The 50,754-nt window shown below is 35.3% G+C and overlaps 2 protein-coding genes across 2 annotated transcripts; both read left to right on the top strand.

The window, feature by feature from the left end:
- The first annotated feature begins 17,038 nt into the window (after nt 1-17,038).
- Nucleotides 17,039-29,883, top strand: LUM (lumican). Its single transcript, XM_042890494.1, has 3 exons — nt 17,039-17,400; nt 20,391-21,287; nt 28,999-29,883. The coding sequence occupies exons 2-3, from the start codon at nt 20,408-20,410 to the stop codon at nt 29,151-29,153; spliced, it is 1,035 nt and encodes a 344-aa protein (XP_042746428.1). The 5' UTR covers nt 17,039-17,400; nt 20,391-20,407; the 3' UTR covers nt 29,154-29,883.
- Nucleotides 29,884-39,226: 9,343 nt separating this feature from the next.
- On the top strand, nt 39,227-46,441 carry KERA (keratocan). The gene is made up of 3 exons (XM_042890402.1): nt 39,227-39,292; nt 40,784-41,676; nt 46,268-46,441. The coding sequence occupies exons 2-3, from the start codon at nt 40,788-40,790 to the stop codon at nt 46,438-46,440; spliced, it is 1,062 nt and encodes a 353-aa protein (XP_042746336.1). The 5' UTR covers nt 39,227-39,292; nt 40,784-40,787; the 3' UTR covers nt 46,441.
- The last annotated feature ends 4,313 nt before the right edge of the window (nt 46,442-50,754 follow it).

Genomic DNA, 50,754 nt, shown 5'->3' with positions numbered 1-50,754 from the left:
AGGAGAGGAGAGGAGAGGAGAGGAGAGGAGAGGAGAGGAGAGGAGAGGAGAGGAGAGGAGAGGAGAGGAGAGGAGAGGAGAGGAGAGGAGAGGAGAGGAGAGGAGAGGAGAGGAGAGGAGAGGAGGGGGGGGGAGGGGGAAAGGGAAAGGACTCAAATAATCCTTCCAGAAAGAATGAAGATGGTAAACAACCACATAATAACTTGTGGGATTAGACTCATTTTATTCCCATAAAGAAATAAAATCCGTATTTCCTGGAGCATCCTAAGGCATCTCAGCTCTTCCTGCAGCACAAGGCCACAGAGGGGTCACTACAGGCAATGGGTATGACCATTTCTCACGTTTTAGAATAGATTCTTCTAGGGAGCCTAACCAAAACATTTCTTAATAACCTAAAAATCTAAACTGGCGGAAATGAGAATAAGAAGTTGTAGTGACAGATCTTCAGTTGCAAGAATGGTATAAAAATGTAACTGTCATACAGAAGCCTCTTACTTCTTCCACTGAATACAAAATTATAAAAAATCCACACTAAAAAAAAATAGCACTTTCTTGCCTTTGCTTTTAAAGGTGTATTTTATCATAACTGTCTTGGTAAAGAAGGCAAAATAATAAAATCAGACAGCAATGTGTTTTCTGTCATCTACAATTAATAATGCCTATGACTTGTCATGGTACTTAGAAACAAGCCCAAGTAAAAGTTTGGATTTCACTTTCTCTCATTCACAGGACTTTTCTGTATTATAGCCAATATTTTTTTGCTGTTCTGTGATGTCTAAACAAATAATTTTTCCACCATTCATTAATTTCACTTGAATGTTCTTTAAAATCCATGTAGTAATCTAAAGAAAATTTCACCTATCTTCTCACAGAAATGAGTAAATAAGTTGGAAACAAAATCTTGAAGAAGTGATGCTTATTTTCCACAGTTTTAATGCGTTATTTTAACTCAATGATACTGTTGTACATTGTGCTTTTCCATTTGTAATAACTTCACCTTTTTCCCGCTTTTATAAAATTAAGCATATCCCTTTTCAAAAGTACATCTATATTTCCTGTTAGCAAAACCAAACCTTGTTAAAGAATTTTATTTTTCAAAACGATTACAAGAAAACTCCAAATCAGACCCTTCTTTTAAAGCCACAAGGCAGCTAGCTGTTTTTGGCTTTGTCCTTCCAGTTATGGACAATGATCTACTTGATTTCCTGATATATAAATAACATCAAATTGAATTTCCTTTTCAGAAAAGAGTCAAATCTTAAATCATTTCTTGTCAAATCAAGTATTGCACAGATTGCCTTGCTCTGATTTCTGGGTCTATAGATTTGATTCAGTATCCTCCTCCCTGGGCTGTTTCTCACATCTTCTAAATGCAATGTCTGCATTTATGAGCTCTTTGGCTCATAAGCTGGCTTTTTCAACCTACTAGTGTACAAATCTGGGTACAATCCCTTTCTGCTTCTATTTGGTACTAGTTAAAAAAAGAAAGAAAGAAAGAAAGAAAAACACACAAATAATGTTAGCTACTTTATAACCATTTACAAAAAAAAAAAAAAAAAAAACAGCAGAAAGTTGCGAAATTAAATTTCTGTTCAAGGCTAGCATTACTTTAATGCGTTTGTATTATCATACACAAAATACCTAAAAAAGATTACAGGAGACTCTGATCTCAGCACTACTCTGAAGTGCCACCTAGTGTCACTGAGGCACAGTAACAAAGATGACCATGAATTGTGAAAACCAGCAGGAAAGTGATTCTTGAGGGTTTATGAAAAGAAGCTATGTTGATACATTAATTAATATGCTTTGTCTGCTATGTTTTGTTGTTTTTGCTTTGTTTTGTTTTATTTTTGTTGCTATTAATTAAGTGTGCACAGCTGTGGAATCAATAGCCTGTTTGCATGTCTCCAGTCAAATATTCTTACTTTGCCCATGGATGTATAAGATCACATCCTCTCTGCACGTGTGCCTGTTAAGTCAGCTTTGCTGCAGGGCTTGGTTTACATCTCCATTAAAAAAAAAAAAAAAAAAAAAGTGACCTTATTTTCCACAGTCATCACCAAGCTGTTGCTAAGTGGTTGTGGGTTTTTCTTTTCATCCCAAATTTTAAAGTGTTGTAGTTGGTGCAATTTTAATTTAAAATATTCAACAGTGAGAAAAGGAATTAAGGAATGTGCTTGTGACAAGCTCACAAAACACTCTAAAGGAAAAAACATGGGCTGCCAAATAGCCAATATTAAGTGGATTGTCTTCAAAATTAAATAGTAAATCTAAAAATAGGTGAGGCATTTTAGAATAAAATATTGTCATCATTGTGCAGGAGCAACAGAACCCAATGCTCTAGCAGTTCCAGCTGTAATATAATAAAGGTTTTGTGCATCCCCTGAAAAGGCACAGAAACTGCTTGTGTTTGAATTAAACTCAACACAAACACTCAAACAGCCAGACTCATCAATGGATACATTTAAAGTGACATAAAACAGCCTTTGGTCTCCTGCCCTACTTCCTGCTCTGGTTGTTAAGCGCTGTTAATGTACCCCTAAGTGCCTGAGGATCAGTCTGGCTGCAGGCTCTACAGAGAGCTGCTGACCCTGCCTGTTAAACTCTGTGCTTTCCTCTCTGAGACACAAGGAAGATGAGGTATGATTTTCTTCAGAACTATTTTGTGAGGCAGCTCCCTTACTCACTGTATACATTATTCCACTTGAAAGCTTGGGAGATTACGTCTGTGTGGGTGTCTTAAATCAACAGACCAGAAGAATGTTAATGCTCTGTCACTGCCTGCTTACACTGGGGGTAATTTACATTGGGAATGGAGTTGGACAAAACTATGAAAACCGGTATTGTTTTAATTATACAGCATATATATGCACACATCCTATTTGATTATAACATAAAATTGGGAATAAAATTAAGAAATAAAAGGGAGCTAATCACAAAATCAGAGCATCTGCAGTGTAACGAAAAGCAGTGATTCTGAATTCCTGAATCCACATGCAGGACAGCAGCGAAAAACACAGTGAAGAAGTTTCTGGAAAATAAGAAACGCCTTGGGCCCTGAGTCTGCAAACATTTACCCACATGAATAGTTCCAGTGTTCCCAGTTGGAGGAACTGAAAGCTACAGATGGGAACTCAGTTTTGGAAGGAAAATAAACAAAAAATGCCATCCACTGCCTGAATACAAAAAGCCATTTTTTAAACGAGCAAACAACAAAATCCACTGGCCTACCTCCATTCTGAACAGTCTGATCCAAAGGGTTGTCCCAGGTAGTGTATCTGGTTCAAGCCCAAAGTAAGGGAGTATAACTACTAGCAAATTATGATTTCTAACAATGCATATGATATTGTTCTTATTTTCACAAATGTATTTTGGAATTGGTATGTTTTGTCTCTTCTGGCATCTGGCAAAACATACAGTAGAAGACTTACTGCTTTCTCTGCCTAAATTCGGAAGATTTTCATATGCAACCTTAAAACAAGCAAAATTCCAATTTTTTACCCAGCTCTTTTTTTTTTTTTTTTTAATGACTCAACAGTATTAAAGTGTATCCTTTAAGGTATATCATAATTGCACCTTTTGATTGTTTTTGTCTAACACATTGAACTATATATTGTACTTGTATGAAAAAGCCTTGAGGGTTTGAATGCTATTTTTGCCAACTTCAGGTTTGGACAACTTGCATTATTACTTCCATATGAAGACTTTAATTGAGATGAATTAGACTAGTGCCTCTCCACATACCAACTTTTTGAAAGTGTTCAAACCCAATGTAAAGGCATGGAAAATAGGAACCATGTGTGTGCTCTTAAATACATGTTAGGAAGAGATCTTTCAACTGGAAAACTCAGAACCAATTAAACTAATCAAGTAGTATTCTGCTGATGAGTCCTTTCATCCTTTAATTTCAAGGTATTCAATCTTTGCAGGAATCAAAAGATTACAAAGAATAAACCAAATTCCCAAGTACAGGAAAAAAAGAAGTGTAACTTAAAAATGCATAAAATAAGACTATCTTAGCATGAAAGACAGAATCGTTCTGAATATTTGTTGACTGTGTTAGGAACATTAGACAACAGAATTGCTTATAAAGGCTTATTTACTTCTGAGAACAATCCTTCAGAGGTTTGTCCATACACACCATTCTAATGTGGATCTGTTGCAATGAACTCTTGAAACCATGCAGCATAACTGAAGTATTGGCTAATGAAGAATGATTGAGAGATCCTAAATCTGAGATGATTTAGAATTTCACTATGTCATCACCAAAATTATGTAAAAAGATTGACATGTTGGGTTATTTATATTTTTCTTGTATCTCCTTCTGCTTATTCCAGCATCAGGCTCACCTGAAGTTGTGCCAACCTCTTGGATTAGCTGCAGGGAGTTACAAAAAAAAAAAAGAAAAAAAAAAAAAGAAAAAAAGAAAGAAAAAGAAAGTCAGAATTTCTGTAGAATGGGTAAAGATAATTGCATTATGTTATGGAAAATGTTAAGTAGATGAGCTCCTCACTGCAGTCAAAAGACTAAATGTCTGTGAAGTAATATTATTACGTTTGTTTCCTTTGAATTTTTGAATTTCACTGGCAGAATTCTAACTCAAAGGATTTTTTTTGTCCCCTACATCTTGGGAAGTGGGACTGTATGTACACTGTAGAAAAATGGAACAGCTCAATGACTTTTGATTACTATGCAGAGCTGAGAAATAAAGAGAGAAAGAATAGAAAAAGAGATCTGGATTGTCATGGTCAGGGCTATCAGAACCTTCTGGTGTGCTCAGGGCCAGGTGCTCAGGTTAAGACACGTGGCATGCTGGTGCTTACAATCCCTGGAAAAGTCCTTAATCATTCCAGCAGCCTGCTTTGTAGGCTTAAAGTATGGAAGATCAATGAGTCCTTCTCTATGGCCATTCTTAGCTCCATGGTTAAGTAATACAGGCATAGACAAGATGACCTTTCCATGGATTAGAGGCACACAGACATTGATTAAATTTTTTAACCTGAAAGAATAAGAAAGTGGGGCAATACATTAGTGGGACTTCATGTGGGCTCCCTAGAAAAGTCACTAACCTGAGACAAAACAAGTCTTCCCTGATGGGTTTGGACATACGGGACACAATAATGCAGGCTCACGCTTATGCACTTATGTTCTAATCTTGCTTATTCTTCATTGCTTGCCTGCCTCAAAAAACCTTTTTACTAAGACTCAGAAAGAGGGAAGAGTAAACCTCAGCAGGTTTACTCGAGGCAGAAGGGTCTCACCAAAAATCCTTTCATAGAAAGTTTAGGGCTTTCTGTTGTTTTACCCTGTTTATACTGCTACGAACTAACAGGGTTATTCCATTGCTATTATGATAAAAGTTTCATAGCTAGTGCAAAGGTTTAAACACTTAGATACAGAGTAAAATGCTTCTGTTTACCAGCAGAGCTACTATGAATGCCTAATGCCTAAGAGCCAGCTCTGGAAAAAAAAAAAAAAAAAAAAAAAAAGTTTTCTTTCTACATTCAGGATATTGAAAAAATAAGGATTTTGTTATACAGCAACTAGTTAGACATTATTGAAGTTATCTATGGAATATGAAAATGACTTAAATTACAGTGTTGTTCATTGGTACTGCTGTCACTAAGCCTGCATCAGCAATTCTATGTGAAACCAGCTTTTCCATTTAAAAATTGTTACTCTGTTAAAATTTGGAAAAGGATCTTATTTCTGGAGTAATTTTTTTTCTCTTTTGCAATTTAAAAGTAATCTGTGTATCTTCTTCAAAACTTCAGTGTAAGGCAAGAGTGACACATATCATCATGCACACATGCAAACTAAGAAAATTTGAGAAAATGATGAAAATTATTATTTGATACATGTCAAATTGTGGATCAGCTAATGTTAGCAGACCTTAGGACCTGAACGTTGATTTTCTTATTCATGGTCTTGGTTATATTTCAGAGTCTAAAGCTGCGTCTGTTCTATTAAACTAAATCATTACTTTTGCCAATTGTGGACTCTAGCAAATCTATTGTAAGGATTTCTCACTCCACAAAAAATGATGGTTTCATGATGGTTTCATTTAAACACTCCGTTGAGAGTGGCAAGTCACAGATCATGACTAGGACTTGTTCTATTCAGTCTAGAGTTATAGAAAGGCTCATTATAATAAATTGATATTATAACAAATGTCTTGTAAATGCCAGAGATTCTGTCTGATTTACTGGTGTAGGTACAGCCTAAATGGGAAATTTGATGTTCACCTGCTTATAATCAATACTGTTAGATGGGATGTCATTCACATTTTGTATGGACCTATCCAGATGTTGACAACCCTATTATCTACTCACTACATGAATGGTTTCCTACTTTTTTTCTTCTCTGTCAGTTCTTCAGCAAAAGTTTACATCTATATCTTTTCATCTTTGACCAACAGGTAATATCATGAAGTTCCAATCTGATCAAGAGTTCAGTGCAGCTAAAATATTTGACTGTAGTGTTTTAGTTTCCATAACTATGATCCAAAACAAATTACAACTCAGTTTTTGAAGAGAGAAGGAAAGAAATTACCTCTAGGTTAAATGCATACTGTTGTTTCAAAAAAAAAGGTGAGGTGCCTTTGAAAATGCTATTTCATTTTGTTGCGCAACGCATATCTATATATGCAAAACTAACTTCAAATATTAAGAAAATACGAAAAGATAAAAGAATGTTTGTTGATTCCAATTCTGAGGCCAAATTGGCTTACCAATTAGCAAATAGACATGCATGTATAGAAATACACAAATACATAATTACCTCAAAAACCTTTTAAGTGTTTCCTGAAGTCTGAAAAATATGAAAATGTAAAGAAAAAAAAATCAGTCTGAATAGAGAGAGCTCTAAAATTTATAGGAGGTAAAGAAGAAGAATACTTAGAAAGTGGTATATTATTCTCCATCAAAGTAGGATGAAGAAAATTTTGGCGTCACTTATCCCTTCCAAGGTTAGATGAAGAACAAGTTAGACCTCAAGTAGTTTAATTTCAAAATAAACCTATGAAATGATATGATATATCATATGATATGAATCTCAGAGGCTTCTAAAGTTGTTTTTTTTTGTTGGTTGTTTCTGGCCTTTATAATGTCTACAACTTACACTGACATCTGTTTGAATGCTTTGATTGACTAAAGCAAAAGAAAGCAAATCACTGACTCAAGAGATGACTTAATGGAAGCAGAGGACTGTTTTCTAAATTTTGATTTCACTTTTGAAAAAAGAAGTCCTCATTATGCCTTTTTTATTATAATATTTTTAAAACATGGTAAGAAAATGGAAAATACCTTTGGGTGATTATATTCTGTTTTCAGACTTGCACATCTCGCTTTGCCTGGCACTATTTCTTTGACGTTTGTTTGCAGACATTGTGCTGAATACACAGCTAACAGAAGGTGGCAATGAAAACTGTTGGAAAGCACACGATTCAGACAGTTTACACAATGTGAGAATATTGCCTCACTTTAAGAGATTGTCTGTCTCCTGGTCTGGAGCTCCAAGTGCATGATCAGGTCTCAAAACATGTGTCTAATGTCATTTTGGATTACTTAGACATACTTGGCTTTCGCCACTATTTCAGAACAGTGAAAGTTCTTGTGATCCTAAGTCATAACAGCCAGTGATGTGGATGTACTGGACAGTCCAGAGCATATCAGAGAGCAGTAGATGTCTTTGTATCATCAACTGACTGAGGCCACCTGATGTTATTAGTAATGTCAAACAGCTCATAATAAAGCATAAGTAGAATTTCTGAACACTGCATAATTCCTAAGACTAAAGGTATTGCATAAAACATGAGGTAAAACCGCTCTCAACCTCCTCTTGGTTAATAGAGACAGGTTAATCACTGGATTGGAATCTGGTGGTTGCCAAAGCTGACTATTTAATATAATCAAAAACATATTTTGAGCCAATATTTCAGAAGAGTTAACATCCCCAAACAGGAAAAGGATGAGTAAATTTGTCTGGGAGGAAAAAATTAGAAGAAAAATAAGAACTATACTTAGAAAGAATTTAAGAGATTGTCCTGAAATACCTTTTTGTCCTGTGATTTTACAACTGAAAAAAAAGGAAAACTGTAACCATGTTTTTTTTCAGAAGTGAAATGCAATTAGAAGTGAAGGAAAATAAAAGCATGAGATATGAAGAACGAGGAAATATGAAGTATGTATAGAACCACAGAACTATAGTCATACAGTGGTTTGGATTTGAAGGGACCTTAAAGATCATTCAGTTCTAACCCATCTGCCATGGGCAAGGCTACCTCCCTCTAGACCATGTTGCCCCATTCAGTATGTCTTCGAACACTTCCAGGGATCAGCATCCACAGATTCTCAGGGCAATCTATTCCAGTATCTCACCATTTTCATAGCAAAGAATTTCTTCCTCATATCTAACATAAATCTGCCTTCTTTTTGTTTAAAACTGTTATGTCTTGTCCTAGCATTACTCTACGTGATGTCCATCTCCATCTTTCCTATAGGCTCCATTTAGGTACTGAAAGGCCACTGAATAACACCAACTCTATCATTGAGTGAAGAGGCCTTAGGCCACATATAAAATATATAATACAGTTAATACATGAAAGTAACAAAACCAGTTTCATCTTTTAATATCTTTTTTTAAAAACCATAAGAAAAAGAGAACAACATATACGTAAAATGAGTGGGATTTTCAGCTTATTTTTGTGAAACTAATACATCCATCTAGTTCAATAGGATTACTTGCAATTCTTAGTAAGTTCTCAAGATCAGAGATTTTTAATGAAATTTTACTCTTCCTATACTTCATCTTTCAAAATACTTGTTCACAAATGTACACACAATGAAAAAGTGATGACATGAGTAAAGTGTGATTGTGAAGAGAGGGCTGTTTCTCTCTGGTAAGACAGGTCTTAAAAAGCCTAGTAAAGAGACATGATTGAATTTTTGAATTAATTATCTAATTGTAATTCTATATATTCAATTGGAAAAATCACAGCTAACGTATTTATGTTGACTTGAAAATGGAATCACAAATATACCAAAAAACTGATGATTTTTTTTTTTTTTTTGCAGTTTTGAAACAAATTCTCAAATTCATGTATCAAAATGGGAAGCTAGGCTGTGTATTTTTTGCTGTTCACAGAAGTGTGTGTTTAGCCGATGCATAAAAATGCATAAAATTATTTGCCATAATTTGAGTTTGTCATAATTTAAGTTTCATTTTGAATGCTGATATGGTTTGAAACATAGCACAGATAAGTTGGTTTTCATCTTGAAGATGCATATTGAACTCATTTAAAGAAGAGGTCAAATCTGCCAAAAATCCTAAGTCTTCTTAGACTTCTGAGACTTCTTAGATCTTCGAGTTCTAGCACAAATTTTCCTTTTGAGTTACAAATGAATCCACTTCATTTTGCAAATCATAAAATAGTTTTAGCATTTTAACACCTTTCTTCAGAAGAGTAAATGATGTCCCCATGATCAGCATCCATATTTTTAAGGAATTCCTGAAACTGGTGATGATTTAATCCTTTGGAGTTTATGAAATTCACAGCTTTGATGGCAGTCTGCATGACATTACCAATTTTTAAAACTTTTGAGCATAAATCTTCTTGATGTATGATGCAGTGATATTTCCTCAAGTGTGACTTACTGATGGCAGTAATCTTAGATTTATTTTATAAGTTCTTTTTTGGCAACTGTTGCCAGAGTGCCAGTGTTAGCTATAGCAGATACATTGAGAAAGTTAAAGAAAATAGCTTTAATGTATTTTTTTAATGTTTCATTTGAATCAAGAGATAGAGTTATGTCTTTTAATGGCATCAAGTAAGCCATTTCTTCAGTGATGTATTCAATACCTCTAGTGGAAATGGCATTTTAAGCCACATCAGTACTTTCATCTATAATCAAAGCATAACATTAGAAATAAGAAGCATTACTCTCTAAATTTCTTTTGATATATTTTCCTATTTCTTCAGTTCACCTGGTGATAGTCTGGAGAGACAATCAGATTTAAAAAAAAAAAACAAAAACACTTTTTATCAGGATAAATTATATCTGCCATGATTTCCATACATTGCTTAATAAACTCACTGTCAGTAAATGGTTTTGATTGATGTTTTTTGGCAATCAAAGTTGCTACCACATAACTAGTTTTTATAGTAGTCTGTATGAGTTATAACTAAAAAAAAAAATATATGTTCAGAAGTCTGACCTTTCTTCGGTTCTGTTATTTTGTCTTTGCAAAGGTTTCCTTGATATGCATTGAACTTGGCAGCATGATTCTGCTTATAATGTCTTTTCAAATTGTAATCTTTGAAAACCGATATGATTTCCTTACAAAATAAGCACAGTGATATATTATTTTTATCCTCTAAAATGTACTTATCTATCAATTTTTCATTGAATGCTCCTCCTTTCACAAGTTTTCCTTTTTTTTTTTTTTTCTGTTTTGTTTTGAAATGATATTAAGTATGCTGAAATACTATAATCGGGTTTTTGACTGCATTTAGTCACCAGGCAGCACAAATGCATGTATTATGTAGTATATATGAGTTTTGATTTGACTGAGTATGTGTGGTGGGTATGAGAGTGGAAATAGGGTTAGTTTGGAAGTACATGTCTTTCATAAGCCCATGCTGAGTGGGTCTGATCATTTGGTTCTCCTGTACATGTCATGTGATAGCACTACATATTATCTGCTTCATAACTTTCCTTGCTACTGAGGTGAGACCAACAGATCTGTATTTCCCTATTTCCTCCTTTCTGCCCTTCTACAAGATATTTAAGATATAAGATCTAAGATATATATATTTAAGATATATATAAGATATCATATTTGTCAACTTCCAGCCCACTGAGATCTCCTTATTTGGCCAGGACATTGAAAGTGGCTTGATAAGCACTACTGCAAGATCCTTCAACACCCTTGGTTCATCCCACCTGACTCTATAAATTCATGGATGTTAAGCAGTGCAGTAGGTTGCTAACAGCTTTTCCTTGGATTGTAAGGCTTCATTCTGCTCCCTTAGACTGATGTACCCTATCTAACCCCAGTACACCATATTACTCAAAGGTAATCCCATGATCTGTGTAACTAAATTCCTGGCTGCAGCACCAGCCCTGTAAACATTTGTTGATTCTCCAGATTTGACTGGCTCTTTCAAATCCCTTTCCTTTGACAGGAAGAATCGATGAAAATACTACCTGCACTCCAGAGTCTCTTGCTACTGCTCCCAGGACTAATAAAATAGAAGCTACTGTTCCAGAGCAATGCAGCAAATCTGCAAAGTTCATAAACCTAAATTTGCATATTGTTTATACTTAAAAGAGAAATAGAATAACACTCATGAAGTGGAGGTGCCTTAGGTATGCATAGGTCGAGCAGGTCCTCCTTTCTATCAGTCTGGGAATGAGCCCTTCACGTCTGGGTGTTACCTGCTAGAACACAAGGAAAACTACAAAAGCACTGATAAATAATCCTTACTTTGCTGACAGTCTTATTGTCTGACATTGCCTCAGGGTACAAACCTCTGCCCACAGAAGGACAGCACTGAGTATCCCACTATAACTTGCCAGTTCATTAAACCAGTTCCACTGAGGAACTCATAATTTTCAGCAAGGAAATTCTCAGTTTTGATGGGGAAAACTTGATGGGAAAAAGAAAAGAAAAGAATATACTCCTAAGACTATAATGTCACCAAAACAAACAAAACAACAACAAAACAAACAAACAACAACAACAAAAAAAACACAAAAAAAAACAGCAACAACAACAAAAAAAGTGAATTTTGAGTTTGTAACAAAGAATTATAAGGAATGGGAGGTGTTTTCATCTATGTGCAAAATAGTGATGCATATAGTTGCATCAAAACAAAAAAATCTTTATGAAGAAAAGCTAAGGAAGAAGTCTGATTTTCCTCTACTGATTTGTCTTTTGGTGACCTAATAAGACATTAAGAAATGACTCAGCCATAGAGGCATCTATGCTTTAATGGTGGCATCCCTAGTGGCTTATTTTATCTATTAGCAAAAAGAATAAGCAAATCCAAAGGTTGCTATCTCCATTCCTATTTTTTATTTTTTATTTTTTAAACAAATGACAGAGTTTTGCACCAAACCAGAAAACTCCCAAACTTTTCACACCTTTGATAATGGGTGTATGTTGTTTGGAGCAAAGATATTTTGTTGGACTTCATCCAGCAGTAACAGAATGGAGACTAATGGATTGAGATATATGGTAAGTCAAGGTAAGTCAAGTCAACATCCTTTCTGGCCTTGAATGGTAATGATGAGAAGGAAGAAAGACATTGCTTAATGTCTACATTAGAAGATGTTTAGCAGTCAGTGACTTTCAAAGGAGGTCTATGCTGATAGAGCACTATTACATACAAAGACTCGGCAATAAGCTAGCCAAGTTTGCCATGTCTTGCTTTTTATTTCCCTGTAAATCATTTGTGCCAGTTAAGATACAGAGTTGTTATTATAACCTACCAACCCCAACTTTCCCAGAACTTTGTCAACTCCTTGACATTCCCTCTTATTTCTTGTATTAGAATTATCTGAATTGGTTCATGTTCCAGGACCAGATGTCTTTATTTTATACATAGACCTGCACATTATAAATGTTAGAACACAGACTATATATACATAGGAATCTGTTTAAAAAGCAGTTACTAGTCTTAGTCCTACAGTTCTTAACATAAAAGAGATCTGTTCAAACTTAGAATCAACTAAAAGGAATTTTGCCATTGTCAATTTGAGTCAAATTAAGTGCAGTCTGGTACAAAAACAATCTGAAAAGCAGTGAAGAGATTAGCAGTAGTCAAATACAGACACTGTCAAGTCTGAAGCAAAACAGTAAGTAATTTCTCAGAACCACAAAAACAAAGATACATACTCAACTAAAATATCTGTTGTGGTCTGCTAATATGTTGTACCACTAGTACCATTTTTGTAAATTTCCAAAGCTGTTATTTCCTTTTTAGGAGAAAGGAAAAAAAGGATTTGGATCACCACAAATTTTGTAATGCTTATAGTATGTGTGCTAACAATTTCCATTTAATGTGTAAGTGCGGTGTAGAAGCTGAATAAATAAAATTTCTATTTGGATGAAAGAGAATTTTCAGATGAAGAAATAATAAGCACCTACAGCCTTCAGAATCTGGAACTGAATTGTTTTTAGTGGAACTCATTTGATATGAGTCAGCTTTAAGCAATACTTTCAAAATGCTGCAGGACTTTGCAAAAACATTTAACAAAGTATAACTGTAAGTTTGAACCAATATCATATTTTTGTTCATTCACTAAATATAAGCTAACAGGCTGTATAATTACTACACAGAGATGTGGAAAACATCACACAAACAGCATAGCACCTATCTATAATTAAGTGGCTTGTGTGGTAGTATCCATGGAATGATGTTTTCTCTCAATGGATATTTCTTTACATTCTGCTGCTGTAAAAGAAACCCATTAATACAAATTTGCCTTCATCTCCTCTTGAGAGTAACATTTAATTTTGAGTTAATAGTGTGAAAATCTATTACTCCATTTACGTGGTAATTTGAAAAGCTTCCCAAGTATTTTATCTGAAGCTATACACTTCTATGACACCCTATTTTTAACTTTGGGCACTCAAATCTTTTAGATCTTGGGGAAATTATACTTGTTTTTGAATAAGTACTTATAGAATTGAAATTTATTCATAATTAATATCAGATGTGTGCATTTTAAGTCTAAAAGGAAGTGTTTGTCTTCGGTAATATCTACTAGGTTTCAGTGCGTTGAACTTTTAGGAGAGAAAAGAGATAACAAACAGATTAAGAGAAGTTCATGAAGAACTATGTAGAAGCTATTAAGCAGATATTTTTACTGGAGAGAGATAAGGCAGAAGGGATATGACTGATGGCTGAAGAGTGAGAACAGGGGCACTTTAACTCAAAATACTTGAAAGCTAGATCTGACTTAAAGCAAAGTGATAAGCTCACAGTGAGTTCTGATTTCAGATTCTTTCACTAAGACCTACCAGACTTCTTGGCCATCTCCATATCTGAAAATAAGGATTAACAAGAAAAGAGCCTTGAAATAAAGGATAAAAGGAAAATAAAAGGAAAATTTCTGTTCACATAACACAAATTAAAGAGAAATACGTGATAGTAGGTTTTAATCATATTTTGACCCCATTTATGAAAAATAAATAAGAAATAAAGCCTACAATTAAAGACAGAAAGAAAAAAAACCCCACAAGATGGCTTTATTAGAAGAACAGCTGCTGTAAATCTGTGAAATACATGCATATTCTTAAACTATCAGGTAAGAAGCATATTTATAATCAAATTAGATGCTATGGATGAATTTACTCATTATTTTGTGGATTCCTTGGAAATTAGGTAAACTACGCTCACATGTGGTTTAAAAGCTTTTGTAAACTGGGGGGGAGAGGGGGGAAGGAGAGGAGTCAGAAAAAAGAAAAAAGACCCTGAGCAAAGGAATCACCCACCTGTTTTCCCACTCTGTTGCATAAGAAACCATATCTTCATCATCTGAAATGCACTCCCCCAGATGTAGGCTTATGAGGTGTGTGTTTCCTAAATCAATTAAGCCTTCATATAAAAAGATGCTGAAGGAACAGCATTAATATCAGAGTGGAGAGAAAGCAAAAATCTTATTGAAGTAAAGGAAAATTCTTCTCTATCTTATTCTTGGAAGGCATATTTTCTTTATCTTGAATGTTCAATTTATATAGCTAATGTAAAACAGTCAGCAAAATGGGAGCTATATGCATGAAAATTCTTAGCTGAACTATATATAACCCAAGTTTATACAAAATGGATTAATTGTAAGTAGTTAATTGTAAAATATCATCACATTTGTTTAAGAAGATGTTTCTACCCACTAAGGAAGGTAGGCATGTTTTGTATTTCTGTTTATAGAATGAGAAAAGGGATGAAGACTGAACCTAGATAAATTGGAGTAATAAACATCGAGTACATCGATATACCTTTGCCAAAAACACTTTGAGCCTTCACTATCCTATATTCCCAGCAATACGTAATTCTGTTTGTACTGCAAAAGTAAAATCATGTCTTTTATTGAAAGATCAAAATGTATATTAATTTTTATACAATAGTGTGCTTGTCTTTCAAAAAGGTTTTTAATCAGAGAATACAAATCCCTGTGGATTTTTGAGTTATCTTTACAACTGTCATGCTGTGTTGATCACCTTCTTCCCTGTACCTTCTTCCCCACAGCAAACCACAGGGCCACTTTAAAGGGCATTCTGAGATATTCTTTTTCTGTAGTCAGAATCCTTTCTTTGTTTCAATTAGATTGTTTTCCGAATACTCTTGCTTTTTTTTCCCCTTTGCAATCAAGACTACAGCTTAAGTTTTCTTTGGTCAACTGAAACTAATGAAATAATTTTCAGAGAAGTATCATACTGAGAATGAGAAACTCCATCTGGTCTCCATTTGTCCATGCGCAGGACAACAACAGCTTTGTCCACTTGTACATTTCCAGTCCTTATTCCATGCGTATTTCACCTACTTAGCTTAATTCATTATGGCAATTTTGAAGATTTCAAACACTCTTAACCATTTAGCTGATCTGCATCATTCAGGATGTGTAATTATAGTCTGTCATCAGCCTCTGTTTTCTAACATGTAAATGGTTCTCCAGTGCCAGGGTGACAGGCACGGTGTTAGAATATCAAAACAATTAAATTCACTCCCTCAGGGCTGCACTGGCATTTGGCACTCTGTCTTGAGTAGTTTTGTTTGTTAACTGTGTTATGACAGAAGTACAGGAATTTGAAGCCCAGGGATTTGCAATCATGGGGCATCTTTCTCACTCTTTGTGAAGGGCACTGAATTATGCCTGACCTATCTCTGCCACCAGTGACCCGCTGGCATGAAGGCCCAGATGTAGCAGTAGCAGCTCTTGGTGAAAGCCCAAGACTGGGTTCCTCTGCAGTGCGAGGCCACTTGATTCTCCAGCCCATCTACATCCTGTTCTGTGGCTTTTCTGCCTAGAAGTAGGCAATCTTGTTGCTTTCATGGGCGTGCGAGTTAAATCAAAACTTGTTGAGTTAAAGAAGTGCAAAGGAATGGATTGCAAGAAGTTCTGAAAGAAATCATTTATTCTGTACAGGCGGCAACAGACAAAATAAATAAATAAATTAACAGGGCTGAAAACAATGTTTGCACTCTTGTATCAACAGCAGTTATGGTTAAATGTAATTAAACATGTAAGATTATTTAAACTGGCTTCTGTATTCTTTCAATATGCTCATTTCACATTTGTCCCGTCCAGCTTTAGAACAGAGAGGTTGCATCTCATAAAATGGGAAGACATCTACCCCTACTACTAGAGATAAGGGGAGATTCTCACAGAAACAGTAAAATCCACTTTAAACAGTTACTGTCTCAGTGCATTATTTTTTGGCATTTCCCTGTGAAAATAGCATTCTCATCCAAGCTGTAAGATACATTCTTGAACTACATCCATGGAATAAGAAAGAGACAATGTAAAGCTGAGTAGTTCCAGATTCTGAAAAGCAGGAGAAAACCGTAAGTGCAAAAATGAACAAATTTATAAAGTGAGTTTACAGTAACTGCTGGGGAAAAAATACAACACACACACACACAAAAAGCATTCCTGTGGATGTGTTTATACTAAACAGGCATGCATTTAAACACCAAAGGAAAGTTACAGACCAAGTAAATTACTACACTTTGTGGAAGAAGCTTTGAACTCAATATCTTATGTTGGGTGAAATGATGTAATTCAAAGATAATCCTGACACTTTTGTTCCTGTCCTTAAGCTAAAAGTTTTATTAAGCATATTTTATTGTGGACATACGATAGTTAAAAAAAGAGAAAAGAATGAGTCACTTGGCTAAAGAAGTACAGCAGCATTGAGGTCTGAGTGCTATTTGTTAACTCATGTCTAGCAGTATAAAATAAGTTGGAAAACAAAAGTCTGTTTATAATTTGTTTTATAAAGGAAAATGTTCTTCTGAAATACAAAAAATCTTTGCATAACGCCATGGCTAATGATCTAAACTTTTTTGGATTTGTGAAACACTTATCATTCTCTCATCCCACAGGAACAGCAGATGGGTTGTCCTTGTACAAAATGTGGTATCCACCTGCACTTCATTAAGAGAGCTGCATTTTCGTACATGCCACACCACAAGATCACCATGATGACATAGCAGCTTCAGAGAACAGCGTGACTAGGGTTTTTTTTTTCAGGGTCTTTTTTTTTTTTCCTCTTGTAACACAGAGGATCTGGCAGACTTTTACCTCCTGTCACTGTTTACAGCATATATTGGTCGATACAGTCCCTTATTGCATCTGCTCTGGGAATTAAGGAAAGCAGCTTCAAGGCAGTAAGGTAAGTGCTGCTGCATGTTTTAACTGTAATGTTCAGCTATTTAAATGTAGCTGTAATGGGAATGTGAAAACATGTCAAGATAAGTTTGCCAATTTGTAAATTGAATACAAATCAGCAGTCGTTTAGTGCATTTACTTTTTTAGCTTCCTTGAAACAGCCTCACATGTTTTGTGCATCAATGCTGCACTTTTTCAAAGTGTTTTGTTCTGCTTCAAAAGAAGAGTTGATGTACAGCACAAAGAATTTATTTTAAAAACTACTAATTCCTCTCTTGGTAATAGCTTCATAGAACTCCATTTGTTAAATTTTCTTTCTTAGTTTTATAAAAAGGCAAGGTATTGAAACATTTAAATAATTAATCAAGTAAACAAAGAGAGGAAAACTATAGGCACGTTGAAAAAGTTTGGATAATTTTAAAGCTAATATACTATTGAACCTTCTTTTAATATGAACTCTTATGCAAACTGTGTGAAACAATAAGCTGCAGAATTAAGGCATATTTAGATTAATGCTGTTTGAATAATAAACTTTCATATACCTTGTTTCACAGCTTTGGAATTAAAGCAGTATAGGCTCCAAAATAATTTGAATAGTTTGTCTACTCCACTGTAGTAAGCATTTTCCCCAATTTGTGAATTTGTCATTTGGTGTGTTTTGGCATGCTGCCTGAGCAACTTCACAAATGTTTACACAGGTATTTAACAGCATAATTGAGTAGAACAAACACAGGCAATTAGTTCAAGCATGCTTATGTTATAAGATCTAAGAATGTATGCTGATGGTATCTTTTGAATGTATATAGTTCAGTGTAACAACCGAGCATGTGCATATCATCTATTTACATTTTACACTTCTGACAGAGAACCACGTAGAATGCAAAACAACAAATAAAATATAACAACACCAAAAATTCGTGTTACTGTGCTATTTCATGTCACATATGTCCGCATATGACTTTTCACTAGGGAACTGTCATTTAAATTTTAAAATCTTATTGGTAAAATCATTCAAAATTTTTTTATCTAAATCAAATGTTTTCATGGTAGTTAAACATTGTACACTCTTTAAGTGTCTGCCTCTCATATGAGTAATAAAGATAAGCATGTTGAATATAACTGGAAACCACAAGAGGAATAGAACTTGGAATTTAAAATGGGATGTTTATTCTACATTACCAGTAAGAATATGAAATGATGAAGATGTGTAAAAATGTCATTGTGAGGTCACAGAGTGTAGTCCAAGAGGTTCACTACGTCATATATTTTGAATACAAAGCACTTAGTTCTTCACCTTTAATGTAGATTTACCTTTAATGCAGATTTCCAACCAGACTGCATTGCTGTAACTTCTCTCCTTTCAGAGTAGCTATACTTCTTCACACCAGCAGGGGACTTAAAGTCCCCTACGTGTTCTCATCTCATACAGTAATGAAGAACAGACAAAGAAAATTACACTGATAACTCATATTTCAATAATTCTCTATCCAACAGTTTGTCATTAGCTAAAGCAGAGCCAACACCATGGTAAAAGACATGCAATGCTAGTCCTTGTTCAAAGACAGCAGCTTAATATCCAGCAGTGAGGCTTCATGTGTGATTGACTGGACAAGAGAAAATTTTTAAAAAATTCCTTCCATTACACAAAATCAGTAGGCCCTGATTAAAGTTACTCTAGTTGATTAAACTGTGATATGGCTTTTATCAACTCAGTAAAAGCAAGGAAATTTAGTTGAAGATGACTTTCAAGCTATGGCCTTGAATTTTAACTTTAGGAACTCCATCACAAAATAGTGCTAACAAGAAGACTGACTTACTTTGCTGGAAGCTTGCCTAGGTCTGAGAATGTCTGGTGATCTGTTTAAATGATGCACAGGCTGTCTGAAATTGAGAACAAGAGGGTTCTAAGGATTTTCTGAATTTTCTCACTCTGAACAGTAGCTGAGTATTTGTTCATGGTGAAAATCAAAGTAAGCTCATCAACTTCAGTGATGCTAAACTGATCTTTTCAACTCAGCATCTATCTAGGTAATAAGAAATATCTGCAAGATACTAGTTTATGCGGATTTTGAGATATTAGTAGAGTTGTATCTTGTGAAGCATCTAATTAGTAAAGCATGTCCTTGAAAAGTAATGTGAGATGACTCACACTGTATCACAGCAAAACATCCCCAAATGTCTTAAACATCTTTTTGCTGTATATGATCTAGAAGGACAACTGTAAAGCAAGTGCTTATTGATCTGTTTATGTAGAGTAATTAGCACTCTCATTGTCATATATCAATTCTGAAAGAACATTTTCACTATATGAAGAGCTGTCATTTGAAATCCAATGTAGACCTGTATTAGAGTACACACATGTACACATATGCAGTGCTGTTTGACAGGTCCAGGAGAACATGTGCTGTTTTTATGAGTTTGTTCTTTAATATGGAATATGGAAGAAGATATCTCAAGCTACTGGCATCTTAACAACACACTATATAGCAGACCATCACTCTGAGTTTGTAACTTTCCTTAATTTAGTTTTCTGAAACAAAATTAAGCCATCACATATTATTTAAGTATAAGGTACTTTAACGTATTAGGTGTAGCAACGAAAGATTGATAGAATTTAAATGGCAAAACTGTCTCTGAACATGACCTTCAGAAAAACTGGAAACTTGTGTTCCAAGGTTAGAAGACTTGGACTTTACCATCCTTCTTGCAATTTAACAAATTGCTACAGGATGATTTTAAAAATGTGTTACTTGCAGCAGCAGAATGGCCTGCAGATTCACATTACAAAGGCAGATTATAACAAAATAAGTGCTGTAAAACTATAATAGTAACACTGCATTGCTAACAAACATTGTATTTTTAATTAATTAATAGCTTTATATAGGAAGTGTTAATTAGTGTTGAATCATAATCTTGGTATATTAAAATTTCAAGTATTGAAGAAAAAATAGAAAATCAGAATTGTAACTTTTTTTATTCTCCTCCACTATACAGAGACAAGACACATTGAAATGATGACTTTAAACTCTCTACCCATCTTTCTAATATTGATTAGTGGCATTTTTTGCCAATATGACTATGGTCCTGCAGATGATTATGGTTATGATCCTTTTGGGCCATCCACAGCAGTCTGTGCCCCAGAATGTAATTGTCCTTTAAGCTATCCTACTGCAATGTATTGTGACAATCTTAAACTGAAAACCATTCCAATTGTACCAAGTGGAATAAAGTACCTTTATCTTCGAAACAATATGATTGAGGCCATTGAAGAGAACACATTTGATAATGTAACAGACCTGCAGTGGCTGATCCTAGATCACAATCATCTGGAAAATTCAAAAATTAAGGGAAGAGTCTTCTCTAAACTAAAGAATCTGAAGAAACTTCACATTAACTACAACAATTTGACTGAAGCTGTTGGACCGCTCCCCAAAACTCTGGATGACCTGCAATTAAGTCACAACAAGATCACAAAAGTCAATCCTGGTGCACTTGAGGGGCTGGTAAATCTAACTGTCATTCATCTCCAGAACAACCAGCTGAAAGCAGAATCTATTTCTGGGGCATTTAAAGGTCTGAATTCACTTTTGTATCTAGACTTAAGCTTCAATCAACTTACAAAGCTACCAACAGGACTGCCTCACTCCTTACTCATGCTGTATTTTGACAATAACCAGATCTCCAATATTCCTGATGAGTACTTCCAAGGTTTTAAAACCCTGCAATATTTACGTTTATCCCACAATAAATTAACAGATTCTGGAATACCAGGCAATGTCTTCAATATCACATCATTGGTCGAATTGGATCTGTCCTTCAATCAACTGAAGAGTATTCCAACTGTCAGTGAGAATCTTGAAAACTTCTACCTCCAAGTCAACAAAATTAACAGTGAGTTAAAATTGCATGTTTTCAATAACATTTAACACAGTCCAGAAAGTAATGGCTTGTGCAAGTATCTGGAATTGTTGTTCAAACAGTCTGAAGAAATGGTACTGGCTAACCTGTTAGCACACTGACATTTCTCTGACTGCTCCTCATATTAATATTAAAAGACAGATATTTAGCTACCTATTTGAAGGCAGAAAATTCTGCTTTCTTTCAAATGTGGTTATTAATGGTCAAATCATCATCTCACATAAATTAAAATAAATGCATTGAAATCAATGGAGGGTACTTATACAGTTCAGAAAAAAAAAAAAAAACAAACAACTCTGGAAAGAGTTTAATCAGTGTGAAAGATACTCAGAATTTGTAAGTCAACAAAAGATAACAGAATTTCACTACACTATGTATAACCTTTCAGTGAAAGTTCTGGAGGGGAGGACAGGTAATCCATAAGGTACAAAGCAGAGTGAAAAATACACAAACTAGCTGTTATTGGTTTTATTTATTTCCTCCCTTCCTTATCTTCCCCCTTACAGGCAGTATATTTCCAAATCCATCTTGAAATCCTAAGAGCTGCCCCATTGTTTCTTCTTTCCATTCCTGTTTTCCACATCATATGATCAGGTATCAAGCTTGTCTCCATTTAAACACGATTTGAACAGAAATTCCTTCTGAAGTCAGTAACCCCACCTTGTATGAGATTGTGGAGGTTTCTACTGAGACAAGACTGCCTTAATCTTGGGGTAGGAGGGAGAGATACTATGGAAGTGAGCAGGCCTCACCTTCCCATCAGACACTCTCCAGCTACAGTTCTGTAAGCAGAGACCTCTCATGGAGAGGCAGTATGGTCAAAAACAACTGTGTTTCTGCTGAGGGCTTACATCAACCTGCTAACTAATATTAACTAAATCAGAAACTCCTCCTGTTTACCTGTAGCCATCAGGTCTCTAGGATATCACTGTTAGCTAAAAGATTTAATTTTTCTTTATACAGACTTGCAACAAAATATTTAATGCATATCATACCAGGCATAGGGCAACAATTTATTTTATTTTTTTTTAGTTTACCATGTTTCACATGTTCCTCAATATTTTGATTTTTTTTCCTCTATCTCATTTCCTTGTTTTGATGAAGGAAAACAAAAAATTAATGCTTCCCAATGAAATAGCAAGTATAGCAACCTATAGTGCTCTTTCAGATACTCTTCTGTTCCTGAAAGAGTTGATGATTTTTAATTTCTCCTGTGATAAATGAGGCAGTTTTCAATGCTTAGACCAGCTGTTCTGAGCCTTTTTCAAGAGACCCAGGTACCAAGTTTGCTTTCCACTCACATTTCCAAGGTTTTCTGAGCAACGGTGACAGCAATTTACTTCTTCAGTGAAAGCAATGTTTCCAGAACTCTAGTCAGTGGAGAAGCTGATGGAGTGAGGTGTGAATGCACTGGCTACTGCTACACTTTCATTGCTACCATATGGAATGATGCAAGAGATCTCTGATTTGTTCTTTTGGCTGAATAAGAAAGTGTAGAAGACAAATTTCTTTGACTATCTAATTTCAAAGGCACAATATTATGTTCCCTAATATGCAAATTAACAATGTGGGGCATTTTGGTTTAAGAAGATAGCTGATACAGAGTGAGCAAACCCTTTGCAATTCTTTTCTCATTAGATCTGACCTTCATGTCTGAGTGCTAAGTCTTTCTAAAAATTCAGCTGACTGATCTTTGACCCTCAAACAAATGACCAGTTGCTTTTTAATAAAATATTCTTGTTTTCCTGAGATTTATGTAAGGTTGAAGGTAAACAAGGAAAGCTTCCCTTCCATACAATGGCCCATAATGCTGATATTATATGAGAAGGAAACTTCTCTATTACATTTAATGATAGCTTGTCCTGAAAGGTTACTCAATTCAAAAGGCGTAATTTCTTAGATTATACTTGCATAGCTTAAAATTTTCACTTATTTAGTTTTTCATTTGCTGTCATTTCTCTTTTTCTCAGTACACTGAGGGCTATAAATTAACATTTGTCTGAGAAAAAGCCCTACCCCATTTGATATTACTAGAAAGAAAGGAAATATTTCTTTAAATCATTGTCCCTGAGTTTTGTTTTGATTTGATGGAGAAATTATGCATTGACATATCTAAAAAATTATGTATTAGGAAAATATCCTCATGTGAGTGACTTTGAGCTTGGTGAAAAAAGCTGATAAATGTACCCTCCAAAAGATTTGAAACAGAATCAGTTTCATTTCAGTGTGTTCTGTCTTCATCCCACTGTGAGAGGAGGAGGAACAGGCTAACAAGTAGGATAGCAAACTGGAATAAAGACAAATTCAGAAGAACTCCTTTGATCTCTACTAATAAACTGAAGCATGTGTGAAGTCCATGTTAGGTATCAACAGTATGCCCCATCACCTGTATTTGAACAAGTTGGATTTCCAAGCTAGTATGGGACCATGATGAGTTTATAAGTCTTTGCTCTATTCCTGTCTCAAGCCCAGAATGGAGAAGATTGGAGTTTCTGTTTATTTTTTCTGTTGTTGTTGTTGTTTGTTTGTTTTCTTAATATCTTTTTTAGTAATATCAGGGTGAAATTTTGTGCTTTGTAGTAACAATTGTTTGCTCCTATGCTTTAAGATGCCTTTAGGTTTATGTATGTATTTATATTATTTTTTATTATTGATTATTCAAGGCAAAAAACCCTCTGCAGGTATAAACATCAAAGAGAATCAGTGATACAAGAAGAGAGTTCAAAGGCCCATATTTCATTTGCAAAAGATTAAGAAAAGAAGTGCTTCCACCTGAAGCACTAGCAAGAAGATATTGTAGGAATGGAGCATAACAAGTGGAACTTGAAAAGTTTTCAGAGAACAGTCAAAAACACATTCTCATAGAATAATGAAATTATTAGAGTTGGAAGGGACCTCTGAAGGCCATGTAGTCCAGCTCCCCTGCAATGAACAGGGACACCACAGCTAGACAAGGTTGCCCAGGGCCTTATCTAGCCTCACTTTGAAAGTCTCCAGGGATGGGGCATCAACTACATAACTGAGGAACCTATTCCAGTGCCTCACCACACTCACTATAAAAGATATTTTCCTTATATCAAACCTAAATCTACCTTCTTGGAGCTTGGAACCATTTCCCCTTGCTCTATCACAGCAGACCCTGTTAGGAATCTGTCCCCTTCTTTCCTGTAGCTTCCCTTTAGATACTGAAAGGCTGCTATCAGGTTACCTTGCAGCTTTCTCTCGTCCAGGCTGAAGAGTTCCAGCTCTCTCATCCTGTCCTCATAGAAGAGGTGTTCCATCCCTTTGGTCATTTTTGTGGCCCTTCTCTGGACACACTCCAACAGTACTGAGTACTCCACATCTGGATGCAGTCCTCCAGGTGAGACCTCTCCAGTGCTGAGCAGGGAGGCAGGATCACCTTCCTCAACGTGCTGGCCATGCTTCTTTTAATGCAGTCTGGGTTACAGTTGTCTTTCTGAGCTGCGAGGGCACATTGTTGGCTCATGTCCGGTTTGCCAACCACCAGTAACCCCAGTTTGTTTTTCTTTGGCAGGGCTGCGCTCAATCCTTTCATCCTCCAGCTTGTATTTGTAATGGTGGTTGCCTTGACCCAGGTGCACGATCTTGCATTTGGACCCAGCTTTCTGCTGCAGTTCTGGCTGCATTTTGCTGCAGTTCATTGGTTCATTGGCTGGATCAGTAGCTGTTCCATGAATTTAATTACTCTAAGCATAGCTAGTTGTAAGATGCTTTGTGGTCTTCTATTTGGAAAACCACAGCAATCTCAGAGTGTTTTTTTACAATGGTCTGTGCAGAAATGACTCAAATATGCTTACTATCGGCTTACAAGCCAGCAAGGATGATGAGAGCTGCTGATCCCAGTAAGCTTTTCTGCTGTATTGCATGCCTTAACAAGAAGTCTTAGCATAGTTAGTTTTCCTCAGCTTGAAGCTGCTTGTGCTCCTGATTTAAAAAGTGATATACCTTTGCTTAGCATACAGTAAAATAAACAAAAAGAATTTTGTGTAGAAAATAAATGTATGTATGCTTCTATTTTGGTCCATCGATGAGAGCAGAAGATGAATCTGCTCCTTTTTATATATATTCCTTTTTATTATATTCCTTTATATATATATTTATTATATTCTGATTATTTGTTAAAATAGCAAAATTTCTTAAGGGGACAGACACATTTAGTGAGAAAATAGCTGTTCAGATGAAAATCCAACTTTTATCCAATCCTTGTAACTATCTCTGTGTCAGATTCAAGCAGGAATTCTTTGTTGGCAAAATATGAATGTCACACTGGTGGCAAAATTCAAGTTTCATTGCCTCTGAACATGGATATTATTAATTCAGAAACATTTTTAACAGGAATATCTGCAACATTGATCACTGTAATGAAGGGGGAAGTAAACTAGTGATGTTTCAGTGCTTCAGTCTCTTTGATTGAGGTTCCCATGCAGAACATCTAGATAACAGAATATCAGATGCAGTCCAAGTCCCACTTGTCTAATCTTTTTGCATTGTAGACAATAATTAGAATCCAGATATTTTTAATATGCTTCTAACAGCTGAAATTCTACGAACTGTATAATAAATTGATACCCACATGAAAAAAATGCATTTTTGCACTGAGTAATGAAACCCAATACCACTGAACTTCATGACAGTTCCTTTGACTTCAGTAAAGACTAAATCAGAATCTATTTCCAAAGTGGTTCCAATCTCACAAGCAGTCTGCACAGCTAGATATTTTAGTAGCACTGATAAACTTTATGATTTACATGTATAAGGTTTAAATATTCTGAGTACCCAAATTACATGTACATAGCTTATATTTCAACCAAATGTAAGACCTTGAACTCAGAAGTAACAATAAGAAAAAATATGAAAAAGGAAATTCAGAAAGCTTTTATATGTGTGGCCTTCAACGAATGCATAATTACCATGCCATTTTATTTTCCATGAATGATAAGAAAAGGAAAAAGAAATCTATATTAGAATTCGTATTTATTAAAATCTTTACAAATTACACCAAATTACCTGGAAAGATCTGGATGTAAATAATTAATGGTATAGTCTGTAGGCCAAGCAAATTTATGTTTGCATACAACAGATACCATACAGATCTAATCCTATATCTTATTTTATATGGTTATATCCCACAAGAATTGACAGTTCACTAGAACTGATACATTCTAAACTGGAAGAATATTAGAATTGATCTGCAGACTTAATATTATTAATATTATGATTTTGACTGTCCAATGACTGTGCCATCAAGAACATCTTTCATCTCTCACCTGTTGCAATTTCCATGAAAATAAATAGGCATTATCTTTAGCTCTCATCTTTCCAGAACAGGGTTGTACAATGCACAGAATCTAGGAAATTGTTTTGAATTTAGTGTCTAACTGGTGTACAAAATCGAACATTTTTGAAACACATTTCCTTAATCCTCATTTAAAACTTATGGAAGATACACACAGTTTTACTATTCAACATCATATCTCTACCTCTACTATCTCTAAAACATTACCTAGACTGTCATTCTTTAAAGATCTGCCTTTATGGACAAATATACACTTATACCTAGTTCACACTAGTTCATTTAATCAATGAAAGCACATTACTGTAATGTTAGTTCTGGAAGAATTCAACTTAAAGTGAAAGACCCTCCATCTCCTTTAGTACAACATGTTTTCTCAAATGAGATATATAGTCATACAGCAAAGATATAAAAGCTGCTGTTTTCAAAAGCCCACTGGTAGTCAAAAGGGTTTCTGATTTTGAGAACCCTATATTTGTTTTTCGCAAATTATGAGTTGCAGTCCTCTGCAACATGAAAGCATTTTATAGCATTTAATTGATTACAAAAGCTGTAAGAAGACTCTCAGATTTCTTCTTCAGTAGTGTGTGAATCAAAGTGAACACAGATAAGAATGAAGGACCGTCTTTGTAGAATTACACAGTGTGGTATATAATGGGTACTAGGCTTGTTTGCATAGATTCTCTCTTGCGAATGGACCTTTTCTGCACGATACATATGCTGGTTGCTTTGAAAGTAATGCTTCTTATTTAATTTCATGAAAACTACAACAGATACAAAGGGCAGAATAAAGCCATTTGACAGAGAAGATTCTCAGCTACAAAACACTATTTTTCAGCATAGTTACCACCACCAACTGTGCAGTTTTTTCAAGAGATGAACAAGAGCCTGAGTGCAATGCTTGTAAAAGTCTATACCAGTGGAGGTGACCCACAGTTGCTGTTACCACTGCTGAAATGGACCACCCTCAGCCTCACTGTGCTCACATCCACTATTTGGTATCCATTAACATTCAGCAAACTTTGACAAATGTCAGTGGGTTCAACGTTTACTGCATAGAGGAATTCAGCGGCACCCCTTTACTTCATCCACACTTCCACGTCAGATGCCATTATGTCAGACTGCCCCTCTGCTGCCATATGTTGCACAGCAACACAATGTAATGGAATATTGTTGGGAAAGTTCAACCTCTATTGCTGTACCACCAACATCTGCCTCTGATGTCTTGAGCCAAAATAATAAAATGGGAGGCATTACTTTTGGATCATCCCTTGTACATAAGTGTGCTTATTTATATTGAACACAGAATTTTTCTGTTTTTTTGTTGTTTTCCTTTTTGTTTGTTTGTTTTGTTTTTTCCAGTTAATATTGTTCATAAGATACCAACTTCATTCAAGGTCTGCTGTGTTTCAACTGGATGGAGTCTATATATAGCATGATACATAAATTGCAATAAATACAAAAATTTTTCAAATATTTTTTACATTTACTTACTTTGAAAGCCTGCTATTCTAGAAAGGTTCAGCCATACAATTTCAACGTAATTCCTTCCTTGCTCATAGGCCAAATTACATTTTGAAAATAGTAAATCAATGTTCAGAAAACAATACTTAACAGAGAGACTCTGTCGACTGCCTGTTCTTATGGGTAAGGCCAAATCACAGCTTCAGTTGTTCCAGAAACTTTATTCAAAATATTACGTAGCACTGTTTCACATTTCCATCATAATGCACTCAGCGTAAGAGATTATTCCCTCTGCATCCCAGACCGTACTGATTCTTTCTTTTTTTTACTTTTCTGTTCCCTTCTAAGTGCCAGCCTGAGTCTGAAATTCTTAAATTCTGAACTTCTCACAGCTAGAGTGAGGAACCTCTTCAACACTTCTGACAAGGGGAAATTGTTTCAAACTAAAAGAAAGGAGATTTAGATTGAATATAAAGAAGAAGATTTTACAGTAAGGTTTGTGAGGCACTGGAACACATTGTCCAGAGGAATGGTGGATGATCTATCCTTGGGAGACATCCAAGATCAGGCTGAATGTTGCTCTGAGCACCCTGATCAGCTGTAGGTGATCATTTCCTGCTCATTTCAGGGGAGCTGGAATAGATGACCTTCAAGAATCCCTTTCAACTCAGAAGACTCTATGATTCTATAATACAGACCTCTCAAGTTGCAGTAAACTAACAGGGAATTTTATCAGTGAAAACACATTAAATATTGAAAAAATTTCACCGGGGGTTCAGATTGGTTATTTAGGAAAAGGTTTTTCACTGAGATGGAGGAACGGGCTCCTCAGGAAGGCTACATTTTCCAAGTTCTATTTGTCCTAATTCTTCATGTTTTTTCTCACTCGTGTACCCTTTTTTTCAGAGTTCCCATTGAGCAGCTTCTGTAAGGTTGTTGGACCACTGACATATTCCAAGATCACACATTTACGCCTGGATGGAAACAATCTCACTCGGGCTGACCTGCCACAGGAGATGTACAACTGCCTTCGAGTGGCTGCGGAGATCTCACTGGAGTGAGATGCCTCAGAGTCTGCAGTTCCCTTCTATGGGCCATTATTACAGGAATTGCATCATGATAGCTCTTTAAATTTAGGATATGTCTTAAAAAAAGTCAATCTGCATATTATCCATTCTGTTTGTTAACATTTAGCACGCACTTGGCAACCTTAAGGAAATGTGTGCATATTTTTACAAAAGGTTGTTATTTAGAAAGCACAAGAATGACCAGATGTGGTGCAAAATATGCCTTCATGTGGTTAGTTAAGTTGAGGGAAAACACTCAACCTGGTAGAAATCCATGTTCAAGCATGCAATATGTACCATCTGGTACCAGACGTATGTAGAAGTCAGCTGGGTTTCATCAGAGTGCTGAGCAGTATGGGCTAGCCTGTGTAAATAGAGATTCTCCCTGCAAGCAATCCAGCATTCTTAATTATTCATGTCCTTCTTTTGTTAAAGTGATTTAACAATATAAAAGCAGTTTAAAAATGTATGAAAATATTTTTTGGAGCTATTACAGTATGAAATGAATAGAATATGTGAAGAATAACAGGGAAACAAACATTTTTTTCAGGTCAAAAATTGTTTTCTTTTTGCCATACTTTCATTTAAATTTTCACTGAAAGATTTTTATCCATTGCTGATATAATTGTTATTTCAAAATAAGTCATATATACAAGTATTTTTATTCAATTACTTGCATGCTACTTTTAACCAGATTGTAGAAAATAAAACATAGTAAATAGTTTTTCTGTGTCCATATCATTGCAAACAGTGTTTCCATCTTTTATAAAATGAAAAGAAAAAAATCCTTCAGGTTAAAATATGATAATCAAAGACATTCTATTTTGCAAAATTTATTGTAAGGTTAAATAAACTGTTTTCTCTACTTTCAAGTTTCAATATGTTTATAAAGTTACAATTTTACCTACTCCACCCCACTTGCATTAGCCATTAAGTCCTCATCTTCTTGAGGCCACATTATGAAACATCGTGAATTAATTTGTAAGCGCTGTCAAAAGAATAACAAAATCTCTCAGAAGCAGCAGGCAACAAGTAAAATGCAACCCTAGCTATTCATGACAGAAAAATAGTAATGTACCTGGGAATGATTAGTCCAAATACTGTCAGCATCTCGAAACACGCACTAGAAAAAGTGCTAGTAACTGAGAGTCATAAATGACTTGCTTGCAAACACAGATCATCCCATGGGTGATATTTAGACTATTAAGCACTCAACCAGAAATTCTTGGAGTTTCCATAGTAAAAGCAGAAAGTATCATGTAAGAAAAAAATCCAGACAGGATTTAGTTTTAGCTAGAGGTGAAGTACGTAGTGTGTGTTCTGTAATATCCATTAAAGATGTTTAGGAACATCCATAAAAGGGGTCAGGAGGTATCTTACAGGTAAACTGTCTTCTCCTTTCCAAGCTATCCCTCTTCCTCTCTGAATATACTGTACTCCTCAGACCAATAATTCATTGCAGTTTTCCACTGCCAAACAGTGGGACAGAATCAGGGCTGCACAGTGAATGGGCAAGATGGCAAAGCAAAAGTTGCAAAAGATAGATTCAGGCTGGAAATGTGAACAAATTCTTCACAATGACAGTGTGAAACCCTGTTACAAGTTGCCCAGGGAGGCTGTGGACCCTCCGTCTTTTGAGATTTTCAGAAAATGGGTGGGCACTGCCTTGAGGAACAGCTGTGGTTTTGAAGATGGCTTAACTTCTATAAGGAGGTTAAACTGAAAGACCTCCAATATTTCCCTTAAACTTATTAATAATTTATATTACTCCAGGAATACTGGTAAGTAATGGGGAAAAATATCAGTTTTAACCAGCTCAACAGTTGAAGAGTTTTGCAGTAAATTCACATGGAAAATTTATTGTTTTGAGTTCCAGTCCATAATTCAGATTCCCTGGATACTCGCAAAATCGTAACTCAGCTAACATTTGGATATAGATTCCATAGGTAAAAACTGTGGAAACTCTCCTCTGATGCCCAGATGTCTGCAGCTGGCCTGTTTAAGTCTGCTCCCATTCTAACACGTGTGAACTACTCAGTGCCAGCAGTGAAGTCAGAGGCCCAACCCATCTATCCATCCCATGTGCAATAGCAGTGGTAAAGATGCTTAGATGTCTACACAAAAACAGAGTCTGTATTAGGAGCTATTATCCCTATGAGCAGAGTGCTCATGAAAGACATCTTGGTTCCAACTTTTTTTGCAGATTTATACATTAGATGAAAGACTCTCATTCTGCAAGAAAAGAACTTAATTAATAAGCTATACAAAATTCATGGATAAATACCTTCTAAAATTGTAGTACGTACTGTGAGCAGTTAAAAATCAGTTGGCAAAGAGGAAAACAAGAAAAGCTGAAATTGTGCTTTAGGACACTCATCTTGAATGAAGGAAAGTGGCTGAGTAAATAATAATTTTATTATGCAAAGCAGAACAGCCTAAAAAGAAAAAGCTGGGCACTCCTTACCACACAGTAGTCTGCAGAGTCAGAAATTAAGCTGTGCTTATGAGCAAGACATAAAAATTTTTTTGTCCATATCTCTACCTTGCTGTAACTAAAAAGTGTTTCTGAGATACAGGGATCTTCCTGATGAAAACAACTTGAACAAGTTCAGAGGTGAGACTGAATCACTCAAGACTGTGCTCAATGAATCACATAAACTCTTTGCCCTGAAGTCTTCAGTTTGCATTCTCTAAATTGCTATTAGTTAGATAGCATTTGTGGATCCTTAAGGTTCTACATATACAGAATCATGGAGCTGTTTATTTCCTCAAGGAAACCCATCCTCAGTGACATTTTGAACAAGTGTCTGAATTCATTACTAATAGCAGTCTAATAATACTTCCAAGTGTTCATGAAAAAAATAGCACATGATTTAAGAAGGTTTATGAATTCTGCCTATGCCTCCTGTCAGATTTTGTGATAAGGGTTTACTCAGAATAAGATTATTCTGATTAGCATGTAGGCCATGTTTTTAACATTGCAAATAGCTGTAGAATCTCAGCAGTGGAGATGTCAAAAAACAAACATTTTGTTCACAATCAGACTCTCTAAATCTTTCCCAAGAGACAGGTATGAATGTTGATGAGAGAAAGTAGTTAAGTCTGGGATACCAGTGAGAATGGAAGCACATTTTTCTTGTCACAAAACATAACCAGCTGCTTGCTAATATGGCATTTTCTAGATATAAGTTTCTAGCATTCAACAGACATGCAAAAACTCACATATCTTATATCCCTTCAGGATATAAGGTCCCTTGTGGACCTTCTTGATAGCTGCACCCTGGGGCATAGCTCATCGTGGTATAAGCTGCCTATAATGTATTTTTTTAATAGATGGACAGGCTCCTTGCTGTGACTGATGCACCAACACACAAGAAAGACACTGCTATACTAGTTATTAGTGACTTAGAGAAGTTCTATGCCAGAAGTTGCAGCTCCTATTATCTTTACTATTGTCCATCTATCGGTTCTTGTATTGCTTAGCCAGCATGTAAAACAACTGAAGAGGTGATCAAATTATCTTGGAGCCTTTGGACATGCAAAGAAAACAGGCTGTTAGATTTAATTGTATGGACAGCTAGGCTGTGTAAAAGAACATTTTTGTGTCTTGCGGCATGAGGTAAAGTGTTCAGGACAGCAGTGCTGTCTGATCAACGTGACTAAAGGACACATTCCAGAAATTATAAAGACACTTTGAAATATACTGAATAGTGCCTGTAAAAATATCTAGATCTGCTGAAGATAATGCCTTTATTGAAACACGCATAAGACTGCAGACAGAAGTACTGTAAGTTTTTATAAATGTCATACCTTGTAAACCAAAAAAATAATAAGCTGTCCACAAGATAAAGAAGGCCAAATGCTGTCTTTCAAAATTTGATTTTTTATTTTTTTCCCATGAACTTTTTGATATTTCATTGTGTATTTCTGCTATGCATCTTATTCTGTCAACACATTTGCAAGGTAGATAAACAAATGCTTCTTAATGATTAAGAATTAATCATTAATGACTTAATGATTAGGACTATTTTACTGTAAAATAAATAAACATGAAAGCTTGTGAGTTCTCAAAAGAATACCAAACTTATGTCCAACATCACATTGATTTTGAGAAATATTTGTGATTCGAAGGATAAGAAAAAAGTTGTTTTTTGTTTAGGTAATAAAAGTCATCTCCTGCAGGATTTTTCAGGCCCACCCGAGACTCAGAAGATGAGAAGTGTGCTGCTCCTAATGAAATCCACAGCCTTGACACAAAGTGTATATTACCCTTATAGTGCAGAAAGGCACTAGGCATTTTGTTCTGGAATTCACAGCAGCTGCTGTGATTAAGTGGTGAATCACTTGATTCTCCCATAGAGCTAGCTTTCTTAAAAAAAAAAAAAAAAAAAAAAAAATTGGTGTTGTGCTGAAGTGCTTGTTGAGGAGACTTTAATCTACACTATAAAGGCATTGTTTCAACATGTTCTATATGAAAGGATAATTGGTGACTGAAGTATTCATGCTGAGTGAGACTGTAGCTTCAAGTCAGGACTCTGGAAGAAAACATGAGTACTTTGGAATTGCCAGCTATTGAAAATTATGTCTAACCAGACTATTAAAAAATCACATATTCTTTGTTCAGTATTTCCCAAAGAGTATCTGCATTAAAAATTAGACCAAAATATATTACAATTAATGGAAATTGAAGTACAGATTACATTTTCATATACTTATGCCATTTGGATTTTCTTTCAAAATACTAAAAAAGCACCTTATCCTTGAATTTCTCATCTGCCAGAGTCACTATAGTAGAGTTTAGTAGAGTTTTATTATAAAAGGACTACAGTATTTTTTTCATTAAGATGTGGGGGTACTCTTTTTTGAATGGCTTGCTATTTCTTTCAGAACACAGAACTTTCTAGAAGTCTGAGCTTCTCAGAATTCATCACCTTACTATGGGAATCTAAAATGAAGAAGTGTTCAAATTATTTTACATTTCTTTAACAACAGAACTAAATAAAAGAACAAAAGAAACACTAATACTGTGCAGCCTGTTTTCGCTGTATTTATGTGACCTTCAAATATTTAATCTGATAATTTATTTTTCAAAACTGTAGATATAAATAATAGTCACTGAATGACTAATGCATGCTTTAATTTACCATTAGTTGCCTAGCAAATATTAATCATCTAAATAGTTACATGCAGGCCCAAGAACTCAATGTATATTTGTAGTTTACAAATGCATGATTTGGATATTTAATTTAAGATACATTTAGCATATAGGGTTGCATATCTAACAATTTAAAAATCAAGTCTCTGATATTAACATAGAATATATTTGTTTCAGTGTTGAAATTGTTGAAAACTTGAAAACAAATTAAGGTAAGATATAACGTCTACATTTACATGACAGATAAACTAAACCTAGCTAACCAAGGTAAAAACCAGATCTTGGCATCTTATTGTGGAACTCTGTTGTGTCATTATGGTGAAGAGTTCAAAACAGAAAGAAAACAGACATCCAAATCATTCCTTAATGAAGCATGTTTGGAAGAGATCTGTTCTTCCCATAGAAATTGAATTCTTTTCCATAGTTACTCGGTTCTGAAATTCGCTGCTCTGCAAGGATGTCTTTAAGCTGAGCTATTCAGTTCTCTCTGGAGGTTTCACAAGGGAGTTCCCTCATAAGATAAAACTATTTACAAAGATAGCAAAAAGGAAGAGAATAATAGTTATAATAATATATATAGCAAGTGAAGCAAAAGAAATTGCTCACCACCCACTGACTGATGCCCAATTAGCCCCCTGGTAAGCAGAAGAGATAAAGATTGACTCCCATCTCCTTCAAAATTCCTTCTTCATGACATTATATGGTATGAAATATCCCTTTGGCCAGTTTAAATCAGCTGTCCTGATTCTGTTCCCCCCAGCTCCTTGGGCCCTTAGCTGAGAATGGCTTTGGCTCTGTACTACACTGCTTAGCAGCAGCACATCGCTGTGTCACCATCATTGTTTTTCTCCTAGAACCAAAACATAGCACTATACTAGACACTCTGAAGAAAACAATTGGATCCCAGCTGAAACTAAGACACTGTTTCAAGCAACAGAAACATATCACCAATACATGCCAATCTTCAGAAATGAAAGAGACAGGGGAACCCAAATAAATGTAAACATGTGGTTTAAACAGGCTGCATGACAGTATGGAGCTGCTGAGTACATAGCGAAAACTGACTGAACTGAGTGTGGACTTTTTTTCTTCAGATTTTTGAAGCATCTCCATCTCTGTAGTCATCCTGAAGGGAATTTTAAAACATTTTACAGGTAAACTGATTGTCCTTTGGGGCATGACATACAACATTTTAGTAAAGTAGTAATGAAATTAGGCATACTGGATGGCAGTCTTTGTTAAATGAAGAAATCCACAGGGTGAATTAGATATACTTGCAGTATATCCTTGGCTTTGCTGGTAATGATCTACACACATGCCTGATGTTTAACAGACCTTGCTTCATACTAAATCTGAGACATATGGCAGCCATTATTTAAAGAAAGCAATGCATTTCTTCCCTGTCAGCAGTGTCAGTACTGAAGCAGAGCAACTGCTCTTACAGAAGTCTCAGTTATCCTTATCTCCTGCCTGTAAGTCTTGATAGTCTCTGTTTTTTAGTCCTTCTAGTCTTTGTCAAGCACATGAGTTTTTCCTATTCCCAAACATATCCACTACTCTGCTCAAGAAGATGTTACTACTCCTTGCAGTTACTGGTGCTCCTCACTCTCCTTTTTTTTTTTTTCTTTTTTTCTGACGGTCATTAACAATGTGAATTGCCAGGATAAATATGGAACAAAAATCTTATAATCATTTCAGACATACTCCTTAAACTGTAATAATCTCAACAATTTATTTTTAAAAGACCTACAGAATCCACAGAATGACTATTCATGGAATTTTTGTTGTAATTATATTTGCATTTCCTTTTATTATCATGCAAACATGATCTTGAAGATTGTTTATCATCTCAGGGACATTTTGTGCTTCACTGATTTTTTGACTGCCCAGCTTCACAGCTTAAGAATGACTCTTGTTGAAAGTAAGGCCTTGGAAAGTGTCTCAGGTTGGATCCTCAAAATGTAAAGTCTCCCAAACCATTAGTCATTTTTTAAAATCTTGGCCATGATCTTTTATTAGCCTGTAAAAATTTATCACCATATATTGCACCCTTTAAATAATTAATAGCAACTCCAGATGATGGAGAATCATGCAAAACAAATGTATGAAGGAGAATTTGTGGGCAGTCTTGATGGTTTCTTGGACGGTAGGCCTTTCTGTGATACCTGTTTGGGCACCCAATCATGTGTTCCCAAAGTGCTCTTTCCAAAATGTTTAAATGCATGTGGGAATGCATATTATAGTCAACATAGGCTTTCTCTCCTGATTTTGAGGACTTTTCTCTCCATTTTTTTTTCTGCTGTTTGTATAAAAAAAAAAAAAAAAAATCTTGTTAAAAAATTCTTGAAAATAAACTTGCTGGTTTTTTTTCTCCTGGTGAATCACAGAATGGTTTGGATTGGAAGGGACCCTTATGATCATCTAGCTCCAACCCCCCTGCTATAGGCAGGGACACCTCCCTCTAGACCAGGATGCTCAAGGCCCCATCCAGCCTGGCCTTGAATGCTCCCAGGGAGGGGGCATTCCGAGCCTCAATGGGCAACCTGTTCCAGTGTCTCACCACCTTGACAGTAAAGAATTTCCTAATATCCAGTCTAAATCTGCTCTCTTTCAGTTTAAAACCATTTCCCCTTGTCCTACGACTACATGCCCTTATAAAAAGTCCCCCCCACCCCCCCGCCGGGGGGCCCCAAGCCTTCCTGAAGGCCCCCTTCAGGTATTGGAAGGCTGCTATAACATCCCCCTGGTGCATTCTCTTCTCCAGGCAGAAGAGCCCCAGCTCTCTCAGCCTGTCCCTGTAGGGGAGGTGCTCCAGCCCTCTGATCAACTTCAAGCGAGTACAGGTCCTCCTCTGTACTCGCTTGAACAGCTCATTGAAATACCTGGTCTCCAAATCCTCAGAGGTCACATCATGACATGTTTCTCCTTTGCCAAATAGCAGTTTACCCAAACAGCTCCACTGTCTGTCAAGGTAAGCTACAAGTCCCTCTGCCTAGGACTTCTGTGATAGCATCATAAACATCTGTACATGATCAGCAGGTTAAAGGAAAAATTCAGACCCTCCTGAAGCATAAGAATAATGAATCTTTCTTGTTAAATGTGCAACATCTGGCAGCTTGCAGTGGAGTGTCACAGCAGATATCTGCCACCATTACTCACTGTTTTAAACTTTTCAGTTCAATGTTTGTGAAGGTCTTGACTCATTCCTTAATGGTGAACAAATCTCAAAAACTCTGTATCCATTCTATATTCACTTCATGAAGATTTAACACAAATGCAAACCAGATTTACGCGGTGCTGGCTGGCTTTGACAAGAATCACAGATATACTTTTCATCGTCCAGCCTCCTTAAATCAATTGTAACTGAACTCACAACTATTTTAACATTCATACTGTGGTGCTTTTCACCTCTACCCATCTCCCTTCCATGGAGTTCAGCTGACCAGCTCTCTGGTCACTAGCATGTAGCACGACGACTGCTGCAGGAGGAAACATTCTAAGGCCTAGTTCTTTAAAATGGCAGTCATAATGAGAAGGTTAGTATGGCACATTTAATTTTTTGCTTATAAGTAGTATATCTGCTTAAAGCTAGAACTTTTATTTTTAGGCATAGGTGTAAATGTAAGAGATGGTGAAGAGTCTGGAGTTCTAATGGAGTGAAGCACTTAAGCACTTGTTTTGTTTTTAAGCCCGTACTTAGGCTACATCAAAATAGTGGGTAATAAGGTTGTATTTTTTTCCCTAAACAAAAGCAAGCTAGTACAAATACATACTTGTCAACAAAAGTTTAGAATGTTACAGGCATGTTAACATTAGCCTTACTGAAATCAGTGGAAGCTGAAAATGTACTTAAGGGTTGATTTCCTTTTATTTATTTATGTCATTTTTGCAAAATAAAAGAATGAGGATTAAAATGAAGATTAGGTTACTAGATATTTCTAAGACCTCTTTTTAGACATTCTGAATTTGGGAATCAAAGTATGAAGTATTACGAAATAAGTTATTGGAGATTTTGTTACTAAAAAAAATTAGATTGAACTGAATTAAGTTTATTATATGTTTTATGACGAACATAAACTCATAAAAGCTTTGAGGATGTATTTTACATTTGTAGCATTTTCATTAACTTTTCTTTTAAAATACTTATGTTCTGGCTTTGAGCCTGGCTAGTTTTTCTGATATTTATCTGTTACTTTTTGTACCAGAAAAGAAAACAAAAATCTCCCCAAAGTATTTAATGTGAGAAATATGCATCTATGCTTTAGAAAGTGATTTGGCTGGAAAGAGTTTACTTTAGATCAGTGATAAAACAAGATAATTAATTGCTGCTTACATAATTAAAAACAGACCTCACTGCAGGAGGCACTGTGGAATATGATATCTCAGTAGAAATATATTCAAAAATGTCTCAGAAGAAAAAAGAAAAGGCATGTTTTAATCCTTAAAAAAAAGACAATATATGTTATTAAAAAATTCTTAGCAAATGCTTTTGCTATTTTCTTCCCCTAATCAAGAATTACATCTTTAAATGGCAAGGCAGCATCTGCATTTAATCAAAATCAAATAAAAGATTTCCGTAGGAACAGATGGCACTGTTTTTAATGCTTTGTGGCCAGTTCAGGTATTATGAGAATGAATTATGATGTAAGCAAGCTTTGTGTGTAAAGTATAATTTGACAGAAGTATTGAATAAAGGAACACTTTGTGTTACCTGTTTCATCTAGACCAGATCATCTCATCTGCTAAAATGTAAGAATCAAATGCCTTAAGCTCTGCGGCTGCTTGATGTTAAAGTCAGGATTTCCTGCCTTTTCTTGTCTAGGTGCTGAGGTGCCTTAGCTATTTTAGGGGTTAAAAGCTGTAGTCACTGATGCGTATATATTAGGCTGTATTCATAGAACACGGCTTGTAGCCTGACTCAAGCTATTACAGCCTAACAGCAGTGACCAATAGAAAGGGGAGATCCAAGAAAGCTGAGGTAAGCCCAAAATCTGAAGCAACCTCAAATTAGGAACAATTGCTAATAAGGTGTGTATGGTAATACATCTGGGAACGTTAGCACATAATTCAAGTTTTATATGCTATTAATTCTTAGGACAGGAAGCAAACACAGTGGTTAGCAGCCAAAGGCTGTAACAGTGATTTCTAACTGGCTGCAGACAGCTTCAGGAACTTGACTTACAAGGTAAACTACTTTATTTTAAAAATATTATTTTTATTATGATATCATATTATTATGAATATTTACAGAGTGAGAAGGTACCATTTCACTATGTAAATTAAATATGTTATGCATTAGAAATATTTTATTTGCCCTGTTTTGGAATAATTCCAAATAGCAGATTCTGAGACTAGAAGATCTGTAGAATATTGCACTTGTTACTGATAATAACAAAATTGAAAACTATTAACTGGCTGCACATGATATGCTGCAATTAGCTGAGCTGTTAATCTTAATGTTGCACTGGACATAGGAAATAATTCTCTCTTTACTTAAACGTTCTTTTTCTTCCAGAACCAATCTCTATATTTTGACCAGAAATCTCAGCCCTCTCTTGCTCCTGCATTTCAAAAAGCAAACTAGATAATAGAGTTTGTGAAGCACTGTTTTTGTGCTACATAAATATGTCCTGTTGGAGCAAATGATCATTGATGATCTTGTTCATTGTTTAATGGTGAAAAGGATTAGCAAAGCAAGTAATTAAGTAGGTGAAAAAGTTACAAAATGCATGAGTGTACACAAGATAATTCAGTTAGCACTTGCCTTTTTTTTGTAATTTAGATCAGGCATTTGTTTTGCCTCTTTGCTTTAGAGAAGAAAGTTCATAACTTTGAATTTGAAAGAGAAAGGGAGGAAGGGAAATGGAATACTCAAACATATTCCCTCTAAGCTTTTTAAGAACATGCCCAACAAACAGCTGTTAAAACATTCTTTGATCTTTCACTTTTATGTGATGAGAAAAGATCTGGAAAATCTGATCCAGATGCCATTATAATTTAGAAGAGAGGAAAACCAGAAAAGATCATATGATTAATTTAAAAGGGAGTAACACAGACTACAAAGGTATTAATATCATCACAGTATTGATAGCATTATTGAAGATTATAAGTTACATAAACTAGCTTACACAGAAAGCTCTGTGCAGGAGATTCTAAAATAAATACATTTATAAGAAGGACTGATTTAATGTCAGAGACACGCTCCATTCTTTTACATCTTTGAAATGATCCCTGCATGAACATCAGTTAAATTTGTAGCCATTGTGAAAACTAAGTTAAATCAGGAAAATATTCAACATATAATGCTGAACTGTCTATACTTCATATTACTATTTAGGAAATGCCATAGGTGACAAAATTTTGCTGTTTATAAAGGAAATATTATTTGCAATGTAATAATGCTTTGTTAATTTGGTATGCTGTTAGAGAGTTCTCTTGAGACAACTAATTGTTTTTTTCCCCTTCTAAGGCAAATGATGACTCTAAAAGTCTGTCCAAGTCTTTTGCTATTATTCATAGTCCATTCTGTGTGGACTCGAACTGTGAGACAAGTTTATAGTGAACTGGATCCTGAGCATTGGTCTCACTACACTTTTGAGTGCCCACAAGAGTGTTTTTGTCCTCCTAGCTTCCCCAATGCATTATACTGTGATAACAAGGGACTTAAAGAAATACCTGCAATCCCAGCAAGAATTTGGTACCTCTATCTTCAAAACAACCTGATTGAAACAATTTCAGAGAAGCCTTTTGTTAACGCCACTCATTTGAGATGGATAAATCTGAACAAGAATAAAATTACCAACAGTGGAATTGAGAGTGGTGTGCTCAGCAAGCTGAAAAGGCTTTTGTACTTATTCCTTGAAGACAATGAGTTGGAAGAGGTGCCAGCTCCATTACCTGTGGGCTTGGAACAGCTAAGGCTGGCTAGAAACAAAATCTCGAGAATCCCAGAAGGAGTCTTCAGCAATTTGGAAAATCTCACTATGTTAGATCTGCACCAAAATAATTTGTTGGACAGCGCTCTTCAAAGTGACACCTTCCAAGGACTCAACAGTCTTATGCAACTCAACATAGCGAAAAATTCCCTCAAAAAGATGCCTTTAAGCATTCCAGCTAACACACTGCAGCTGTTTTTAGACAACAACTCCATTGAAGTTATCCCAGAAAACTACTTCAGTGCAATACCCAAAGTGACTTTCCTTAGGCTGAACTACAATAAATTATCTGATGATGGCATTCCCCCAAATGGGTTTAATGTTTCATCTATTCTAGACCTACAGCTGTCTCATAACCAGCTCACTAAAATTCCACCAATCAATGCTCATCTCGAGCACCTTCACCTTGATCACAACAGAATCAAAAGTAAGTGTGTATCATCAGCGATATCACCAAGAAGTAATTCTTTTAAAATGGCTGCTTAACTTCAGAAAGGACTTGTTGAAAGCAGAGATTAAAAATGTGCAATGGGTTATAGGGAAATAAGCAAAAGGACCTCCCAGAGGCCAATTTTCAATTCTGTTCTAAACTATGACAAACAAATATGTGTATTTGAGTAATACCAACTTTTGAAAAATGTTCACTGGGATACAGAAAAAAAATTCCTTGTAAGCAGATCAGAAGTAGGAGGTTTAAGGATTTTTTTCCATTTGAATTTTGATATATACACACCAGTGGCCATTTTGTGAGAGAAAATTAAGTTTTCACACAAATACGATGAGAGTAAACGAGCAAGAAACAACAATAAAAAAATGAGGGTAATAGTTTGGGATGTTCAATGCACATCTGTATAACTGTCATATTTCCAAGGTTTGTGAGAACATTAGAGTAATTAGAGTAACAGAATCGCTATATTTTCAGCTGGTTTGAGAATCTCTTTGTCCACCTAAATTATCTGTAGGGACTCTTAAAACAGAATAAAGGGTAGGCTGTAGTCAACACAGTCTATTTTGAATATAACTAAAGTGTGGCTATTGAATGTTTCAGTTCTGAATATCCTCCCCATATTTCCTTTGTGTGTGTGTGTGTGTGTGTGAATAAAATGCTGACTTCCAGATTTTAGTCTTCCTTGATGAACAGTCTTTTAATTGACTTTACAGAAGCTTTGTCCCACTAAGGTTTACCTCTTCAAACATCACCATATAAATGAAACAAGGTTTTATTCCTAAGGCAGTAGAAGCTTTTCAAATCCTAACTCTGCTTCTAACAACATTTCCAGCATCTAGGTACACCAGGAATGTTCTGGTAAGGTATACCAGGTAGAGTATCTGCGTACAAGTCCTGCATATCATAAATATTTCTGATTACTAATCTGCAGCTGCCTTTTACTAGCCAGTACAGTAAGCTGTTTCATGCCAAAGGACAAAATCAAAGTGGTTGCTTTCTAATTATCACTGCCAGGTCTCCACATTTGTCTTCTTGTCATGATTTAATTGAACAAATTGTTTTCTATGTTGTGTTACTAAAGGTAACAATTTGGCTTCAGTATGAAAGAAAGACATATCAAAGGAGGATAGCTACTAATCATTTAATTAATTCTGGATTTTGGAAATCAAATGCATGAAAATTGATAAATATGGAAGAATTTTGTGCAACTGGAACCTTTTTAAGTGGTCTGCAAGAAGCCTAACAGTTAATTAGAGTTAAGGCTAATGACATATGCTGCTACAGAACATATTTCTGTGCCCTCTGGTTACAAAGGGATTTATTTTAATTGCTTCACTTCAGGGCCTAAGGTGTAGACTTTATCTCCTGTCACTTTAAATGGACAGTGAACTGAAATCATTGGAATGTAACTTGCCCAGTTAAGATGTGTTCCGTGTTTAGGTAGCAAAGAAGCATTTGTGCAGCTGCCAGATTATTTTCCTTTCTTAAGTTTTAAAGTAAGTTTAAACCATGAAAAGTAACCTCTCTAGTATCTTTAAACTGAAGTCTCATTTTCCAATGACACATGAATATCCATGAGTCTAAGTCACAATGATTTTCCACAAGACTTATATTTCTAAATGTCTTTACCACTTTTCAAATTGAACATTCATTACTTAAGCTCTTTGAAATTTTTCTCTCAATAATTTTTTCCAATGAAGTTTTATTCTTAGCAGCCATGTAAAAAGTCGTCAAACACATATATTAAAAAACTGATATATTAAATGAAATAGTGGTCTTATCTAAGCTGTATTACCACAGGAGTGTAATTGTTCAAGAGGTACTATAATGAACATAGGCACCATTGCACAATGCTTTGATGGGTATTTTACTGCATGCAAGGAATTTAATTCTGTCAGGCAGGATAATTAAGTTGTGTCATTGGTCAGCAGATTGTTCTTAAGCACAAGAAGACAATGGTCTGTCATTATTTTAATGTAACAAATATGAAGAACTTGAAAGAAAAGTAATTGTGAAAGCTTGGACCTGATTTTTCCATAAAAAATCCATCTGAAAATTTACTTATGCATGCTTAGTGTGACCTCTTCTACATTAATTCTCAGATAGTCCTGCATAGTTGCTAGTAGCTATTTTCTTTCCTCTTGGTTGTTCATAGTTACACTGTTGGCAACGCAAGAGTTCAGACACAAAAATTTGTTTGTAAATATTGTTTGTCCACTTTTTATTGCACTGAAGCCCAGTGAAACCAGTGGTAATCTGGTCTTGATGAAACCAAGATTTTGTTGTGTCCCTTCACCAAGAATCCCACTGCACTACGGAATACAATAGTACACAACATTTGGAAGCGAAATCAACATAAAACAAAAACCAATCGTGGCTACAGCAGATAAGCATCACTCCTGTTTCATCATTACATTATAGCTTTTTGCATATTTATTTATGAGGTACAAATGCAAGGCTGTGAGATGTCAAATCATGCGATAGAGAGTGTTAGAGGAAGCAAAAAGAGGTGAAGGTATGAAATAACAATGTGGAGAATGAACAATGGTAAGCAGATGGCATTACAATGTTATCAAAGGAGTGATAAAAGGGAGCAAATATTAAGTTTCCCTGGGGGAATGTCAGAAGGCTGAGCTAGCTCCTTTGAGATAATACTGTTCCATGCTAAGAAAATGGGAGAATTCCTTGGGCCAAGTAGCAATGCCAATGTCTCAAAATTCATTTAGGATATTTGGAAGAAAATGGTCTATGTTCTAGATCCTGTCTAATTGTCAGACTCCTGAGATATCACTGTTACTGGCTTTCTTGGTGAAAGAGCCCAGAAAAATACAGATAGCTGCTGTTAATTAATACAAAAAGAGGAAAGGAAGTCCAACTATTTGGGCATAGTAGGTGCTGCCAGATGCTGTGATAGTAGAACAGCCACACACTCCCACTCCTATATGTCCTAATACACCCATCTTCTATATCAACTAACTTTCTAAACGTTGAGATGTTATAAATTTATACTGGAAAAAGAAGCAGGATCTTTTGTAGCTCTTCAGCAGATGTAGAGTAGTAGCCAGTAATGAGGATCTCTTCAGTTTTCCCCAATAGCAGCTCCAGAGTCTCAGTGTAAATATTATGCTACTTGTCAATAATACTGACGACAGATGAATTTGTCTTCTTTAAAATAACCATCCAAGATTTTAGTATGTACTTTAAATTAGTCATTTAGTCCTCCACAATTCCAGAGGGAAATTCATCCTATCTTTAGGAGACACTAATCAACTTTTCTATGCGTCCAGTTCTCTCCAGAGTTTGTAAATGGAACTAAATGGTTTGCTTAGACTGACACTATGAATCAGTTCCTTTGAGGAAACAATACTAATGTAACTTGATTGCCCTGTCCCTCCTTTTGCTGGCAAAATTCAACAATAGACCTACGAACCCAGGATCGAAAGAGATAAAGGCTTTTACTCCTCTGATAATTTGGGTAGGATTTACTATTTATATGATAACAAAACAACTTTATACCACATATCATCAAGAAATCACTTTATAGATGGTTTTCTCATATTATGGCTGGAATAATTAGCCTAGTGAACACGATTCCACTGTGATATTTCCTAGATCAGAGAACACAGAATTTTAGAATTCATTTGAAGCCATCTTGTCTTCTAAGGACAGCAGTGCTCTTTGGCTCTTTGAAGTGCATTGTGACCTGAAAAGAAAAATTTTGCCTGCTATACAGTATTGATTCATTTGCAAAACTTTTTATAATTGCTTCCATAATTGCTTCCATAAATGCTTCCATAACCTTATTCTTAAACTTCCTGTTTCATATCTTCACACAAGAAAATAAATTGTACTTTGTTTCTTCCAACGCTATCAAATGTCTTATAAGAATATTTAATGCATTAATCAAATTTCACAACATATGCAAAGAGATTTTCTTAGAATATTTCTGATAGACTAGCTAGATGTATATATCCAGTCTCCATGACAAAAACAAAGTCTTTCAAGACATTGCCAACATCTGGGAAGTATTAGAAATACTACTTTTCTCTTTGAGAAAAAACAAGAATCATGTTTTTTGTTGTTGTTCTTGTTGTGGTTGTTCTGTCATAACTTCAAATGAATTTGGAGGCTGTAATCAGAAGATATGTGCATATTATTGCATATCTCTGAAGAAAGATCTTCAAAATTCCTCAGCATTAGCTTTGTTCTGCCTCCTGACTCTGACTCTGTGAAGTCAGAGTTATGTCTCAAAATATACTTACTGGTGTAATTGTCTAAGCTAGTTGGTTTTGTCTCTGTCCAAGATGAGATTATATGTCTAGCACACTTTGTTCACAAGTATAGCGTATAGCATATAGTTAAATATGTGATTCACTGCTCTAAATTACATTATCTCAACGTACATTTCTACGTTAACAAATGTAGATTTGTTAATTTGGTGTTATTTCAACAAGAGAAAGTTACTCCCACACAAACATTGGTGCAAGGTTGTATTCTTTTTCTAAGGACATTTTAGTTTTCAAAACCCTCCCTCTGGAAATTCACTAACATGTGTGATCTACATTTTCAGGTGTCAATGGTACTCAGATATGCCCAGTCTCAATTGCTGTAGCAGAAGACTACGGTCTTTATGGTAACATCCCCCGCCTTCGTTATCTTCGCTTGGATGGAAATGAAATTCAGCCTCCAATTCCTTTGGACATCATGATCTGTTTCCAGCTACTTCAGGCTGTTGTCATATAAACATGATGCTATTTTATATAAACATAATGCATAATGCACTCTTGTGCTGTGAGAATGCTAAGATACAAGTTTTGCTGGAATGAAACTTGTTTAACTCAGAAATCAAGAACAGTTTTATTTTGACTCTACTTTGTTCTTTGCTTGCATCTTTTCTGCAGCTGAAAAGATTGTTCTTCTTTTAGAAGAGATTTTGAATCTACATAAAACATTCTTAACACTTGACCTAAGAATTCCTAATGCAAATATGTAGAAAATTGTCAGTTGTAATTTCCCAAATATTCCAAAGCAAATTCTTATTTACTCTATCTTGTCAAATTCTACAATGTTTATCCTATTTATATCACTGGTTTAGACAAGTTATATTACCATGTATTTGTTACCTAGTAACTAGCATAAAGAATTTAGGTGCACTCAGCTAAATACTTGTTAGAGAAATCACATGTAACATGAATACTAGTTTATCAGAACTGTCACTGTCTTTTTTAACTGCCTAACAGTTATCAGCCATTTCATGTGCAAATAACTCATAAATTGTCGTCCTGACTGATAATGATATTTTTAAGACATGAAATATGTGAGACTCAGGATCCAAAGCATCATACTGAGTATTTATTACTTGATAGACTCAATCAATGTAAGATTTCAAAATTGAAGCTGGACAAGGCATACAGGATGAAATCTTGCTCTATCAAAGTGCCAATTTTCTGCTGTTTCATTCTTCAGTATTGCATTTCTAATTTTGACACCATTTCTTCCTTCATGGCCATTGAGTATTTGGTTCATATTTTGTTTCTATAGAGACAAAACCAAGAAAAGTAATGATGATCTATTTCAGAGTAGCTGTTTTACAGAAATTAGAATGACAAGTTAATATATCAGTAATAAACATAAATTTAAGAAATTAATAGATAAAACCCTCCCTCCTCTGACTAACCATAACTTATATACTGAACTTTGAAGATAAATATTTGCATAGGCAGTATATCAGTTGAAGCAAATACAACAAACTCTGGGCAGTGTTTAGCTACCTGCTGACTCATATAAATACACATAACTCTGGACTTCAGACATGTCCACTTATTTAGATTTCAGTAGCTAACAAACAGCATATTAGCAGGCATCTTTATACAAAATCTGGTTGATTGTGATTTTTTTTGTTGTTTGGTTGTTTCTTTTTGTTTCCTTTAGTAAAATAATACTGGGATTTCAGTACAAAACTCAAATATTTGAGTCAACTATTCACTCTATTCACTGTTAATTTTTCTTATTTCTGATAGCCAGCATAACAGACATCAGTCATATTATTTTATTTTTCTTGTATTTGTAGATAGAAGCAATTAGTTGAATCCATTTCTAACAATTTAAGACTGGCCTCAGTAACATCAGTTTAAACAATATATGTTGTATAGTCTTTTTCTTTGAAGAGATGAACCATTGCCTTAAAAGCAGATCTTTAAAAGCATTGAGAATTTCATCTTCTAACTTTCAGTATCATATTGTTTGAAAATCAGGACTTATTGCACTCCTTGCATATATATATATATATGACCCAGTACAGAAGCCAGATATAACCCAGTACAGAAGCCCACAATAGAATTAACTTATTCAGAAATCCTGTTGTAAAAACCTTTATTATTGCAGTTCATTTTATATGATTGCTGGAAAATTTTAGCAAAATATTTTCTGTACCTCTACGTTCATTCCATATGAAAAAAATACAGATCTAAAGTCTCTACAATATGTATCCATGTTTACCTATGTTCTTTAGTAATAACCTAGTAATTCATTTTTTGAAAAAGAATCAATTTTGGGGACAGTACTACTAATTAAATTATAACAATCATCATCTGCTTGTACTTGGAAATGAATTTCTACTTACAACAAAGAGAAAATAGTCTAGTATAGGTATTCACAGGTATGTATGTGCATTGTCAACAGTTCTAATTTATGATATTGCAAAGTATCCTTATGCTCAAGCCAGGGATTATGACATTTTAGGCACTACGTGTATATTAAAAAAAGACTAACCATTTCCAGTGAGATGTCAAGATTAACTAATAGAAGTAAATAGATAGAAGGACAAGAGAACATCAAAGTAGTCAGCTTTCTTGGTAGGGATATAATGTGCTCTTCCATGAAATCACTGCTAATGGTTGCTTTCAATCAGATGGGCTGATATCAGTAGGTTTTTCCAATCTGTGACATATGACTGTAGGGTGAATAGCCTTATGAATTAATTCTTCAAAGGTCAACAATTGGAACAATCACTTTTCACATGCACATTGAATCTAAGTATCTGTCCTTTTCAAATCCCAGTTAATTTCAGTGAAGACAAAAGTTCATGATAGCTCCGTTGAAGAACATTTACTGAGCTGAAGAGCTGCTGCTGCCAACTGTTGTGTCCTACACCTTTGATACATACAGCTGATTTTGCATCTGGAAACTGTTTAATGAAAAGAAAACCATAAGTATCCTCATTTAGGCTAATTTGTTCTGCCTTGGTTCCATCTCCCAGAAGCAGCAGAATGATATATAATTAAAAAGAGCTTTGCTACTACACTGATCTTCAGAAGACAAATCAACACTGATTGGGGATTGGGCAGATTTATTGCATGCATAAACTCTATTTACAATAGTCTTGGTGCTCTATATATTCAGAGGATATGGGTGAAATTTCCTCTCAGATTGAAATAGCAGGTCTAAATCACAGGATTTTTACTTACATCATTGAATTCAATCTCAAACTTCTGGCTGGCACAAATCAATTGTGCAATAAGAAGAAACAATGGAGAACTAAATGTAGGCTTTCAGCCACACTTCATCTAATTCATTTGTTATGCCAGAACACTATAAACGAAACTGCAAAACACTGTCATTTTCCCTATGATGATGGTCTCTCAAGCACTGTGAAATGCATACTGTGCTTGAAAATCTGATACTGATTATTCCTAATCCAATATTCATTTCTCACTGATATCTCCTGATTCAGAAATAACTCAGCCTCTTCCACTGCAAGGGGAAAGGAGCAGAGCTCTCATCTTTCCAGTCTCAACCCACAGCTGCCTTCATAAAGCTGACATTTGTTTTCCTTCATTTTCAATGTGCTCTGATAATTATTTTGAGCAGGTTATTATTTAAAGAAACAAAGATATATACAAGAAGTATGTGAAGTTCAATACAAAGCAAGTCACCTTAAGGACAGCGTGGTTGTGGCCAACAGCTAACCAATCCACAGACACCTAATGCTTTGCCAGAAATGCATATTAGATATGTTTTAATTCTGAAATTATGATAGTTAACACAGATGTGCTGTCACTTAAGCTCAGGGTGCAGATGGTTGAGCTGTAAAGCAAAGCAAAGAACCGAGAACTTCAGGAAGTGAGAAGAACCCAGACATTTCTCACACATCTGCCAGCCTGATGGAAGGCTGCATGCTAGATCTATCAAAAGCCTTTATGGTTTTATAATGCAGCTGGCTCTGTAGAAAGACAAGTCTTTTATAGATGTTGCCAACGCAGTTAAAAAGTCAGCCATATGCACAAGTTTTCCTTCTCTGTACTTCTCTCTGGCATTTTCTTTTTCTTTCTCACTATTCAAACAGCTTGCTACCACTTTCTTCTTCAGCATTTTTAATGAAAAACACCACAACAATCATCAGACCACAGCATCTTGTATGACGTCCAAACAAAGAAGCACATACAATTAGAGGTAAAAATTTTGAAGATGACTAGCAAGTTCATGATGTCTGTGTTTACTAACTCCAAGCTATATCCAGTATAAGCTCTAGCATTCACCCTTGTTGCACCCAGACGGTTTCCAATGTTTGCCACAAACACTTGTCATTTTTTCAGACTAGAAAGAATATTTGCTGGTACTATGTCCTAGCCAGTTTCATCATCTATTTGGAATTAGATTAATAACTATATTTCTGTATTGAAATACAGTACAGTATTCAGTACTGTATTTCAGTATCTGAAATACAGATAAATGGAACCACTTATCTCACTTCTGCAACGCATGGCACAGAAATTTTGGTATTGTTCAAGTCAGCTAGTAAACATCTTCCTCTTGTTTGAAAGTCTCCTCCATAATTGCTTATAATTTTTTTTTTCCAGAATTGCTTACTCTTTTAAACAGAAAGGGCAAGTCTACAAGGCATCACACTGTACGGATAATGATACTCTGGAGTACTGCTGAATACTTCAGATCAGGCATCCAGAGCAATATAATCCCTTGTGCATCATGCCCCCCCTTATCTAATTTTCCTTCTTCCCCATTAGTATCATTATTATTGTCTCTGTGTCATATTCTTGC

The sequence above is a fragment of the Lagopus leucura genome, unplaced genomic scaffold, assembly GCF_019238085.1.
Source record: "Lagopus leucura isolate 7727_CA_CO unplaced genomic scaffold, USGS_WTPT01 Super-Scaffold_100159, whole genome shotgun sequence".
NCBI lineage: Eukaryota > Metazoa > Chordata > Aves > Galliformes > Phasianidae > Lagopus > Lagopus leucura.
This window is presented reverse-complemented; position numbering and strand designations above follow the sequence as displayed.

Bases quoted from the DNA above. Each gene is read 5' to 3' on its own strand.
- LUM (XM_042890494.1), top strand. From the start codon at position 20,408: ATGATGACTTTAAACTCTCTACCCATCTTTCTAATATTGATTAGTGGC. The intron at 21,288-28,998 runs GTGAGTTAAAAT...CCTTTTTTTCAG, and splicing joins CCAAGTCAACAAAATTAACA to AGTTCCCATTGAGCAGCTTC.
- KERA (XM_042890402.1), top strand. From the start codon at position 40,788: ATGATGACTCTAAAAGTCTGTCCAAGTCTTTTGCTATTATTCATAGTC. The intron at 41,677-46,267 runs GTAAGTGTGTAT...CTACATTTTCAG, and splicing joins TGATCACAACAGAATCAAAA to GTGTCAATGGTACTCAGATA.